The sequence below is a fragment of the Molossus molossus genome, unplaced genomic scaffold (genome assembly GCF_014108415.1).
Source record: "Molossus molossus isolate mMolMol1 unplaced genomic scaffold, mMolMol1.p scaffold_m16_p_1, whole genome shotgun sequence".
NCBI lineage: Eukaryota > Metazoa > Chordata > Mammalia > Chiroptera > Molossidae > Molossus > Molossus molossus.
Genome location: NW_023425344.1, coordinates 31,790,803 through 31,862,891, shown reverse-complemented (window position 1 = coordinate 31,862,891; position 72,089 = coordinate 31,790,803). Strand labels below are relative to the sequence as shown.

At 35.7% G+C, this 72,089-nt stretch overlaps 1 non-coding gene across 1 annotated transcript; it reads left to right on the top strand.

Annotated features, from left to right (window-relative positions):
• The first annotated feature begins 49,399 nt into the window (after positions 1-49,399).
• LOC118621025 lies at positions 49,400-49,613 on the top strand. Its single transcript, XR_004957606.1, has one exon. It is a non-coding gene; the product is annotated as a small nucleolar RNA U3 (small nucleolar RNA).
• The last annotated feature ends 22,476 nt before the right edge of the window (positions 49,614-72,089 follow it).

The window sequence follows — 72,089 nt, the reverse complement described above, 5'->3', positions numbered from 1 at the left end:
GTTTTCCTTTTACTGTTTCTGTTTCCTCCGTAGGTTCTTCATCTATCCTTTCTTCTACGTTGCCAGCCCTCATAATGAGTCTTTTTCTCTCCTTTCTGTACAGTTTATTCCTTTGCATTAGGCAAAGGATGTAAATGACATCATTGGATGTAAATGACATCATTTTATTTATGGTCTTTCTAGCTACAAATAACAGAGTCCTCAACTTGTATTAGTTTAAATAATAAAAGATTCCTCGATTCAATGAAGTCAGGAAGCCACATTACGACAGACATTGTTTGGGTCTGTACCTCATGGTGGCAGAATGGATGGCACACCTTGAAGCTTCTATTCTTATACAGTAGTATCCTGAGCTGAAAGGAAGCGAAAAGCCTAAAAATGAAATTTTCCTGATGTCTTTGTGTAACAGGAAAAAATAACAATCACAAAAGCTCTCAAAAATACTTCTCTTGTTTTATTGGCCCGAATTGAGTCACATGTTCATGTTTATGCCAGTTGTTGTCAATGTGTAAAAATTTACTATAATTTGATGAAAATAAAACTAATTTTCCACTGGCATCGAATCAGTTCTTAAATAAATTTGGAGTTATATTAGATGCCTACTCTGAGGTCATTTTTCTCTCATTTTTTGTAGACAGAACTTTTTTTTTTCCTTTTTATTTATCAAATTGAGATTTCTAGATCGATAGGAGAGTATTACAAATGCTCCCCCACCTATTTTCTATTTTTTACATTAACCCCTTCTCCTAGTTTCCTTGCTACCCCAGGTCTGTGTCCTTGGGTAATGCATACATGCTCATAACTTCTTTGGTTAAGTTCTTCCTGCCCGTCCTCCCCCCTTTTATCACTTAGAGATCTCAGTACAGATTTCTTTCGAACAAAACTAAAGGGATATTCAGAGACAGTCCGACCATATAGGAGGAACTAAATCTTGTCAACAGTCAATTTTCCTAATATCAGGCTTTCTGTCAACCATGAAATGTCTTTGTAAATTTAAAATGTTTACAATAATAATGAATTAGATGTGATATTTGTTTGACTGTAGTTTGTATTTAATAAATAATTTTTCTCTTTTAATTTACAAAAATAGGTAAATCACTGATATTTCCTAAGAAACCTATCTTTAGAACTCTGAGGTTATTTATAGTATGCTGGCAGCTCACAATTCAACAGAGAAAAAATTTTACAACTTTTTGTTGCCTTTGAAATACCATGAAGGATAAAGAGAAGGATGACTTTCTCCCTATGTGTTTTGATCCATGTTTTGAATTTTTATAAGAGAGTTGTTGGTAGTTGGGGCTTGTAAAAAAAAAGATAGAATTCCACCAAGAAGAAATAAAATTATAAAACCATAGAGAGGAACCCATGAGTAAACTATGCATGCATGGCATGCGTGCGTGCGTGTGTGTGTGTGTATGTGTGTGTGTGTGTACTTTAAAGTTAGAGAGGATGAGGCTGAGTGCAGCAGAGGAAGATGGTGGTAATTACAACAAGTTAAAACAGTTGACTGTAGGTTTCTGTGCATCTTATAAAACAATAGTTTTTTACACTGCATTTACCCCAATATTTTCTTCACTTTAATCTTTAAGGTAGGGCAGTATAAAGCAAGTGGTCATGTAGGAAGACACTTTGAGACACCCTGTTTGAATTTGAATCCTAATTCCATCCCATTTAGCTGTGTGAAAATGGGCAGCTTAACCTATCTGTTTCTCACTCTCCTCATCACTAAAATAGGATTAATAATTGAGAATTGTAATGATAATGAACACATGGGAGATATGATGATTTAAAGTGAGAAATAAAATAATATTAAATACTAATATTTCTGTGCATAGTAGCTACTTGATAAGCATTAGCTACTATTTATTGTCCAACTTAATGATCAACTTAATGCTTAGCAATATCTCAATATCTTTTCTCTCAGTTACTGAACTACTTTCCTTACTCTGACCATTTTCCCTCATCTTTCTTCTGAAGCCTTTCTCTTTATATTCTGTTGTTGGATTCCTGTTATTTCATTTCACAATAAATATTTCTAAGATTTAGTCCTTTTTCCCTATTCGTTTTGTGGGGTAATATATGGATCCTGATTGTTAGAGCAAGGCACAACTACACTTCCGAGTACATGTGCAGATGTCGATGAGACAGTGCCTCGTTCTGCCTCTTGGAAACCAGAGTGTTGGAATATAACCTGGGCCTAATGAAATATTTCCTTACACCTAAAGGAGAGATGCGATGATACACGTACAGCTTTTCACAGCAAATGACAACAGAGTTCAGAGTCCATCAACTACTGATCTGGGAATGCAGTGTCTGTGATGAAGGGTATTGGCCTCATCAACTGGGTCCCTGAAAGTCATTAATTGTGCTCTCTGCTCAAGACACCATGAGCTTCTTTGTTTCCAGGCTTCTTTCTAAATCGTCAAACTGCTTAACACCCTTCCAACAAATTCCTTTTCTAATTATATGAATCAGAGTCAATGTCTGTGGTTTATAACCAAGGGCTTTACCTAATATTGAAAATAGTGCTAGAAGTAGATGACAGATAACAAATTCTTAGGGGAATAGCAGAAATATATGATTAGTAAGAAGACTAGAGAGAAATATATGACTAGAATGAAGACTAGATGGGTCTGAAGACAGCGAAAACTCCGAGACAGGAATTTGACACCACATGGCACACAGAATCATTTTAGCTAATGAACGTCCCATGTGTAATCACTAGGAATCAAGTAGCCATTTGAAGGAAAGGCTTAGGTCTAATAAGTTATAGGTTCTCTAAGACGTAACAAAGGGTATGATGAAGTACTCCTTGTAAGAGGACTTAAAAAACAGTAAATGAAAAAAATGTAAGAACAAATCCCTAAATTCTTAGTTCAAAGTGCAGTCGATTGCAAAGGTGGACACTGATAATTCCTGTCATCTTTGGTTGCTCCTGCCACTTCACTCACTGAGGTGGAGTTTGTCTTTTCTCCTGAATCTGGACTGGACTTGTGGCTAGCTTTGACCACTGGCATGAACTGAAACTGATGCTTTGCATTAGAGCTTTGGATTTAAGAGGGCCCGGCAGTGTTTTCTTTCACTCTTCAGCCCCTTGAATGATAACATAGTTCACTGAGACACTGAAACCCACCCAGCCCTCCGCTATTCTAGCCACCCCCGCTGAGGCCTGGAAACACGATGAAGCCATCCTGGATCCTCCAGCCGTAGTTACAGTTCCAGCCAACACCATGTGAAACAGAGACACGTCATTAGTGATAGGCTGAATAATGGCCGCCCAATGATATCGACATCCTAATCCTTGGGATCTGTGAATGACACCTTATATGGCCAAAGGGAATTTGTTGATGTGATTAAATCAATGATCTGGAGATGGGAAGATTATCCTGGATTATCTTCTTTAGGTGGACCCTAAATGTAATCCAAGGATCCTTAAAGAGGGAGGTAAAAAGGGTCAAAGGCACAGATTAGGAGATTTCACAATGGAAACAAGAGACTGAAGGGATGTAAGGAAGGATTCGAGAGTCAATGAATACAGGCAGCCACTAAAAGCTTAAAAAGGCAAGGCGACAATTCTCCCTTCAGAACCCCCAGGAGAAACCAGCTGTGCAGCACTGCTGCTTTGGCTTTATCTCAGGGAAACCGAGCTGTAAGCGAATTTGCATTGTTTTAAGCTACTTAGTTTTTGGTAATTTGCTGTACAATAATAGATAGCTATTATGATAGAAAAAAAATCATTTCTATTGTTCTATCTTAAAGTTCAATAAATCTTTCCTCTCTCATTTCCATACTGCAGTTTAACTTGTCCAATGTATTTTAAATGGTCAATATTCTATTTCTTTTTAAGTTCTGAAATTCCTATTTGGTTTATATTTTATGTATTCTATTTATTTCCTGAGATTTTCTATTTTTTATTCATTATAAGCATGCATTTTTTATTTGAGCATAGTTACAATATTTGCCTTAAAGTCCCTGTTTGTTACTTTAAACATTTTAGTCATCTTTCATATGTTTTCATTCATTATAGTTTCTCTTAGGTACAGATCACATTTTCCTGTTTCTTTATATGTCATGCAATTGGCCCATACTTCATAAGAAATTTAGTTCACCTTTACTTCTCTGACCATGTCTGCTGTACTCCCCAGTCTTCATTACTTTAGTCCATATACTTAATTATAAATTCTAAATACATGAGTGTACACATATGTGTGTATGTATTTGTGTGCGCTTGTGTATTATATCAGAAATGTGTGTATTGTACATATTTTAAGTTATTCTTTAGTTGCAATATCATTATAAGCCCATTTCATAAATTCTACATTTTGCTTTAGTTCTTAATCTGCCAGAGATTCTTTTTGTTCGTTCTCTTATTCTCTTAAAGCTGCATACAGGTATGGTATTTTCTGAAATGTGTGTTTGTTATATCTGAAATTGTCAGTGCCTTACCCTAGCAGAGGCTGAGACAGAGATTGAATGCTGATATTTTATGTGCAAGGTGTAAGTCCAGAGCAACAAGGTAAAGAGAGGAGAGGCCGGGTAAATGGGAATCAATGCAAGAAGATATATTAGTGCTCTGGCATCTACTAATGACAAATCTGAAGAGACAGATACCTTTTAAGCAATAAATCTCCTTGTTCACCTTGGAAATCTCCAGTCAGGCAAATGGAATAGAGAATTTATTTACCCAGCTCCCTTTTATCAGATGTTTATCATTGGTCAAAATTTCCCCCCACAGGTACCTAACTTCCTTCATCACACACACACACACACACACACACACACACACACACACACACACACACACACACACACACACGCTGTTTGTCTACCCCAGACACCAGTTCCCACAAAGTGGTTTTTGGCCTTTTCTGTATATCTGAAAATGAAATGGGGAACGAGAAACTCCAGATGCAAAATGGTCAGCCTAGCATTGTGAAAACTACTCAGAAGGACGGCCAGAAAGTGGATAATTGCCTGGAGTAGTAGAAGGCTGACTGGAGCTGAGCTGGATGGCAGTGACTGAAGAGATTCATATGGTGTTTCTTATTTAATATTCCAAACTTGCCTCTACATATTAATGCAACTTAAGGAGCTCAGAATTCTTATGTCACAAACATTTTTTTTAACATTCTGTATACATTGCTTCATTGTGTTCTGCTTATTAGTTTTTCAAAGAAAATGTATAAGCCTTCTGCTTTTTTTCAAGTTTAGCGAATATACTAATATTAAGTGATAAATAATATTAAATGGGAAGTTATACCAGCTAATAGATACTGAAAGCTTATGATATGATAGACTCTACCCTAAGTGTTCTGCAAGCACTAAATCATTTAATAGCCCATTTAGTAATGCATTCTACCCTGAGAGGTAGTTTCTATTATCTTCTTTTTATTTTTTCATTTTTAATTGTTTTAATCCTCACCCAAGGATATTTTTCCAGTTATTTTCAGAGTGGGAGGGAGAGAGAGAGAGAATGAGAGAGAAATATCAATGTGAGAGAGATACATCAATTGCCACCTGCAGGACCCCAACAAGGGCCAAGGACTAAACTGCAACCAAGGTATGTGCCCTTGACTGGATCGAACCTGCGACCTCAGGCCGATGTTCTAACCGCTGAGCCAAACCTGCCAGAGCACTATTATCTTTCTTTTAAAATGGACAAACTGGCCCTGGCCGGTTTGGTTCAGCGGTTAGAGAGCGTCGACCTGCGGTCCTGAGAGACCCGGGTTCAGTTCCCACTAAGGGCATGTACCTCGGTTGCAGTTTGTCCCCGGCCCTGGTTGGTTGTGCGGGTGGCAGCCACTCGATGTGTTCCTTTCACATCGATGTTTCTCTCTCTCTCTCTGTTCCTCTCTCTCCCTCCCACTCTACCTGAACAAAAAATGGAAAAATGTCTTCGGGTGAGGATAAAAATAAGTAAATAAATAAATAAATAAATAAATAAATAAATAAATAAAATGGACAAACTGAGGCCCATAGAAGTAATAAACAACTAATCCAGTAGCACACCATAAACAGCAGTGTGTGACTAGAAAGTATACAGTATATCTCTCTATCTATCTATCTATCATCTATCTATCATCTATCTATCTATCTATCTATCTATCTATCTATCTATCTATCTAACTATCTATCATCTATCTAATCTATTTGTAAAAATGGGTCCTTAACAACTATGCTACAACTCTCCAAAGATAACTTCATTATGGTCTTCTCTAATTTATTTTGTTTAGATTCTTGTATGCATATTTTATTTTGTGTTACTATTCTAGTAGAGTTCCATCTTTGGTATTTTTTTTTCTTTTTCTTTTCTCCAGGAATGTGTACAGTTAACTTATACTTACCTAGGATCTTTTTAGTCCATTATTTCAACATGGCAGTTTCCAAGTTAATCAACTTGCAGATTTTTCTCCCAGAACATTTATTGCTTCTGATAAAGATATTAAGTATATAATAAGTATTATATTTATATTTTTATATTCTTTTTCTTGGTGCTATTTTTTATTCTTATTTATTCCTGTGGGGTTTTTTTGGGGGGGAGGGTGTTTGTTTGTTGTTTCCTATTTCTGTCTTGGTACTTACACATTGCATTCTGATAGTCCTCTGCAGAGTAGGTTCCTTTCTCATACTAATCTGTTGCTAAATTTTTCTTTGATTACTTAAAAAAGAATTAATATTCAGAGATAACTGCATGTTGTGAACTGCTTATGGAGAAAGCCACATGGCTAGGACCAAGTTGATGGCCTCTAGGAACTGAGAGTGATCTCCAGCCAACAATTAGTAAGAACGGGAACCGCGGCCCAGCAACCACAAGAAAGTAAATTCTGCCAGTCACCTGGGTGAGCTTTGAAGAGAACCCTAAGTTGATGAGACTGTTGTCCTGCCCATGTCTTGAAAATTGGCAAATGAAATGCATTTATACAGTATAATGGAAGAATATTGATTCATACAGGCATGTACATGTTTGTAGGTAGGTAGATAGATGGTATCTATAGCCCGTCTATCTATTATCTATCTATCTATCTATCTATCTATCTATCTATCTATCATCTATCTATCTATCATCTATCTATCTATCTATCTATCATCTATCTGTTTATTGTAAGTTTCCAAGATCATAGTGGCCTGGCCAGTGTGGCTCAGTGGTTGAACATCGACCCATGCACCAAGAGGTCGCCAGTTCCGATTCCCAGTCAGGGCACATGCCCAGGTTGTAGGAACAATCCCCAGTGGGGGGCATGCAGGAAAGAGCCAATCAATGTTCTCTCTCATCAATGTTTCTCTCTCTCTCTCCTTCTCCCTTCCTTTCTCTCTAAAAATCAATAAAGAAAAAATATGTTAAAAAATATATCATAGTGAATAGAGCTGAGTTTACAGTGTAAATACTGTCTTGTTCTATGTTGAAACCTGTTTTGCCCTGAAAATATGAAAATTTTATCCCCTAATGTGGAAAGATTACTTTCTGAAGGAAGCAACCTTGAAAAATTGTTAATTACTTAAAGCAGGAAGTCATGCAATATAATTAAACCACATAAGATATTATGCAACTTTAAAAATTCTCCAAAAATGTATCACAGTCTACCTCAGCTATGCATTTTAGCAAATAGCAGTTAGTTTGTATTTTCAAAGCCAGTCTACCATCCAAAATACCTCATTTCTTAGTTTAATTACATTTTCTCTTGTTCTGTGTTCAGTGTAGAAGAAGAAGAGCTGGTGTCCCTCCTCTGAAAAAAAGTCTCTTCACACTCTTGGGTTCTAAAATCACTCACTTTGTTCAGGCCACAGAGGAAGTTTGACATGTTTTGCCTGTGACGATTACAGCTAGAGTTGATGTATAAGAAGGCCCCTTAGAAACTCAGCCACTTGATTTCTACCTGAAGAGATATCTTCTTAATCAAACTAGTCTCTTTTATTAAAAGCTCTACTTTCCAAAATAAAATCATTTCCTAAGCCAAGAATGTTCTCTGCTGAAGTTTCTATTGCCGTTGAAACACTATTTCTTATACTGTACTTCTAGTATACAAATAGTAATCTATAGTAGAATATGAATGTAGTTTTTATCATAGAAGGTATAGCACAGAACTGTAACAAATTTAAATATATTAGACAATTTAAATCAAGTTGATTAGCATTTGGATATAATCAGTCATGGGCATGAAATGCTTTTTAATCAGGTAATGACTTCATTAAACATGGTTAATCACACACCACCTTGAACTCATTTTCTAAACATAGAATTAATTATTCAAATTATAGCAATTAAAACACACCATTCTATGGCTGGATTCATTTTTGAAACTACCTAGGCAAGCTTGCCAAAAAATCTACTCATTATTTGCAGGAGTTGGAGTGTGTATTGAATATTTAATTAAAGAAAACAGACTTTGAATCAAACAGTACTATAGAAACAAAATATGGACAACAGTAGGTAGTTATTTCTTAGCCAAAGCACATAACAGACTTTGAGAGTTAAACAGGACTTAGAGAATATACTTGAACCTCAAAAAAATGTCTCACTTAGTGTTTATATATAATTTATCATTTATTTTTCAAATATAGTATTCTTGGTTTTTTTAATAATGCAAGAATACTCAATTCAGATAAAGTAGAAGTATATTTTCTTTATTGCCCACAAAATCAGCATATATGTATAGAACACCTCCTCAAAGCATAGGTACATCAGATAAACAAAGAAACATAACCTGAATGAGAGACTGGTAATCCAGTTTGGGATGTTAAACTTAAAATGAGGAAAGCTACAAATAATATGCTCTAACATTAGTCAACTAAAGAGGTAATTGGGCTTTCTATTGTGAGGCATACACTTAGAACACATATTATTTTTGCAGCTCAACTGAAGAAATTAAATTGGATTCTGTTTTATTTGACTCTACATGGTCATTCATGACCACTTTGGCACTGAGTTGAATCGTTTATTCTCCTGACTATGCTCATTTATGTATTCATTAAGAAAAGGTTTTGTATGGTCCAATAAACATTTAGGAAATGAAATGGAGCATATTGCCTTAAATTTACCCTGTGTCTCAGAGTTTTATTCATACCAGTTTAAGAATAGTGATTATTTTGTGTAATACTTGCTTTTTCAAAATTTGGTGCACTATTTAATTACCCTACAATGTTCCAACTGCTATTGGACATTATATTGATATACATCAATAATTTTAACAAAATTTTTAAACATTAATTTTAAGGAGTTGGCAGATCAATAAAAGTCTCAAGGTACATCAGTTACTTTTACCCATCCATTCAAACCCACTGTATAAAGATTTAATATGAAAAAAATTCTTGCAAGTTTACAAAATAACGTGTTTTGTTGTATAATTCTTAATAGTCTTCCTTTCATTATAGCAATCTCTCCCATATTAACATGAACAAATCAACAGGCAAAAAAGGATCATATTTACTTCTGAGGAAGTGATAACTCTTAGTGACATAATGTAAATGTGACAATAAGATGTATAACTCATTTTCGAGGAACATCTAATTTTCATATATTAGTTGTAATTTAGAAAATAGAGTAAAAACATCAATGTGTCCTTATCACAGAATGCTCATTTATGGGCATTAGCTGTTCACACAATGGTTTCCAAAATAAACAGCTGTTGCTAAAGGAAATGGACAGTAATAATAATAATAATTTCAACTTCATTCTATTTTTACTTTGTAGCTCAACATCAGGTATGAATTATCTGGAAATTAATATGCTCCCCGTGTCATTCTGAACCTGTATTTACCTCATATTAAAGTAAACTCATTGACTTAGTAATTTAACTTAATGGAAATTATGCTTCATTATCATAAATATGTATGACACGACTAAATCATTTCATTGGATTTTTCCTGAAATTACATCATTATAATATAACTCAACCGGAGGAAACAACATGAAGGGAATGCTCCATCTTCTTGAGCATATCCAACCAGATTACAGTAGAGGTTAGCTGACATATGGTGATTTTTTTTTCTTTGAGGTTAGACTATGATAATGACAAATAGTAGCTAAAATAGCAATACATATTTGAAATTTTACCCTGAAAATTAATGAGTTTTCATATACATGTTTGTCATATGTAATAAAAATGCACTTTATTATGTAACCACTGAGTACTGTTTAACAGTCAGGGGTGGGGAACATTTTTTTCTGCCAAGGGTCATTTGGATATTAATATCATTTGCAAGCCATACAGAATTATCAACTTAAAAATTAGCCTGCTATATTTGGTCAGGCTATTGGTGAGCCTGTGTGTTAGCTGGTACTGATTCCAAGGGCCTTATCCGGCCCTCGGGCTGGAGGTTCCCCACTCCTGTGGCTGCACAATCAGTATCAGCATCTGAGCAGATTTTTTTTTTTTTTGTACAGATAGAGTGGGAGGGAGAGAGAGGAAGGGAGAGAGAGAGAGAAACATCGATGTGAAAGGGACACATCGAGTGGCTGCCACCCGCACGACCAACCAGGGCTGGGGACAAACTGCAACCGAAGTACGTGCCCTTAGCGGGAACCGAACCCGGGTCTCTCGGGACCGCAGGCCGACGCTCTAACCGCTGAGCCAAACCGGCCAGGGCCACATCTGAGCAGATTTTGATGAAAGTATACAATGTCTTCCAAGAGATCTCACTTTTTTCATATTCTGTTTAAAAAGGTACTTAGCCTTCCACATAGACTGGGAGGTGAGGCTCTATCTTTCATAATTTACATTATGAAGCCATTCAAAGGAATAGCTTCCAGGTCCTTGAGGAAGACATCCTTGGGTTGTAAAGCTGGCAAGGAGCTAGGAGGATATTTACATCTCAAAGGGGACAGAGAAAGAATTTACACTGGCAGGTATTCTAAAGTAATGTTCTATGAAAAGGGAGGCCAGAAGCCTGGCTGTCAAGAAGAAACCTGTCCTAAGGGTTGAAGGAATCTTTAAGACCGTCTTGGTCAGAACACAGCATCTAAAGGTAAAGACTAGCAAGAGGCACCAGGGTTGTTGCATTTAAGGAGTCCTAGATGCCTCACCAGGGGCTCAGTCCTGGAGCATTCTACAGAGGATTTCCTGTGGCAGATTTTACTGAAGGATTGGAACTATCAAGGCATGGTCAGAGACTGGAATTATATCTCCGTTGCTAAAACGTATTTCTCAGTAGCAGTGGGTTAAGTTAATCATGCTCCTCAGTTCAAATTGTATTCTATCGTCATTGATTTATGGAATGCCCTTGTTAAGGACTGAATTGTGTCCCCCTGAAATTCATATGTTGAAGTATTAATCCCCAACGTCACTCTATTTGGAGATGGGACCTTTAGGGAAGTAATTAAGGTTAAATGAGGTCATAATTGTGGAGTCCTAATCTGATAAAATTGCATTATGCCTTGTCATGTAAGAATGAAAAGAAACACCAGGACCCTCTCTCCAAAGGAGAGAAGAGGAAGGACCATGTGTGGACACAATGAGAAAGTGACTGTCCATAAGCCAAGCAGATAGTTACCACCAGAAACTGAATTTGCTGGCACCTTGTTCATGGACAGCTAGCTTCCAGACTGTGAGAAAATAAGTGTTCAGTGGTCAAGCCACCCAGTCTGTGGTATTTTGTTATGGTAGCCCAAGAAGACTAACACAGCCTCTCTCTTCCGTTTTGGATTTATTTCAAGTTTATTTATTTCTCATACCTTTCTCTCCCTAAACTACTTCCTGTCCCCTCACTTTCTAAGTAATCAAGTTTAAGTGTTAAATATCTCTCTTTTTTATTACAAACTCATAACATAATTTTCATGCATATATTATAATTCACAAAAACAGTATAATTTTTATATCTCACTATGTATCACATACTATTCTTTTTCTCAGGCATACTGTTGTTAAGATCTCTCCATGTGGCTACTCGTAAGTGCTTCTAATTGTTGCATGCTATTCCATAGTTGGCTTCCAACATGCTTAATCTACCCGTCTTCCAGAGGTGACCTACAAGTCAGTCACTGCCTGCAGACACGGCCACATTAGTATACAGATAATCAGTTGCTGTCTCTCATTTTGTTCCCAAGCTTCCTTTCTTTATTTTGGCTTTTTTTTTTTTTTTTTTTTTTTATCAGCTGAGACCCTTTCTTTATGTGCTAATTATATATTTTCTTATTCACAGACCCTTTTTTGAATAGCCTGTGTGAAAAAATATAACTCCCCGATAAATCCAGTCAGATTTATTATGTTCTCAGCCAGCGACATCATGCCTCAGAGCTTTGCCTTTAATACTAAAGACATGGATTAATGTAGAGATTAGACTTTTCCTTTAAAAAAAAAACTCAGGCAATTGTGGCTTTAAATGGCGTTATTTATCTGTGTCTTCAAATAACAACATTTAAAATAACAAATTTCAGTTTAAAATAAAAATGTTTACAGGTTGTATATATAGCATGATTAGCAGGATATATTGTTTTCCCTTTTCCCACCCAACCCCCATGCCCATGGTTCCTTCCATGAATTCAGCTTTAACTGAATCCCACTGTGGAATAAAATAGACCATTTTGAGTCCTGTTTTATGTTTCAATCAAGTAAGGTGTGTCATTTTCTGTGAGCATTGCAAATTCCGGGCTCCACCTTCAATGAGAAGAACTCGGGGAGAGGTTCTTTTCTCCTAACAGTGCAAAGCGCAGACTACAGTCATTTGGATTTTCTCCTATACATCACTTGCCATTGCACATTATCTCTCAGCAACAGCTGGCGACACACAGACAGGGTGCCTCAGGAAAGCTCTCTCCCCCTTCCGTCTGTTTCAGTCCATTTACCTCAGAAAGAAAACACTGTTCTAGCTGGTCGACTTGCAACATCTTTTCCACAATGTAATTTAAATCCCTTCAGTTAAGGGAAGCAGATTTGCATTTCCGAGCTAGCTTTCCCTTAAAAACTAGCTGGAGTTGAAGGTCTTCATAACCAGATGACCAGATGGAATTTTTTTTTTAATGGATATAACAGAAAATTATAGGATGCCTATGTTATCAACTGAAAATAAGATTAATATGTAATATGTTTGAAACCCAAATAGATGGATTGTGTTTCTGAGACTGAATTTAAACCTCAGTGACCAAATTTTATTTGCACTGGAGAACAGCAAGTATTTGCAGTCTACTACTGCTCTTGACCAGAAGCAACAGTGGACATACATGAGACCAGAAGGAACCACAACATCTTTTGTTATTTCTTCACACCATAGCACCTGATCTCAATGTCCAAACTATGATTATAGTAAGATTTGTTCTTTTCTTTTCCTTTCTTTAAATACACACACGCACACACACACACACACACCACACACACATAGTAACCTTTTTGTGTTTGATGAAAAAAGCAGCTTTGGACTCAAACTGACAAAGTCTGAGGCAAGACTACCATTTATGTGTGATCCTGAGCAAGTTTTCTTTAACATGCTCCGAGTCTCAGTTTCTTTATCTAAAAAGTAAAGTTCCTATTCTATAGAGTTGTTATGAGGATTAAATGGTATGTTTTATTTAAAGTGTGTAGCACAGTGCCTGTCCCATCGTAAGGGATCAAATATAAACTAATGTAAGTATTACAGAAAAAATGAGATGTTCTTTTCTTTGGATTATAGTGATTCTTCCTTATTTTCAAGAAAGGAGAACTTTCTTCATTTTTAAAAAATTAAAGTTGTTGTTGTTGGTTTGAAGAAATGAAAATAATAAAATCTTATTCCTAATACTGATGTTTTAAGAATTATACTGTTTTCTCCTAAATTCATTATTGCTACAAAGCTAATTGTATTCAGCAAAGCATAAAACCAATGCTTATACTGACGTTTTCTAATGCACTAATATTTTTTATTTCTGATTTAGTGGCATTTTAAATTTTTAAACAGTTTTTTGTTGTGGTTAGTGTGTGTGTGTGTGTGTGTGTGTGTGGTAGATGCATACTTTTTGTATGTTCTCAAGTGAACACTTTCATTTTGGGATTAGAAAAGTAGAAATTACATATGAAATTCATTTCTCCATTCAGTTGTATCTAAGTTTAGTTATTAGTTTTTCTCATAAAGCAATTAAACATGTAAATAATAAGCTACTTTGTAAAATTTATTTATTCATTTTCTACTTTTAAGAAGGAAAAGGTAGGTTTACCATTGTTTGTCATAGACCACTGTAAGAAATGTTATTCTGCTCCAGACTTTGTTACTCTGAGTTACAGAATATCTACTCTAATCACCATGTGGAACTCTAACATAGATCTCAAAATTAATAGCCCAAAATAAAGTTATTGATTTTCCTTCTTACAAAAGCCCTCAATATTTTCATTCCCGGCGCTTAATAATGACACTACCATTCAGCCACTAGCTTAGGTAAAACAAACAAAATATTTTATCTGTCCCTTCAAACTTCACATTCAACCTCTCAATAAATCTTGTAGACAGTATATTAAAAACATATTAAAATTCAAATTACTAGTCACCATCCCCATATTTATAAGCCAGAATCATCTTTTAAATGGTCTACTGCAATGGTATTTTATATTAGCTAAAATAAGCTAATTTTATTTATTTGTTTGGTTTCAGGGGGCAGTAAATTAACTGATTTTTATTGTCTTAAAAAATAATAAATGAACCCATTGTAATTTTTATTTATTTTTAAGTCCTCACCTGAGGATATTTTTTCATTTATTTTTAGACAGAGTGGGAGGGAGGGAGAGAGAGAGAGAGACATTGATTCGAAAGAGACATATCGACTGGTTGCCTCCCACACGATCCGCACCAGGGCTGGGGACCGAACTGCAACCAAGGCACGTACCCTTGACCTGAATCAAACCCGTGACCCTTCGGTCCATGGGCTGACACTCTAACCACTGAGCCAAGCTGGCCAGGGCCCCATTGTAATTTTTAAGCCATTGAAGCAATACGAAAAAAAATCCTTCCTCTTACCTTGCCCACTCCTTTTTCTCTCTAGAGAGACCATAGTTAAATGTTTAATGCCTATCTTTTAAGTCTTTTTTTCCCTATGCAATTATATCTGTGATTTCTTTTAATATGTTTTTATTGTGTTTTTGAGAGAGAGAGGAAGGGAGAGAGAGAGAAACATTGATGTGAGAGAGAAGCATCAATCAGCTACCTCCCATACGCCCCCACCGGGGGATCAAGCCTGAAACCTGGGCATGTGACCTGACTGGAAATCAAACCCCTAACTCTCAGTTCATGGGATGACATTCAATCCATTGAGTCACACCAAGTGGGCTTTATCTGTGTTTTTTAACTAGGGTGAGCACATTTGACAATGAAGGCAATTTTGTTTGCCATGACTTTAGGCGTTTGCTACTAGCTTGATTTCAGAGACCCTGCTAACTTTTACAATGCACAGATCAACCCCCACAACAAGTAATTATTTGGATCAAAGTGGCAATAGATAATATTTTTATTATGTTATGTCCGTGTGTTGATTTCTTTGCTTCTGTCCTACTTACTTGCGGTTTATTGACGTTCTCGGATGTATAGAATAATGATTTTCATAAAACTTGTAAAGACCCATGGTGTCTTTGAATATTTTTCCTGCTTCTTTCTCTTACGTTATAACAAGTTAAAATTATCAAGGTAAAACAGAAAATATGGTAACAAAGGATAATTAATGACAAAGGTTAAAACAGAAGCAGAAGTCATTTCATAACTTCTTGAAGAAGGGAGACTGGTGAATAAAGGCGCAACCTGCTAGTGAATTTGTACAAATAAGTTAGCACGCTGGTTGTGTTGCCAGTGGAAATGGGGGCTCTTCCACGGAGTCATGAGAAGAGCATTTCAGGCACCCATGTATGGGAGGATGAGGTGTAATGGTAAGATTGATTGGAGTCAGAGCAAACACAAAGGACTGGCCCCAGGTGCCCACTGTCTCATGCACAACCAAAGGGCTCAGCTCTGTCCCTCTGTTGAGGAAGGCCTGGGCCTGGTAAGCATAGGGGTTAAGATCCTAAAGCCATCACCCTGGGCTCCAGTAGTCCAGCATGGTCTCCGCTCCTGGCTGTGCTCGGGCTAGCACTGCTCCCGCACCCGGGCCCACTTCTCAAGCTGTGGGGCTGCCAGGCCCACACGGCTGCTACTAAGACAGAGAGTGAAGGAACTGGCCAAGACGTGCTACCCAGAGTGGCCGGTATTAAGTGTTGATTATGTTATCTCCGTCTTGGGAAGGGGTAAACTTTCTTTCAAACTAACCAATCTCTTTCCTGATCCTTCACAGGTTTGTTCTGGGTCCTCTTCTTATGCAATCCTATCACGTTCACAGGTTTTCCAGGTGACTATGCGCCTTTATGTTACCATTTTGGCTCCTACTGTGCATGCCTCAAAGCAGAGAGACTTCCCCTGCCCCATCGCGGTGTCTGCTGTGCAGGCACCCAGCAGAGGAGTGTACCCTGTATTGGTCATTCCCCTCAATAGTCCAGGCAAGTGGACCCATGGTGGCCAGAGAGACTGGAAAGCTGGTCTTTCCTTGGGGGTGAGGGGGTGGGGGTGAGGGGAATATAAGCGTGTTAATACCCTTGGTGGGGATTCAGCTGTCTCTTGGGGTGTCTGAAACTGTAACTTCCAATCTTAAGCCTGATTAAGTGTAACTTCCAAATTCGATCAGGCCCAGCCAGTCTAGCTCCTTTCTCTTTTGTTAACTCCTGGCTGCCTGCACAAGCAGTACCTAAGTAAAATATGCCAGCTGATGAATAAATATGATTAGTTAAATAACGTAAGAAGTTTATGACAATGTCAATGTTTTTTGTATTTTGAAGCTGAAGAAAAAGTGACTAGTTTAAAAGGACTACAAGTGAAATGCATACCCAGCTATTAGGTTACTATATTATCCTCCTCTCAACCAGACAAAAAATGTCAGAAGACACAAAATAAGAAGATAATTTTTAAAAATGCATCACAAATTTATTGAGCAAGAATATAAAGGCTAGAAATCTATTATTTTTTTAATGACTAAAAGAATTAATGGAGGCAGATTTCTCATTTTTCAAGCTTTTACTAGATAATGTAACTATTATCAGATGAAAAAACTAATTCATTCGCAATTTTCTAATGACTAAAATTATAAGAGATTAAAAAATTATATTTAAATATGATGATATGATCATTCTTTAGTACCTAGTATTAGATTTTTAATTTAATTCAGTTGAATAAACAACTATTAAACTTCTAATATGTTTAATGTTTCACTATTAAAGAAACTGAGAAAAAGAGAAAGAGGATTAAGATCCCTTACTCAAAGACCTCACAGTTTAAGATACAAATAAAAGACTAAATCTATCATAATAAAATGTTATACATGCAACAATCAAATGACTTGCAAAGTATGGCATCATGAGTGTACTTATACTTATTAAGATTTGGAGATGTTTCAAGAAGTAATATGTGAACTATGTTAAGAAGAACAAATATAATTTTCAAATGTGCAAAGAAGGAAAAAACTTCCAAAAGCAATGAAGAAATATGTGTAATGGTTCTTCCTCAGCATTAGTCAGGGTCTTGCAGGAGGCAACCAATCGATGTGTCTCTCTCACATCTATGTTTTTCTCTCTCTTTCTCTCTCCCTTCCTCTTTCCCTCCCTTCTACTCTATCTAAAATGTTGATCAATGGAAAATATCCTTGGGTGAGGATTAACAAAACAAACAAACAAAAAATGTACAAATTGGTCGTTAGACTTAGGAAGACAAAGGGGGGAGGAGGAGCAGGAAAAGATAAACCATATGCATATATCATAACCCACAGACACAGACAATAGGGTGGGGAAGGCAGGAGGGGGTGGGAATGGGGAGGAGGAGGAAATGGGGGAAAAATGGGGAAACAGCTGTAATACATTCAACAATAAAGATAAGTTTAAAAAATAGTAAATAAATAAATAAACAAAATGAAATTCAAGATTATGTTGTGTCTGAAAACAAGAAACAAAATAAGAAGATGGGATTAGTTCAAACAGGAGATTAGTAAACATATCATGAATGACCTTTAATAAAACTTCAATAATATATTAAGAAATAGAGTTTGCGCCCTGGCCAGTTTGGCTCAGCGGTTAGAGCGTCGGCCTGCGGTCTGGATAGACCCGGGTTTGGTTCCCGCTAAGGGCACGTACTTCGGTTGCAGTTTGTCCCCGGCCCTGGTTGGTCGTGCGGGTGGCAGCCACTTGATGTGTCCCTTCACATCGATGTTTCTCTCTCTCTCTCCCTTCCTCTCTCTCCCTCCCACTCTATCTGTACAAAAAAATGGAAAAATATCCTCGGGTGAGGATAAAAAAAAAAAAAAAAAAGAAATAGAGTTTGCATGCTGAGAAAAACAAACATCAAAATATATTCCATAGTAAACTGACAAGATATGATCATTATTTCTTTTTAATTTTTTTTTCTGTATTGATTATAGAGAAAGAGGAAGGGAGAGGGAGAGAGAGATAGAAACATCAATGAGAGAGAACATTGATTGGTCGCCTCCTGCATGCCCCCCACTGGGGATTTGGCCCACAACCTGGGCATGTGCCCTGACCAGGAATTGCACCGGCAACCTCTTGTTGCATGGGTCGATGCTAACCACTGAGCGACACCGGCTGGGTGATATGATTATTATTTCAAAAAACTCGCTCTGGAAACATTAAGTAGAATTTCCAAGGGTAAAATATAAAAAAGGGGCCTAGTCAGAAGGCTAGAGCTATAACTGGGAGAGTTATTAATGGTGATCTAGTAAAAGCTTTAAAAACTTAGATTGAGAGAAGACAAAGAGATGTTAAGATGAGAAAATGGCAAGAACTGGTTGACAAACTGTGAAATACAATTTAAAAGGAAGAATTTAGCCCTAGCCAGTTTGGCTCAGCGGTTGGAGCGTTGGCCTGAGGACCAAAGAGTCTCAGGTTTGATTCTGCTCAAGGGCATGTATCTCAGATGTGGTTCATCTCCTGCCCTGGTCAGGGTCGTGCAGGAGGCAACCAGTCAATGTTTCTCTCTCACATCCATGTTTCTTTCTCTTTCTGTCTCTATTTCTCCCTCCCACTCTGTCTGAAGATGAATGGAAAAGTATCCTCTGGTGAGGACTTTTTCAAAAAAGGAATAACTTAGAATTACTTCCAGTGTTCTAGTTGGAGTTGCGGTGTCCTTCTTCACGTAAAGAATAAAAGGAAGACACAGTATCTTATGTGTGGATGATAGAGAAGATGAACTTTGCTAAGAATATTATCTGCTTTAAATGTCTTAGAAAAGTCAAATGAAGATCTGATGGGAGAAAGGAGAAGCTGAATATTCTAATATAGAGTTCAAGGGAATAATCTGAACCAATATATTAGATTTCAATTGGTCAGTATAGAGATTATAGACATTTGAAGCTAAGGGAGAACAAAAAAAAAAATATTCACAAAGAATTAGAAAAGACCTAAAAATAGAACCTTTAAAAATATTCAGTATGTAATAGAAGGGTATTGAGAAAAAGGAAATAAGGGCAGAGGAGAAACAAACGAACAAAAAAGGACTGCATATCATACCAGCAGCCAAAGCAGAAATTATTTTAAAAAGTAACATTATATAAAAGTATCAAATGCTACAGAAGAAACGGAAAATGAGATAATAGACTTTTTTTTTCCATTGGGCCTATCAATGGAAGACAATGTTACTGGACATTAGAAACCACAATGCAGTGTGTTGAGGAGAACCTGGTGTTTAGAAGGGAGTCCAAAGAAAGTAGACAAACTTCATAAAAAGTTAGGTTGTGAAGAAACATGCAATGAGGAAAAAAATAAAAGAAGAGAAAAAGGAATCAAGAAAAATATCGCTGTATGCCATGCATTATAGTATTGAAAAGACAAGTCCAATGATGAAGGGAAATAATTAGGAAGGGGAGTAAAGTAGAGAATTTGTGACATAATATCAGAGTATTATAATTATGGATTGCATTTACTGAAAAAATAGCTTAATACAGGGATAAGATACATTTTTCTACTGTAATATGATCTGGTTGAAATATATATGTCAGTGGTGAGCAAAGAGTTGAAGGAATTTACGGCTCTGATTTCTTCTGTGAAGTAAAATATTTAGTTGTGTTGAATTAGAAGGCTTAAGTAGTGTTGGATCTAGGGCTTCCAAAAATTACGAAAGAAGTTAACTAACAATTGTGCACAACATGAAAAAATGAAAACAATATAGATGGGTATAGTAAAATCCTTGACCATCAGTGATAAGGCTCCAGTAAAAATTCTACCAATACGTATATGCTGATCCTTATGAACATATCTGTGTGATTTTCTCAAGATGCGCTCAGTAGCTCAGGTATAAAAACCAAGAGGGTGGGTTACACAGGTGAATTTTCTAGATGAGTGCAAAAACTGGTCTAAGAGGCAGTGGAAAACCCTCTCTTGTCATACCTGTTTTTTTACTTCCAAGGGATTTACAATTTAGAAGAAAGTATCTAAATCATTGATTTACAATCTGCTAAAGAGTAATTTCCGCTGAGAAGGCATCGTATTAGGAATGTCTGGAAAAAAGTAGCAGTGATCTGGGCTCTGAGGAGGCAGTTTGAGGTCATACCCCCTGCTGTTGATCAAGAGCACCTTTGGGTCTTTAGTTGATTTGTAGCAGAATGCAGCAATATCCAAACTGAGATTTTGAGAGTGAAAACTCTCCAAGAGAATGAAAAAAGGAAGGCTAATTTATTTAAAAGAACAATTATTAAGAAGGCATGTAGTGAGACCAAGTAGAAACGAGGAAAAGGAAGCTTCTTATAGCTACTTTAGCAGTAATAGAAGTAAGCTCATTATGTCCTACTGGGCTGTTTCAGAGGTCCAGAGCGCTTCCTCCTGTGCGCTCCATTATTCCACCAATGGGATTTCACTCTGCCTTTAAAAAATAAGCCCCATTTTTATTTGCTTTTCCGCTAGCTTATAGAACATTGTTTTTTTGTTTTTTGTGGGTTGTTTTTTTTGTTTGTATTTTTTTCAGATATACTTTTAACTTCAATTATTACCAATATGCTTGGGATTGCCAAAGCTGCAAGTCCAGTCCTGATACCTCTGAGACTCCAGTCCTGAATTTAAGAGTGTTTACTTGCTCCGCCTGAGTATCTCATGTATTTCCCAAACTCAGGATGTCGCAACTGAACATATAGTCTCAAATGTGTCCCTCCTCCTGTTTTCCTATCTCACTGTCAATTAAAAGGTGTTATCATTCACCTAGTCATTCAAACTCGAGGCTTGAAGGTCCTTCTAACCTCCCTTTTATTCCCCCATAAATTTTCTATGGACAAGTCCTGCCCACTCTTATTTCCACCACCTCGTGTACAGCCTCCTGGCAATCACTTCCCAGGGGCTCCGGTCTCTCCTCATTTCCATTGATCCCTGATACTTTCAGCAAGTAAAATAATCACTCTAAACTGCAAAACAGATTATGTTATATGCTCTGTAGCTCACAATGCCCTGTCCAAAACATGTGAAATTTCTTAATATGGCTTTTCATCATCTGCTTCTTGATCAGATTTCAGTATTTTCTGCCACATAATGGAACAGATTACTAGTGGTTTTGCCTAAAGCAAGAATAAAACAAAGAACAACACAAACAAAAATCCCTGCACTCGTGGACTTTGCATTCAAATGGGAAAAAGATGAAAGATAAAAAATAATAATAGTCAGGTAGGTGTGGCTCAGTGGTTGAGTGTCGACCCACGCACCAAGAGGTCGCCAGTTCAGTTCCCGGTCAGAACATATGCCCAGGTTGTGGGCCTGATTCCCAGCGGGGGACATGCAGGAGGTGGCCAGTCAATGTTCTCTCTCATTGATGTTTCTATCTCTCTCTCCCGCTCCCTTCCTCTCTCTCTAAAATCAATAAATGAAAAAATATTAGTAATAGCAATACTTGCTATGGAGAACATAAGCAAGTTTAGGTTAATTGGAGTTGGGATTTTGAAGAGTGTAGAGTTTTATATAGTGTGGTCAGGGGAGGTGTTGAAGCCCATGCAAATTGTAACTTACACAATTTCTCTTACCTTGCACTATTTTGCCAAGTCTTCTCACCCCCTACCATATAAATTATGTATTTATTATGATTACTTATTTCTTATGATTATCTTCCCTATAACTAAATAATAAACTTCATAATGTATTCATATTTGCCTTGTTCATTGATTCCTAGTTCCAGGAGTAAAATCCAGCACATAGTAGTGTCTCAATAAATATTTGATGACTATATATATTACATTGAATTGGAGGAATTGGATTTTAGCCACATTTGAAGAAAGCATTAAGCAAAAACAAATCAACGCAACACCCAGACTCATATATAGTAAAGTAAAAGTTTGCCATTTAATCCCTTTGTAAAAAAAAATTAAAACAGATTCTTGGCCCTATATAACAAGAGACTCACAATTCAACGCCAGTGTACAAAGCCTGAAGCAACAGCAGCTGTAACAACATATGGAACTTTGCTCCCTGCCGGTTCAGAAGCATAAAAAAAATACAGAAACAGAAATAAGGACAACAAAGATTATACAAATATCCTGGCAGCATAATTTACTTGAGTTTATAATCAGCACTTGTATCGTGGCTGTCATTCTGAATATCGAAGGTCTGAGCATTTAATTTTCCAATGTAAAAGTAATTTGCTCTGATGTTAGAACAGAATTTCAAGATTGAATATCTGAAAAAAATATATATAACAAAAAGAACTGACTATCAGAGCTCTGTTTAAGTCTGCTCAGACATATTTCTGAAATACTTTTCCCTCTTCTAGTGATATTTCAAGCTATTATTTATTGATTGTTAATTACATGCTCCATGTATTCTTATATTTAATGTTCATGAAATTCCTACAAGGTAGATTTTATTATCTCTCTGTCATGGTTGAGAAATCACACAGTGAATGGTGTAGTGGAGACTTGAAGCTGCATCTGCCAGCATTCAAAGTTCATGCTTTTAATTCAGATTTTATACTGCCTTAAATTTCACAAAGAACCGTACTATCAGTATATATGAATTGTACAGAATTATTTCCTACTTAGTTTTTATGTTTTTTCTTTATTGATATGAGAGAGAGAGAGAAGGGAGAAGAGGGAGAGAGAGAATATCGATAGGCCACCTCCTGCATGCCCCCCACTGGGGATTGGGCCCACAACCTGGGCATGTACCCTGACTGGGAATCAAACCATTGACCTCTTGGTGCATGGGTCAATTCTCAACCACTGAGCCACACCACTGGGCCCTATTTAGTTTTTTTAAGCCAAAATAAATATTATTGCATTTAAAAGAGAGCAAGTATGGCTTGTTGCTTTAAATCAATATTTTTCCATAAATTAGATGCAATCTAACTTCATGTCAAATTTAAAGAAATTAGAAACTTAAATGTCTGAGTTTCTAGCATTTCTATTTAATTTTAATTTGTTTTCTTTTATAAAATAATTTGATGCACACTAATTATAAAAACTATAAATGATAACATTTAAAATGAAAATAAAATTACCAGCATAACAGCATTCAGAGACAACTGCTGTCACTATTTGGTGGGCAACGCCTCTGGTATTTTTATCGTGCATGTATGCAGGTGTACTCATATAGACACAGCCATATAAATATCTGCATTTCTGGATTTTGTAAATGGAATTTTTCTTTTTCATCTTCTTTTTTTAAAAAATCCTCACCTGAGGATATTTTTCCATTGATCTTTCTTCAGATAGAGTGGAAGGGGTGGTGGGGAGGGGCGGGGAGAGAGAGAGAGAGAGAGAGAGAAACATTGTTTGGCTGCCTTCTGCATGATCTCAAGCAGGACCAAGGATCAAACCACAACCGAGGTATGTGCCCTTGGCCAGAATTAAACCCACGACTCTTTGGTCCATGGGCCAACACTCTAACCACTGAGCCAAACTGGCCAGGGCTGTAAATGGAATTTTTATTTGCTTAATTTTTCTTTCTTTTATCATATCCATACAAGCCCAAGGATTAACAGGAAACATTTAGAAACTAATCTTGAAATGAATCTTGCCTCTATTTTTCTTAAGGGTGTTATTTTCCTCTTGATAAATACCGGTCACTCTCCAGACTTGTTCCTTTGTATAAGAAGTAAAGGAGGCTGAGCAGCTGCTCAGATTGGGCTGCTACTGGATGTACTGAATGCTTTAATCCAACTTGTCGTTCTGAAGATTTGCTCATGTCACTGATAATGTGTTGCATAATTGTTAATACAGTGGTCAATGTAAGGGTCAAATGAAAACCCTATTTGAAATTTTCATGGCTGAGAAAAAGTTGAGCTTTTATGAATATCCCTCATCCACACATAGGGACTGTGATAACTTGTCTATCTGCCGTTTAGAGACAATGACATATTAATCGATCTACCTTAGCAAGCCTTCTTAATGGCAAATTCAGACTATCAAGTAAAAGGTTTGCTTCTCTCATTTTACCTAATTTAGAAGACATATTTTAATGAGTAAATCTGCATGAACATGTTACATGTTTTCACCTTGTACTCTTTTGGATCAAGTTCTCTCTTTCCAATTCATAGGTCATTTATATGGTATTCCTACACATAGAAAAAAAGAAAGTTGTTTTTGATGAAGATTGATATGCTGGTAAATGTTTAACAATTGATTTTCTAGGGGAAAATGACTCTGACTTATAGTATTCACTAATTTCTTTGGAGTAATTACTTCCACAATTGCATATTTCACGCTATAAAGTGACTGCATTGAATACAGAAATGGGAAGAAAAACATGGAATTTCCACCATTCAGAAACAGTAACCATAACTTTGGAATCAGAGTTTATATTTGTAAATGGAATGAAATGATTAAATAATAAAAAGATTAAGAAGTGATGAGTTCTGGGTGTTTATTACTTTTGTTTTTAGTATATTTAATTTTTAGTTCATACAATTTAATCGTTCAATAAACTCGCACATCTTTCTTAAAAATTTGGCAATTTTTTACATGAGCTAATCAGGGCTAGCTTCAGGGCACCACTGTATTACAGTTGTTTGAAACTTCTCCCATGATCTTGGTTTCATGGCAAATCAATTCAAATCTATCTATTGAATTACTATGATATGCAAAGAACTGTGTGAAATACTGTAATTCTTAGGCTAACTGGGAATTCAGGGAAATCAGGAATTCAGGAAAATAAAAGAGCAACTCAACTGTTTTTTGTTACCTACAGTTCATTACCATTACTAACAACACTAAAGCGTTGTTTAGACATTTTCCACTAAAGTCACTACTCTATTTGCTTTATGATCAATTTCCCAATTGATAGTGTTGAAAGAATAAAAAAATCATCTAAACTTAATCTATCTGTGAAAAAAGAAGTATTAAATACTTTTGTTTTATACTAATTTTATTGCAGAATCACACATTTAACTAGTGTCCATGATATGTAATATTGCCTTTAAATGGTATTTTCTTTTCACATGTTTACTATACTTTTATAAGAAATGGGCAAAGGAGTTTTATGTACTGATGTGAGTCATAAACCCAAAGAATTAATATTAAAATCAGGATGAGTGATTAATGAGTACTTAAATTAATAACTAGAAGTCATCATGGAAAGAAAGTGATAATTTGGTTATTAAACTGTTAGTCATCATGAGTCCCAATATTGAAAGAATTTCCTTAAAAGTATGATACTTTATAAATATAAATAAATTTTCAAAAATACAACTTTAATGATCTGCTTGATTTTCTACCATAATCATTAATCTAAAGTTAAATAGCAAAGTACTGCTGCACGGTAGACTCTGGGTTGGCTTCTGGGAATCAAAGATATTCTTTCAGAGAAACCACAAGAACCCCGCTTGTAGGTTCCATGCAATGCCTACGCTGAGTCCATCTCTGTCCACTGAAAAGAAAGAAGATTGGAGGCCAGAAAATCAGGGCTTCAGCACGATTTCCCTCTATTGTCATCTTTGAGTTGCTTTACTGAGACTTTTTCTTCCCTGACCCAACCCTTGCCATGTACCCCTGTTCTAAAAAAGGTACTTGTCTTCTCTCCAATCTGAGTTTTGTCTTGATTTTCTGTTTGGTACCTTCATTACTTCAGGCCTGATTTTCTCTCTACCAGTTATAAGGCTTCACTTATATCAATAGTTGGATGATGATCAAATCTTCTTTGTATCCATTCATTTAACATCATTTAGTATTTTCAGCACCAGACACTCTACTAAACACTAATTAATATTGATAAGTAAAATAAACCATACTATGTTTACCCATCTCACATCAGACTTATTCCATTTGCAGCCAAGATTGGATATATTAATAATTATTATTGTTGGTTAACTTAGCAGTTGCTTGATATAATCACACACACACACACACACACACACACACACACACACACACACACACGGAAACCCCTACACTACCATTTCCACATTCAGTTAGTTTATGAACAGGTTAGGTTCACGTAAACAAGAATGTGAATAAGCTAATTAATTAATAAATTACATATTTTCTAAACTTGAATTCTGCCTTTCATTTTATTAAGCCCTAATATATTAATAGATTCATTTATTTGGTAGTCATTTTGGCAATGGAATCAGCAATACCATCCATGTTAGAATTTTTGCCACTGAATGTATTTGGTTACATTAAGACAATGAATTCCTTAAGCAAAAAAGTTAAAGTCTTCTACTAGCCTACATAAACAAATTATATTATAACCTCTGTGGTTGAATATATATAGATATATATCTGTGGCTGAAATCAGGGATCAGCCAAGAGGTCAAGCCCATGGGTCAAATAATATCCCTGGCATGCTTAGGCAGGACCTTTGAGTAAGAAGTCATTTTAATATTTTTATAAAGTTGTAAAGAAAATTGAAAAAGATATGTAATTGAGAACAAAAATGGCCTGCAAAATCCAAAAGGGTTATACCTGACCCTTTAAAGAAAAAGTATCCCAACTACAGATGGAGACTTTGAATCAAGATTCTTACTCAATAATACAGGTATCTTTTGTATCTAAATGCTAATGGAATGTTTTTAAAATCTAAATTAGAAAACTTAGTCTGTGGCTAGAACCTTACAAATGTAAATTTATTAGAAATAGTAAAATGGAGGCTATCTTCCTTACTGATACTTTTAATATATAAAAATATTCACTCTGACATTTGTACATTTTGTATCTAGCCAAATTGAAAATTATGGACACTTAAAGACAATAATATATTTACTGAGTTACTGAGGACATTAAAATACTCATGGGGGGGGGGTGGATTTTAACATGATAATTCAGTCCAATGAGAGTCCATTTATACCATGTGATTCCTTTCATCTTCATTTATACAATATTGATTGCTTACATGTTTTAATGAATATTTCATTTACCTATTTCTGTGGCTCACAGAATGTGGCTAAGGACCTAAGAATCATTAATAATGGAAAGGACTCTCTTGCTTTTGTGTAGCTTCCTACATCAACCTGGCAAAGCCTAGTAAACATATGGGTCTCACTACAGGCATTTAAATTTAACCTACTCAGTTTTCTGACACAGCTAGAAGTAGTAGGGAATTCCAAAATTCTAGAAACTTTGATGGAAAACATTCTCTTGTGATTACTAAAACACAAATCTTGACATTCATTACAAGCACATCCAGCCACTATCAATTATTGTTCATCATACTAACATTTGAAGAAAAAAGAGTATAGTAAATCCTAAAATTCTGTTCTTTAGTAAAGTTGGTAAAATCTGTGGATTATCTCTGGCCTCCAATATTGAGGACAAATGCCAATGCACATTCATATAAGCATATACATGTGTATATGTATTTGTGTGTGTGTGTATTCATCTGCTGTTTTGAACAAAATATGCCATGGTTTGTACATATAATATACACACACATTGAGCAACATGGCCTTACCATTCCCTTCACCTTTAGATTGATTTCTTCCCAACTTTAGGCTCTTGGCTTCACTTTTCTTAAAACATTATTTAGAAAACTTGCCATTTAAAATTATTTCTTGCCCCTTGGAGATATACATCTTCTTGTAGACTTTAGCCAGTTTTATAACCCAGAAATATCTTCCTCAAGAGTCTGGGAGTCATCCCTTGGAATTGCAACCTTCAAGAAAGATAGTGTGGTGATTGAGAGAGGTGGAGGAGGAGAGGGAGTTGAGGAGGAAAAAGGCATAGAAGGAATAAATGTTGATAGAAAGAATTGAACTTAAATACTTTTTTAAAACAGAAAGCTGGTGTCCCTATCACTCCATCTCTGTGGCAGGATAGGAGCCTAACTTAGATGAGCACCAGTTAGCAAACACAGATGACCTATTCACACTGACCAGTCTCCTCTCTGATGTTCTCTAGTACCACCTCAGGGGTTAAAATTTCTACCACCTCTTGTTTCAGAGAAATTGAGTTCAATCTTTCTCCTCTATTGCTCTAGGCTTTTAAAAAGATCCTTTGCCTGTTTAACTGCATCAGTGCAATTTTTTCTTTTAACACTCATACACACAGAGAAATAATTAAGCAAACATAGTAACATTAACTTTGGGGGAATGGAACTGAAGGACAAATAGGAATTCTTTGTACTATTTTGCAACTTCTCTATACTTTGGAATTCTTTCAAAATAAAATGTTAGATAATCATGAAAAAAGTACATGAAATATTTTATAATATCTAACAAACTATTTGAATGAAAATTCAAATACTCAGTCCTAAAAGCACACTGAGGATACATGTTTTCAATAGCCCTATCTAAACAGTCCAAGAGCCACACTAAGTTTAGATATATCTGTCAACACCATAAATCTGTAAGAAAATCACTGAGAAATAACTATGGTGTAGAATTACACATAAATAATTATGCTCACAAAGCTGGACACAAATTTTGTTCTTATGTACAAATGTAAAATTGCTTTCAATTTGAAGACCAACTAGCAACGTGTACTATTTGAGATATTTTATGTGATATTCAAAGGCAGAGGTCAAAAGACTATGAAAACAGAGTTTCTTTAATCATACCAGTAGCATAGTCCAGTATCACATTTAAACAGTAATTTGTTCCATGATATCCCTAGGCAGTGACCATCTTGTTCATGCATGATTACTTCTAGTAGCGGGGATCTTCCAATTTGGGACTTTTTGCATGAAAAAGAAATCTTGCTTTCTCATAATTTTTACTTACTAGTCTTTGCTCTGTCCTCTGAAACACTTGAAATTAGTGCATATGTATGCCTTATTTTTTTTTTATTGAATTTACTGGTTTGACACTGGTTAGAAAATTATACAGGTTTTAGGTGCACAGTTCTACAACACATAATCTGTACACTGTATTGTGTGTTCATCACCCCAGGTCAAGTTCCCATCCATCACCATTTATTCTCCCTATACCCTCCTCCACCATCTTCCAACCCCTTCCCCCTGGCAATCATCACACTGTTGTCCACAAGTTTTTCTCTCGTTTTTCCTCTATCCTTCCACTCTCTCACCCAGCCTCACCCCTGCACACTCCCAACAGCTGTCAGCTTAGCTTTATACCTATGAGTCTTTTAAATACTTAAAACAGCTTTCATCCATCATCTTAAGCTAACTATTTCAATCAGACCTCTTTTAACCAGCCAGGCCTCTAATTGAATACAACATTCAAATTAATCAGAAGAGTAGAGACATGGTCAGGAAAACTCCTAATACTGGAGGTGGCCAAATGATGGAAGTCACATTCAGCTTCTAGGGACAATAGTGACAGCAATGCTGGAGGCAGAGTCGGGTGCCCAGCATGGGTCATGGTGACAGGACAAACTATGTTATCTGTGGTTCAAAATAGTTATAAGGTCTTCACCAAACTCATTGTCTCATAAAATTTGCTGATCCTCACTTCTACCCAGCCCCATTTGTTCTTACCCATTTTTCAAGTCTCGTGTCTTGACCTCTTCAGCAAATCTTTCAACGTATTCCCTTGCTGCTTGAATCAGCCAGAGACAATTTCAGTGACTTATTTCTAAGAATACTCTCTGATACCGATATATCTTTTCATTTAATCCTCTGATTATTGATCATGTATTCTATGAATGTTATGTGAAGTGCAAAATGCTGCATAAATATATGTGTATGTATAAATTTGTGTAAGTGTATATGTGAAATATATATAAATATAAATGAGACAAGGCCCTGGTCAAACTGTCATAATGGTCCTTAAAATCAATCATAGGGTTATCATTGATGGGTTTATTTAAATATCTTAGATTGTTTCTAGTTTTATGTTGTATGTTGGAAGGTTACTTTTGAGATGTTTCAGCCACAATATCTGTGAATCCCGGCAATCAGAGCTCAACCTAGAAACATTTTTTTCTTGTCCTGGAGTTGCTGTAAAGAAGGTAGTATGTTATCAATCCTAATATGAGTGCATCTGGTAGGCTGGGCAGCAAGGAAAGAAACCAGGCTGGTAACTTCTGGGGTCTGAGCTGAAAATATGATCACACAAAAAGAGGACTCTGAGATTTTGTTAGAAGCTGAGATCAGAATTGGGGTGAAAAATGATATGCAGTGAGGCAAATATCTGAGATAATTTTTAGAATTAATTCCAGTCCATTTTGTTACTTAATCAAAGGCTATGGTTTTCTTTTAATTAAAAAAAATTTTTAATATTTTTTGTGTGGGCAGATTTGCTTCTTCAGCCCCAAGTTGAGAATAGTGTTACTATACCTAAATATCCCAGAAAGTTCTGATTTTGATGAATGAACTAAACTAAATGGTCATATATTAACTTAACCCAAATTCAAGGAGCATATCTAGTTCTAGTACATTGAAATTAGGCCACTACACCTGGATTTATCTTATTTGAATTATTCTTGATTTTCTGGAAATCTATCATGTTTTTATATCATTCCAATTAAAAGCATACATTTTTTAAATCTTTTTTTTTTTTTTTTTTGAGCAAAATAAACTCAACCAGGTGACTATGAACTCTTTGAGGAGGTGAAAATAGTAGCACTGGCCTAGGAATAAAAATATCAGTCATGTCCTTCCATCAAGTTTTAAATCAACAAGAATCTATTTAATATATCTTCAAGACAGCCTGGCTTTTGGAGAGCAAAACAGACTTTGAAACCAGATTGAATTATCTCAGATAGTTGCTGTGAGACTTAGGGAAAGTAACTACATCTCACTGGACTTTGGGTTTTCACCTGTAACTGAAATTATTTACGCCACTTCCTAGTGGGGTTGAAGAATGTAGCTATGATAAGAAAGACTTAATCCCAACATAGAAACTGGAACATAGTAGGAAGGTAGAAAATAAAGTTTCTTCCCCTTTGTATCACCCTTCTCTGCCTTTCTCTCTTTTATTTTTGCTTCTTTGTTTATTTTGATTAAAACTTGCTTTTTTCAGGACACCTTCCTAGATGTAATTTACACTCCTTAGGTGGTAGGCAATGAATCTGGAAGTCATGGTGCTGTTTAAAATATTCCAGGAAAATTATCTTTAATAATTTCTGTTATTTTTTTTTTCTTTTTTTCATCCTCACCCGAGGACATTTTTCTATTTTTTGTTCAGATAGAGCGGGAGGGAGAGAGAGGAAGAGAGAGAGAGAGAAACATCGACGTGAAGGGACACATCGAGTGGCTGCCACCCGCACGACCAACCAGGGTCGGGGACAAACTGCAACCGAGGTACATGCCCTCAGCGGGAACTGAACCCGGGTCTCTTGGGACCGCAGGCCGACACTCTAACTGCTGAGCCAAACCAGCCAGGGCAATAATTTCTGTTAAATAACAACAAACTTACTAACAAAATACATGGGTATATGTAAGTTTCTGCAAATAAAAAGTAGTCTATATAAGATTTTCTTATAATCATATTTATGATATTTCCATTAATACTATTTAGCATTTTATTTTTTGCTATTTATTTTGTATCTTGCTAGATGTCAAACACTGAAAAATATTGAGCAGGGAAACAAAATAGAAAAATTTTATTAATGTTTGTTTTCATTTTTTATGTTGAATTGGGAAAATTTGATATTATTTGACTATGTAAAAAATGCTACTCTGTGTTTTATGGATACATAATTTAAGACCTAATAGTGTGATTCTATAACACTTTGATTTGTCACAAAGTCTTTTTACACTGAAATATTTCCCAATTTTTGAAACATGTCTGTAGACTCTAGACTCTACTTTTCAAATTGCATTCCACTTAATGGAAAATATATTTGCTAAATATTAGAAACACTGTTTGACATGCTATTTTTCTAATGTGGCATTTAACTTCTCATTCCTGAGCAGAAAACCCTGAGCATCGGTAGGCTGAGTTTATACTGCCAACCTTAGGCGGATAGATCTGCTAGGATGATCTAGGATTTCACTCCTCCTGAGGGGTCCTCATCTCAAGGGAAACATACACACTTTCTCTTTGTTCTATAAATATTTTTACAACCATTCTCTTCACTTCCAACTGATAATCAAAGTATCTCAATTTTATTTCAAAAAGGCCTCTTGAATCCCACTGTACTTTTCCCGTTCCTACCACCTTAGTTCCAATTGTATCAGCTGTCATGTTGACTATTACATCTTCCTATCGCTTCACTTTTCCTCAAAAGTTTAAACCTCCACTGCTTTCTTCAGTAAGTACTGAGAGTAGAAAGTTAAGGGTTAGTTCATAGAAAGACCTTGTATTGTTCTTTAGAGATTATTCGTTAAGCGATGGAGAACATTTTAGAAAACAGATCGTCGGTGGCATGTTGCCTCTCCCGTCACAGATAATACAGTAGTCCTCTTCCTCATCGTTCCTCTTCCTTCCGCCTCAGTTACCCTCAGTCAACCACAATGCAAAAGCCTGAAAAGTAAAATTACAGAAATGAACAATTCATAAGTTTTAAATTGTGTGCTGTGGAAATCTGACGAAATCTCACAATGTTCCTCTCCATCTTATCCAGCACATCCTGCCCGACAGTCATTTCGTAGCTGTCTGGGTTGTCAGACATGCTGATTTTTTAAGGCTGGCAACAAAGACGCATATAATAAAATATATTAAAACAAGCTCACCTGCAATGCTTTCTAGATTATTGCTTTTATCTTCGTTACAGTCATTGCTAACGGCTATCTCTTTGTATTTTCTAGCTTAAAACCTTTTAGCTAGCATAGAGAATGTATATTTGTCTCACTTTTCTTTTTTCCCCCTAAACAAGAATCTCTCTGGTCTTGATGCTTTACAAGCTTCTAAGTGATCATTTTTTAAGTGATAGTGACAAACAGTGTTTACTTATTGAAAAAAAAAATGTTGGCAACATTTTTAATGCACTGTACTTGTAAGCCAAGATAAATTAGAGTTTTATGGACAAAATATGGTAATACATAGAGTGAAATCTACTGACAGAAAAAATAGAAAGGCCTTGATCTCATTCTTTTTTTTCGTATCTAATGTTGACATGCTTACATCTACAGTTGGCTGAAATTGCCTCTGGTTGACAATTACCATGTCTGCCTCTGAGAGTATAAAAAGATCAAATTAACAGCAAAATAAACTTCTGCTCCCCAAAAGTCAGAGCAATAACTGAAGTGCTGTGTAAGAGTTTGCTAGTCTGAATAATGGGAATTGTCATTTTATACTTAAATGTACAAAAATATTTACATGAGTTAGATATTTTTATATATATAAAGAGTGGGACAACCATGTTTTTTTTTCTGTTTAAATAATATGAATGAGTATTCTTGGTATTGTGCAATAAAGTAGCCATTACATAATTTGATGATTTTTTCCATACCAGTAATATTTTCATAGTTACCATATGTATATTAACTATTCCCCTTTTAATAGACTATTTTTTCTATCACACATAATGCTAATTATATTTTTGTTATTTAAAAATTATTTATTAATTTGAGAGAGAGAGAGACATTAACTTGATGTTCCACTTATTTATGCATTTATAGGTTGATTCTTGTTTGAGTCCTGACCTGAGATTAAACCTGCAACCTTGATGTAGCAGGATAAGGTTCTAACCAACTGAACTACCCAGCCAGAGCCTACTAATTATATTTTCAACTGACTTGTTTTGCAAATTAAAATTTCTATAGGACCGAGATCTAGAAGGGAGATTTTAGGGGGACAAAAGTTATGCATATTTTTAAAGAATCATGGTAGAACATGATCTCACTTATCTGTGGATTATAATGAACAAAATAAGTGGATGAACAAAAATAGACCCAGAGACATAGAAAAGAGTATGGTTCAGACTGCCAAACCTCAGAGGAGGAGGGTGTGGGGGTGGGATGAGATAAACCAGAGAATTTATATGCACTTATGCATAACCAATGGACAAGACAACAATGCTGGGGGTGAGGGTAGGGAGGATGGTGTCTAGGAGGAAAAAGAAGAAACAGTTGTAACAAAAATAGATTAATAAAAATAGCAAAAAATAAATAAATTATGGTAGACATTCCTTTTGTTCTCTGAAAAAATCTACACAAATTTACACTCCATAAAAAGTTAATGGCAGTGTATATTTTCCACATTTTCCAGTGTCTTACAGAATATATTTATCCATTAGTATCCATGAGATACATACAAATTATTTTGTTATTGTTAGAAAATATATATCTTTATTTATTACTTAGGCTGATCATTCTTCTGACCACTTAATAAACTTCTCTGTGTTTTTTCTGAGGTTCTCATGGCACATAATTTGTCTATTGTTTCTATTAATTTATTTGCTTTAAAAACATTTTTCAGAAACTAATTTTGGTGTTATATGTAGTGGTAAATTTCAAAGGATGAAAATAAGCAGTACTTTTTGTATTGCCAACTTTAAATAGAAATTTCTATAATCATTTATTGCAATTCTGTTTTTTTGTTTTGTTTTGTTTTTGTTTTGTTTTGTTTTTTGCTTTCTAAATATCGAAGCTATGTTCTAAAGTTCTCTAGAGTATCAAGAATGTTTGACCTCCTTGGTGGAATGTAACTTTTATTTATTTTTTATTTCTCTTCTCTGTTTCTGTGGCAGATGTTTATAACTAAAAATTAATGTAATTTTAAATTAGAATCATGTAATTTTAAAATAAAATAATCATGTCTTACCACTCCTTTCAACAGCATACTGGAAATACTAGCTAATGAAATAAGACAAGAAGAGAAAATAAATGATATACAGATTGGGAAGGAAAAAAATAAAACTGTCTTTATTTGTAATAAGCAATATAGCAAAGATGCAGGATACAAAATTAATACAAAAAGTCAATTGCTTTCATATATATCAATAATGAATGAATAAAATTTGAAATTGAAAGCACAATGATATTTGTATTAGTGCCCCAAAAATGATATACATAGGTGTGAATCTAAAAGATCTGTAAGAAATCTATAATAAAACTTTGATGAATGAGACCAAAGAACTAAATAAATAAAGAGATATTTCATGTTCATGGATAGAAAGATTCAATATAGTTAAGATGTCAGTTCTGTCCAACTATATTGATAGATTCAAAGCAATTACAATTGATATATCAGAAAGTTATGTTGTGGACATAGAGAAATTTACTTTAAAATATGTTTGAAGAGGAAAAAGATCAATAATAGCCAACATAGTATTGAAGGAGGAAAACAAAGTTGGAGGACTAAGCTACCTGACTTCAAGACTTAATTATAAAGCTGCTTAATCAAGACAGTGAAGTACTGGGAAAAAAAAATGGACAAGTCAATAAATGAAACAGAAGAGAGAGCCCCCAAACAACCCTATATAAATATAGTTAACCAAACTTTGGCAAAGGAGCAAAGGCAATACTATGGAACAAAGATGGTCTTGTTAACATTTTTGGTGATGAAAAATCTGGTCATCCACATGCAAAAATATGGCCTAGACACAGACCTTATACTCTTAACAAAAATTAACATTAGGTGGATCACAGACCTAAATGTAGAAATCAAAACTGTAAATACATAGATAACATAAGAGAAGACTTATACGACCTTTTGGATATAACAATGATTTTTCGGAGATAACACCAAAGGCACATCCTTGAGAAAAATATTCGATAATCTGGACTTCATCAAAATTAACATCTGCTCTGCAAAAGACAATGTGAGAAGAATGACAGGACAAGCCACAGACTTGGAGAAAATCTTTGCAAAGAACACATCTGATAAGGACCGTCATCTAAAATATAAAATAAATTTTAAAACATTTCTAGTCTAGAACCAACATCTGAAAAGGACTAAATTACCTTAAAGAAAGTAAAAGCCATATATTGTTTCTAAGATTAAATATCTTCCCTGTTAATAATAAGTTGTATATACAAAAAGCATTTTTGGAGCACTGACTATGCAGTAGGCCAAGCATACAAATAAAAATTCATTAATACCCATGAATGGATAGGTAAATGTGAAGCAACATTCTATACTTCTATGGTGATACATTTTTTTTTCCTTGAGAAACTATCTAGAGGACTAGTAAAACCATGGATTTCTGAGTCCTACTTTCTCTTCATAGTGATAGTGACACTTTGTGATTTCCTGTTTACCTTTCCATATCAAACCTTAGACTATTGTCCTCAACTGTTGGCTTTATGAGAGCAGGGTCTATATTCATATTGTTAAATGACCTAACAGCAACACCTAGCACTTGACACACTACGATTTTTAAAAACCTTTTGTTGTTAAAAAAACAACAAAAACATTGTATTTTGAAGGCTTTAAAATTTTAAAATAAAATAAAACTTCATAGAAATTTTAGAGTTTTCCTTTAGACAATGAGTTATAATATTCCCTTTAGCATACTGAACATTAGTTTAGCATTAGGAAAACCATGGTACTTTCATTGAGCATCTACTGTATATGTAACTAGCACTTCACTAAGAATCACGGTGGTTATAAAGAGACTAACCATGTCCAGTCCATGTAGCTCAGAGGATTGAGCGTTATCCCATGGACTGAGAGATCCTGGTTCTATTCCTGGTCAGGGCACATGCCTAGGTCAGGGCACATGCCCAGTGAAGGGTATGCAGGAGGCAGTTGATCAATGTTTCTTTCATATTTCATATCAATGTTTCTATCTCTCTCTCTCTCTAAAAAAAAAATCAATAATGACATATTTAAAAAAATAAAAAGACTAACAAATTAAAAAGCCAATGTTTTCTGTGCATTTAATTTGTGCCTTGAATTGCTCTCATAATTTTGCATATAGTATTTAAATTATCCTTCTCAACAGCACCACTATGGGGTAAATATTATTTATGCTAATCTTAGAGATGAGTAAATTAAAACTCAGAAAGTTAGTAAAAATGCAGCTGGATTCAATAGTCTTTTATGGTCTAGGTAGAGCTACACAAATTACAAATATGAAATACTTCTTGAAAGTTTATAAAGACCTATGATAACTCTAAATCCCATAGAAGTTCAGTGGGCACAGGACTGTGGTGACTAAGAGTTTTCATAAATTCTTTTAATTTAGTCCTGGAAGCATAAGAAGTTTTTGCATATTGTAGGAAAAGATGAAGATTTTCTAATACAGAGGTACACAAGCAGAGCAATGGAAGTGGGAATGATGATAAAGGGCTTTTGCAACAATTTTAGACAGACCAGCATCCATTTCCTCTTCTACAGATAAGAGCACCTCACTGTTCAACCAGGTATCCATACTTCATTGCTCAGTTCATATATTTCATAAGTTAATTTCACAATAAGATTTAAATATAAGGAATATGATTCAAGTATAAATCAGTATTGTCCACATTGTTTATTAAATGATGGGCATCTGATAATACTATCATAATTCTCTCAAACTTTGGGACTGTGGCCAGGCCAGTGTGGCTCAGTGGACTGAGTGCCATCCCATGGACTGAGAGGTCCTGGTTTGATTCCTGGTCAGGGTACATGCCTGGGTTGCAGGCTCAGGTCCCAAGTAGGAAACATACAGGAGGCAGCCTATCGATATTTCTCTCTCACATCGATTTCCTATCTCTCTCTCCCTTCCTCCCTCTCTGAAAAAAAAGAAAAGAAAATTTATAAAAAAAGGAGAACTGTGAATTGAAGAACGAGAAATGAGGTTGGAGACAAATGCATCTCTATACCAGTTCAGTATATAGACTGTAGTTTTGTTACAAGCAATACGTTTCTTTGGATTTTAATCCAAGTTGATTCGGGTTTTTCATTATATCTGTAAGCACACTGATGAACACAGACAACAACATGTGAAGAAAGTAACGAAAATAGCATAAATAAAAAACAAAAATCTTGTGCATTAAATATGGCTTCCCCATTTTCAATATAAATGACATCTGCAAGGTATTTACCTTCTCCCCGAGTCTGAGTTGACTCATTGTGAAATACAAAGAACCTGATTATAAAGCAGTTCCCACAAGCAGAATTGTCAGGGTGGGATTAGATGGGGCTGAGAATGAATGTGTACTCAATAGAGTCTGATACAATGGCCTTCCAAGTGTTGGCTCCAAGGAATGACATGATGTGAGGAGGGATTAGTACATTTATTTAAACATGATTTTGCTAAAAAGAACTTCGGGAAAAGAAGATAGAAAGTCCTTGTATTATAGCAATTTAGTTTGGAGATTAGGGTCTATGTTAAGGTATTAGGCACCGGAACAGAAATGAAAAGACAGTTTGAGAAATGTTTCAATGACCAGAAAAAAAAAAATTGATCCTCTAGTTCAACAGGACAAATAATATATTGGCTTAGTTCTACTTAAAACTGACATTCTAAGTGGTTATTTTACAAGAAAATAGCAACAGTTCAGTTCGTGGTTTAGCAAAAGTTATATTTGAGTGATACTTGGTTTTGAACTTTTGAAAAGCTATGCTTTTCTACCTTGCTTGTAGCTCACATCGCAGTTCAAGGTGCTGCTAAAACGTGATGCTTTGCTGCACAGCCAAGGGCTGCAAAATATAACAATATATTCAAGGAAAATACTATAACTGTCTTTGGTAGAACTGGGCAGTAGGAACGTTGAAAAGTTGAGATCAGGTTGAGAGTAAAATAAATCAGGCAGCATGAATGTGAAAGAGACACTAACCTGAAAATTGTCATTGGTTTTGCCATGTTTGTGTGCTGGGGTGGGGGGGAATAACACCTCAAATTGCTAAGTATTTCTCCAGCCAAGAACTGTATTTATAATGAAAAAACTGAAGAGCTGGAAAATGATTGAAACATATTATAGAATAAAACCACCGGTCTCTGGAAAACAAGCAGTGAAGGGAATGACTGAATATCTAGAATAACAATTTTATCTGTAATATTGAGTTGGTTATTTTCAGTGGATTCACCTTTCCACTCCCCTAAAAATAGCTCAGATTTTGAGGTCGGATGGAGGTGGAACATTGTGTGCGTTCCCGTTGCAGGGAAATACAGATCTCTCCCTTGATATCACTGCTGTAATTGCAGACTGCTTCGTTTCCATGTTGCTTTATTTCCTCTACACACATGAAAAAAATAGATAATATTCCTAAGGTGATTTACTGGTTTGTTTTTAGCAGCAATTAATAAAACATGGGTTGTAAAGCTTTTGGGAGATACAAAATTTGTGGTTAATGTATATTCACATGTGCCTAGGATACCATGTTATAAAGAAAGTACACCTTGAGTGTTCCATGTATTCACAATTTAAATAGGCTTATACCAGAGCAGGTATAATTCACGAAAAAGACAAAGATCTAAGTTCTGCAAGCAGGATCCATAAACACTGTAAGACCTCATTTATTATTAAAATATGTAAAAATTAAATATCTGGTGCCTCAAGCTAAGAATACCATGTTATTATAAAAATGGGTTACATATTAGTTATTTAGCTTGTACTAGACTATCAGAAGAATCAAGTCATAATTCACATTAAAAATATCTCATTTTAATTTTTCACCAGGATCCATAACCAAATATTCAAGTCAAGAAAAAACCAAGATAATTATACGTCCTGATGTGTTTTGCAACCTCTGCTCCTCCTGTTTTTAGTTCTTTTTACATTTTCTTCATTGATACAGTTCCCTCAATGCCTTGCACTGAACCAGTTCCTGAGCCCGTTTTGGTTACACCTAGAAATATGAGTGCCGATACAAGGACGCCTATAATATTAACTCAGGTTCTCACTTTACAGTTCATATTGTTGTCTTGTTCAAAATCCCAGAGTCCCTCCCTCGATGGAGACTCCACTTTAGAAAATTCATCTTTATTGAGCCTTTATTTGATGTTAAAGTTTGCCCTATAAGCTTCTTAACTTCATATAAAAAAATTAAGTTATCCATATGCCCCTCAGTTCATGGTACCTAATCATCACTCACCACTATAAGACTCTTTGTTAGTTTACTATTTTTTTTCTTCATTCATGTCTCCTTTCCCAATATCTTTTCCAACTATTAAGGAGGAAATGGCTGTTGTTACACAATGCAAGTAGGGAGGAGTTAATGAAATGCAGGATTCTTTCTGAGGCATCCTTTTGTACCCCTATGCATTGTGATGACAGTGACTGGAAACTACACCTCAGACGGGACTCTTGATGGTACAGACCCTTAAGGAAAGAAGTGTGGGGTTTCCATACAAGTCAAGAAACTTGTATAGTCATCCAAGGTACTTTCTGAGACCAAATGACATAAAATTAGTAGTGGAAAATGGGAATTCTCAATACCAGCTGCAACTACACGATCGATTTCAGTGAGCAGAACTAGCATTGATAGTCATTTCTTCCTTATTTTTGTCTGCTCATGTCTATGTGTACCCATGTGTGAATAAAAAGCATTTACATACATAAAAACATGTATATATCTGTGCACATGCAAACTGTTATTCTTGCATTCTTATTCCTCTTTATTCAGAAGATGTGTCGATGTGTTAATAGTGCTTAACCTTATATTTTAGTATTTAAGTTAGAGGATATCAAAGTTAGGAAATATCAAAGGGGAAGTGTGACTTAGAAGAATAAACATCAGCTCAAAATGAATAAAGTAAATTGTGTGCATCCTTTTGGGGGAGTGGGCTAGCATGTTCTGGGTTTTATGAGGGACAGTTGCATCTTCTAGAGTAAAGCCTATTAGATTTATTTGTAAGTCAAATACACCTAAAATGATGTGTATGAACACCAAGCTGACAAGGTATAGATTGTGGTGGACTCTTCTCTGTGACTTAGTTTGGCTAGAAACAAAATTTTCAAGAACCCCCTTCCCTGTGTGTCTCTGAATTAAAATTGACCAAAAGAGAAACTCACTGGAGGTTTGGAATGCATAATGGTAGCACTGGCCATTAGAAGAAACACAAGTTCAGATGTGATGGCTAACAGACTCCAAGATGTGTGATGATTTCCATTCATCACCGCTGTGCTCTCCCCATGCAGCAGAACTAGCATTGATCTTTTTCAGAAATGCTGGCCCTGCTGATTAACAGTGCCCCTAGGCTCCACCACATGCTTGGCTGTGGATCCACAGACACAGTGTTACACAGAGGCAAAGATTTCCAGATAACTCTCCATGGAATCCCTAATTGTGACCTTTCTTCAGCAACTGGGTGGGTTTGGTTTCCCCTATTCACTTGTTGGTGATATTCTGCCAAGACGTCTCCTCATGAACTCCAGATTCTTATAACCAAACTATGTGCTAGACACTTTTGTTTGATATATATTATATTTCACAATCTCAAAATGGACAATGCTCAATAAATGCTCAGTGACTGATCATATCACATAACACTTGCTTTCCTATAATCTTCATTATCTCTCTAAATGACAGCTTTTCCTTCTAGCATATTATGTAGTCCTTGATTTCTTCTTCTCACAATCCAAAATTCACCAAATCCTATTGGTTATTCCTTCAAAATATTTTATCAACTTAACTACCCGATTTAAACCAATATCTTCTTTCATCTGAATTATAAACAACTTTCTAATTAGGCTTTCTCTTTCTATCCTTGATATCTAGTGTCTATTGTCAACTGACTATTAAGAGTAATTATTTTCAGCCTGGCCGGTGTGACTCTGTAGATTGAGCATTGTCCCACGCATCAAGAGCTCACACTAGGATTCTCGGTCACACCGGGATTCTCGGTCCTGGGTTGTGGGGTCGATCCCCAGTAGGGGGTGTGCAGGAACAGCCACTTGATGTTCTCTCTCCCTCTCCCTTCCTCTCTAAAAATGTCAATAAAAAACAAAAAATAATAATTATTTTCAAGTATGTGTAAGTTTGCAAGACTCTTGTGTTCAAAATTCTCTAACAGCTCCCTGCTTCAGAATAAAATATAGTATCTTATGATTTCCTGCAACACTTCACATTAATGGCTTCAAATGGAAAAGAGTCATACCCTGGACAGCATTAAACAAATATTTAAGGATATTTTTATATTTCACAGTGATTCAATGGGCAATTATTGAGAAGGAAGCAATGATATTTGATATCCGGAAATTTATGAAACAATCTTGTGCAATAAAGTATTTCCCCTTATCGGTATAACTGGAATTCTCTATTTGTTATTACTCTGGGTTAAAAATCTGTTTATGGTTATCCAAAACCAGAATCTATTTTACATGTGATCACAAAAACTTTTGTGTGATTTTAAATATTCTACTGTTACAGGAATAAAACCACCATATTAATTAACACAAGATTATACTTGGTTTGGTTCCAATTTTTTTAAAAAATACTTCCTTTATTTTGAAAACCACAGTATTATGGCAACAATACTTACACTATTTAAATCACATATGCAGCACAGTTGTGTAATGTGTTTTGATAGCACTTCATGGTGATCCATGGTTATTCTATTTATAGATCCAAACATTTAGCTCTGTTGTTATATCCCCATTCATAATTATGACCAAGCAAATGAATATCAATATATATATATATAGTTTTATTATGTTAATTCCATTTTTATTCTTGGTTATATTAAAATTGTACATTTTATTGTTTTTTATTAAATATGAGTATAGGTATATTGTATGTTAAGTTTATTATTATTTAATACAACTAGTAGTATAAAATTGTCATTAAAAGGGGTTGGGTATTGAGACTAATAAAGTAGAGATTCCTAATGTACATTAACAGATTTTCCTGTTTCCTCCATAACCTTATCTCTCGCTCTCTTTTTAGATGTTTTTATTGATTTTTTAGAGAGAGAGAGAGAAACATCAATGTAAGAGAGAAATATCAATTGGCTGCCTCCTGCACACTCCCTACTGGGGATCAAGCCCACAACCCAGGCATGTGCCCTGACCAGGAATCAAGCTGGGACCTCTCAGTCCATGGGACCACGCTCAATCCACTGAGCCACACTGGCAGGGCAATAACCTCATGTCTTAATTGACTTTCCTTTTACTTCCTCTCCTCCAACCATAATGATCTCCCTTTTCCTTTACTTTGTTATTCTTTTTTCCTCCCCATGACCTTCACACATGCTTTTCCTCATCGTAGAAAGGTCTTTACCAATGGAAGTGAATGGGGAATCCCTTATCACCTTTACCTCACTGCATAAGACCTAACCAGGTAAGGTATTTCTTAGCATAGTATTGGAAACAAAACCCTATTATACTCTATGCCCCTGTTTTGCTTTTTAACTCCTTAAATTTGACACCTGCTCATGTACTGCATATTTTACTTGGTTATTTACATTCTCTTGGTCTTCATTCATGAGAAATAGGCTCTGTTAATACAATAGTATCCATCACTTGGGACTTTGTTAGACAGGCAAAGGCACATGTCCATTCCCAGGCCTGCTAAGTAAGAAACTCTGCAGATGGAGCCCAGCAAACTGAAGTAAATATCCCTTCAGGTGACTGGTGAAATGTGGAGTATGAGTTAGAGTATGCCTTTTCTTCTTCTATGCTCATATCCAGCCTATCTAACTCCTGTCCTCCTGGGTTTTTGTTAACTTGTGTTTCCTGTTGTTTGTCCAGAAAGCAGTCACTGTATAATATTAATGTACTTGCTTAATTAACATTAGTTCTGTTAAGAAATAAGTTAACAAATGTCCTGAAGTTTATTTAATACCTAGAGTACATTCTGAGGTTAGCTCTTATTCACATCCTTAACTACATTGTTGTTACAACAAAAACCGCCCTTGTTTTTCACATGTTCCCCCGGGGGTTAATCATCTTATCCTTTATTGACTAAATATCTAGTTGTTTCTCATCTTAGGAACTTTACGTAGATGGTTGTGTAGAGTTTTTTCATTCTCTTGAATTGTACACTTATTTAATTACGTGTTGGTGAGCATAATACGATCATCAGTCATGTGTTTATGCAGTTATTTAATACCGTTGATGTTGAAAGCCACAGGAATTAGAGGTAAAAGTACAAACAGAAATGTGTAGTCTAGCACTGTGAAATTCTTAAATTGCTCTTGGAATATAAGAATGTTTCACTTAAAATATATTTTTTACAGTAAGTGAATACTGGGATAGCAGCACAGCATTTGCCATGTAGTGATTAAACACACTGCCCTAATGTGTTCCTCACAGTTCTTAGAAGGAAACTGCACTGCGTGATGGAAGATGTATGATGATGCCTTTGCTGCTGCACAACAGGGGTCCATTTGAAGCTTTAGACCAAACAGTAAATGACTCATTTCATCAAAGAGACTTAGAATGCCTCTCCCATCACCTAGTAGCAGAGGCTGTTGATTACACACACACACACACACACACACACACACACACACACACACACACTTCTCAGGTAAAGAAAACGATAACTTTAGTATCACACAGCCACTTCCTTCCACAGGTAAAGCAAGCAGCTAGTTTTAAGCAGAAGATATTAAAAAGAAACAAGGTTTTCCATAACAATCAATGTATAAAAACTCAGTGCTTAAGGGACTCAGATATAGGGCCTGCTGTGGTTACTAATGAGTTCCTTAAGGGACGAAGTGTATCTCCCCATGTAGATTTCTTAGAATGGAATAATGGCCAATGGTTTAGAAGAGGATCCTGGTTCTCTACCTAAAGAGATTTAGTCCTATTGCTTTTGGGGTCCTCACCAGTGCTTTACAAAAAGCACAACTCTACAATTTTATTACAGAAAACTTGGTACGTTCTTCCATTTGTTATATATTACATATGGAATCTAATCTACACAAGTTTTTATTATCAGAAAATATGAGTCAGTCTTAGCACATTATTTTGTGGTGTCCTTAAAGTTCTAAGATGTATAACTTCAAGTGTTGTTACAAATAACTATTTGAATAAACTATTATGTTATTAACAGTTTAATACATAGAAAAAAGAAACTCAATAATTATTTTTCAGCAAGAATTTTATTTTCATTCAGAAAGTACAAATCCATTGCCTCCTTCCTTTCATATACCAAGCTAGCTAAGGAGATACACATGTAAACAGATAGTCTTTGCCCTTGCGTGTTTTCATTCTAGTAGGGAAAACAGTCCAAAAAATACTGTAAGAAATGTAAAATATAAAAATAATTAAAGTTACTATGGCAAAACATGAGTCTGAAATAGGTCTCTAAGCTCAGAGGGAGGAGGGTCTAAATTCGAAAAGCTAATGATAGAAAGAATCTTCATAAAGAAAAAAAATCAACCTAGAATTTAAAATAGGTTATGGATTCAGTTATGTGAAGGAAGAATATTTAAAAAATACAATTTTTTAACAAAGTCATATATTAAGAAATAGTATGTTTGAGATGTTAGAGGATTGAAATGATGTTATAGAGTGTCACCGTGTCTGAAGCATCAGTGAAGACAAAGTAGCAGAGGTGGGCGGAACGGAGGGAACTAGACAATACGAGATATTGAGTTTGGATGTAATGTGGAATAAGAACTCAATAAGGAGTTTTAGATGAGGAAGTTACATTACTCTATTTACTTTTTCAGCAGATAATTTAGACTATATGCAAAAAAGACCAGGGGAATAAATTTGAATTTCACTTGGTAAAATACCTTTCATGTTCCTTCATGTCCTTTCAGTGCTTGATACCTCATTTCTCTTTAGCATTGGACACTATCCCATTGTCTAGATGCACCAGGTTTGTTTATCCATTCAACTGCTAAAGGACAATCTTGGTTGCTTTTAGTTTGGGCAATTATAAATAAATCTGCTATAGACATCTGTGTGCGGGATTTTGTGTGGTATAAGTTTTCAACATTTTTGGGTAAATACTAAGTGTCTGGATCATATGATAAGAGTATGAGTAATTTTATAAGGAACTGCCAAGTTGTTTTCAAGTGGCTGAATCATTTTATTCCCCCCAGCAGTGAGTGAGAGTCCTGTTGCTACGCATCCCTGCAGGCATCCAGTGTTGTCAGAGTTCAAGCTTCCATCCAATAGGTGCGTAGTGGTCTGGTTTCCGATCCCAGTTTAAAAATGTCAGAGGGCACCTAGAAGGGTTTGTGGGAAAGGAGAAAAGTCATCTGCCGAGTAGTTTGGGGATATCCAACTGTTCTAGATATTGTACTAGTACACACATTATCCCACCATATCTCATGGTTCAATTTTACCCATAACTAGAACACATTTGATGACCAGTTTACTAAGTTTCTCATATTATAATCAATAAATTAGTTAAATTAGACATTCTAAACTTTAGGGTTCTCATCAGTATAAGAAAGAAAAAATGAATTTTCTTTGGGTTGGGGTGATCATCGACACTCCCTGCCTTAGAAAGCAATTATTTGCAAAAATCTAGGCAATCAAATTAAAGTCAGCATGTTAAAATTAAAGGATTTTTTGTTTAACTTTAATTGAGGTAGGTATGTGACCCTTCTCTCGTAGTGACAGGAAATAATATTCTCTACACATTTTCATAAAGAGATACAAATGATATATGATGATAGAATTGTTTTTAACCATTACTGCTTTGATTTTATATAACAGTCTGGTAATATCCTTTAATAAAAACTAATGGAATAGTCCTGTGCTCTAGTTAAAACAATGAAGGGGATAAGGTTTTAAAATGTTCTGAACGAATGAGTAAATGCATTATTCCCTTAATGCAAAGGTAAAATTATTCCTGAGTGATTATGCTTTTTTCTAATAGTCATAAAAATTTGCAAGAAATTATCTATAATCTATTAAAGAAACCTTGAAGTTTAATGGGACATGTATAGGTAATGTTTATTGAGAAATCCTTCAATCTTTTTTATTTTGTAAGTCGTATATATTTATTTCTATTATAGTTTTATTATGCAGTGTAATTGCAACTTATGATTGTTAGCATATTTTTATTTAATATTATTAAACAGTTAAACAATATTATAGCTTTTCTTATCAAATTGTAAGATATTTATCAATCATTTAAATGTAAATATTTCCACTCTTCCTCTGATATACTCTCTCAGATTTAATTTAGAATATAAATGTGTCTTATTTATATTTTTATCCCAGCTCCTATTTCAATAGCTAAAACATTGCATATGCTTGATTGTTGCTTGTTGATTTTGAAAGCAATTATGCAGTACTGTGTTTAAAGGATATGTTATTTGTATTACTTTCGATAATAGTAGTTGCTATAAAAAATAAACACCAGTTTTCCAGTGGTTTAGCAAACTAGAAATTCTTTTTTTTTTTTTTTTTTTATGTAAACATGCAACACATTTCTTAGTTGGTTGTGAGCATCTTTCATTGATGTGATGATTCAGGACCCACATAATTTCCATCTCCATCTTGTGCTCCTCATGCTTTAGCTTTTCACAGTGGGGAAGGGGATTCTTCATACAATTAAGCCCTAATGTCCTAAAATATCTATTTTATGTAATAAATTAACTTCTCTTCCGGGCATATAACATGGCAATCATTTTGTCCATCTCTGAGAGATCCTTGATAAGTCAATCATATTATTTTCTGTATTCTGTGGTTTAGACAAAAGCCCCAGCTGAGAAAGACTTTCTCAGAATCCTCTGCCCCCAGGCTACAGAAGGAACAAAAGAGTCGAAGAGGCACACACACTTTTTCCAAGACTCAGACAAGTGAAACACGAAACTTCTGCAGGTTTTATTTGCAACAGCCTGTCACCTGGACACAGAGGGGTGCTGGTGGAAATGGAGTCCCTGGCTGAGCAGCCTTCTTTAAAGGGTGGCTCTACACTGTGGGAAAGAGAGCAGGAATTTGGGTGCAAATCTCACTGCCTCTACTTCATTGTTTCATGTACTATCCTAAGATAAAGAACAACACTAGTATCTACTGTTTATTAAGCATCTTCTTTGAGCAAAGCCATGAACTACTTATGTTATGTAACTTCTTAACTAATTTTACAGGACAATTAGTATTTGAACCTAGATCTATCTGCCTGCAAGATCCATAGTCTACTTCCTACACTGATTTGCTGGCCTTAGTAGAAGTCAACACTAAATTTGGTAAAGTATATTCACTAACTTCTACCTTCCAACAAATTTACAGGAAAATTTCAGTACTCTGTTTTACTGATGGGACAATTTGGTCCAATTTGTTAATACTAATGTCCTTGGTTGATTTTAAAAACAATAACTTAAAAGTTGATGAAGAGGGACTGATGATCTAAGGGCTTGATTTGCAAGAGATACATTTATATAGTAGGTATATTGATACATTGTTAATATTTTACATATTAATCATCATTCCCAACTAGCAATGAAGTGTTGCTTTAAAAAAATCCAAGTAATACCAAAGAATATAAAATAACAAATAAAAACATAAAAGCCCATTTCTGTTCCTGCCACTCCCATTTTCAATTTTATGGTAGAACCACAATTAAGGAAACACGTGTGTGTGTGTGTGTGTGTGTGTGTGTGTGTGTGTGTACATTTAAAAAAATGTATATCCCATGCATATAATTATGTAATTTTCTTATTTCACAAAGCAGCATTTATTTCCATTGGATTGCTATGTACTTATTTTTAGAGTTTGTACAAAGGCATAAATAAATAGTTACTTTTATTTTAAAAATATTTTAAATTGATTTTTAGAGAGAGGGGAAGGGGGAGAGAGAGAAACATGGATGTGAGAGCAGAATATGAGTCAGCTGCCTCCTGCACCCCCCACCACCAGGGATAGAGCCTGCAACTCGGGCATGTGCCCTGACCAGGAATCAAACCAGCAACTGTTTGTTGCACAGAATGACTCTCAACCAACTGAGCCACACTGGCCAGGTCAATAGTTGTTTGCTTTGATACATTGTTAATATTTTTCTGTTATACATTTTTAGCTTAATTTATTTTGTAAAATTCAAATTTTAAGTATTCATATCTATCAATATTTTCCCTCATATTTTCTGGATTCTGTTGTGCTTGCAAAAGCTTTTCACACTTCAGGATTATAAAAAAGTGATCTTTCATATATCTTCTAGTATATTTTTGGTTTCAATTGTTCTATTTCCTTAATTTATCTAGAAATTAATTTCTATATAAGATGTAAAACAAGGATTTATCATTTATCTTTATTTTTATTCAAATGGACTATTGCTTACTTTAAGTCTATCCTTGTCCTCCTGATTTTAAATACTGTATTCTTAATTGTATTATGTTCATGTGTCCATTTATTTGTCTGTATCTGTCAAGATCATACTGATACAAAAAGTCTTACATAAGACTATACTTTCAGGAAACATTTCTATAGTTTGTTACTAGAGAAGTTTCTTTGATGGTGTAGAGCACCCAAGACTATGAGGAGGAGATACAGCATTTTCTCCTGAGTGTGAATCCAGCTCTTGGTGTTGCTTTGGTAACTGCCATTTGCCATTGATGACTGTTCTTATTCTATCCTCAGAGAGAATCAGGGGGAGAACGTGTTCTGAGTGGGAAAAAAAAAGTCTTACATTATGTTGTTATATGATAAGACAGATCCACCATTCCTAATGTTGTTGTTGTTGTTGTTTTAAAGAAGACATATTTATGCATATATTCATTCAGATACATTTACAATCAATTTGTGAATTTGTAAAATATGGCTGTGATTGTCATGGTAAGTCGTTTTTAGACAATCTCGGTTAAAAGTACCATGTGACTAGGATATCTCTTTGTATTTAGGTTTATTTAGGTTTTCTTTTATAGCTTGTACAAAAGAAGTATAATTTTATTCATATCTGTTTTAAACTTTTCTGGTTATGTAAACATGTAACAATTATCTACTACAGGTTCTCATAGGATAATTATGATACATAAGAAAACAATTAACTTTGGACTATAGATCACATACCTACCTTGTGAGTATATGAATTTCTATTTACTGATCCATCATGTGCTTTGTTTGCATTCTCTTATTTAATCCTTACCCAGATAAAAACCTGTTATTTTATTATTCCCACTTAAGAGATTGGCAAACTGAGGCTGAAGTGATTATTGTCTGACAACTTGCAGTGGGCAGAGATGCAAATCAAATCCAACTATGTCTGTCTCCCTAGTTTGAATTCTTAACACTAGGCTATTTTCTAAATTCTAGTAGTTATTTTTATTTAAGGCTCATAATTTGTAAGTAGGCAATTATTTTTTGGAAAATATTTGTGATTTTTTATTTTTCTTTATAACACTTCTTTGTTTTCTTTTTTTACTCTGTAGGCTGAACTTTAGAGGTTTATTTTATCAGAAGTTTTAATCAACTTTTTCTAATATTCTTTGTTTTTCAGTTCAAAAGATTTTAATAGATATGGTCTAGTGACAGTATCAAAAAAAAATCAAAACTCATGTTAACAAGAAAACACAGTGACATAGAGGCTGCACATAAATTCTTCCTAAGACACGGAGGGCACAGTGTTCACATACAGAAATTTAAGGGGTTTCTTCCCGGAGTCCCAAATCACTGTGGTCAGGGTGATAATTAACACCTGTCCATAATTAAGATCTGTTTCATTGGGTAAATGGGAAGCATTACATTCAGGCATTCAAAACATCTTCATCCAGGTTGATATTTGTTGTGTCAATATTTGCTAATTCCAAATGATGCCGTTCTACTTCCTGTTTGAGTGAACTCTTCTTTGTTGGCTGTGTGGGACGGGTGATAATGGAGTAGGAGAAGCAGGTTTCCCATCAGTTCCTGCTGAGTTGTGGGTATTGAAGGCTCAACAACTTTTGCCTCATCCATTGGAAAGCAGATTTGTTCATGAACACTTTCTGTGTTTATTAAAAATAGGAAAGTACGTAGAAATCATCTGAAAATTTCAAGTGTTTTGAGAAAAAAATTAACTTTATTAATAGCATCAGATTTCAAACTTTGCAATTTGACTTTGAGGTAAAATTTCATCTCAAAGAACAAACAACCATCATTAGGATCATATATATATTAGAATCATTCATATATATATATTTTTTTTTTCTTTCTGAATCAACAGACTTCTACCTACTCCAGAGTTTGTACCCCTTCAGAATAATCTTGTGGTCTAGTGCTTGTTTTCTAACTTTTTATTTATTTATTTTATCCTCACCTGAGGACATTTTTGCATTGATCTTCAGATAGGGCGGGAGGAAGCGGGGGGCAGAGAGAGAGAAACATCGATGTGAGAGAGACAGGTTGACTGGCTGCCACCCACACAGACCCCAACCGGGGCCTGGAACAAACTGCAATCAAGGTACTTGCCCCCAGTGGGAACTAAACCAAGACTTTCTAGTCTGCGGGCCGATGCTCTAATCACTTAGAAACCCGGCCAGGGCTTGTTTTCTAACTTTTATCTTTAAAGTTGTAGAGAAAGATTTACCTGCCCCATAAACAACTTCCCCACACACTTTCTTCTTTTTTTCCAAAATCTACTTTGGTTTCTAAAGGTCTGTCTTTTTTTATTTTGCCTACACTGACAAGGCATTACTAGGAAGAAACTAATATTTTGAGTGACTACTCTGCATGCAAAATATTAGCACTTTCCCTTATCTCAGTTACTCTCAATTAATTCCCACAAAAACCTTATGAGGTTGGTATGATTTTTCCATTTTCAGATACCAGACAATTATCTTAATGTTCCTTGGTGATGTAATCCCTCCCTTTCAAATATCAGAGCTGCTACTTGCTTGTTTCTCCCTTTGTTTTCAGTTGGCAACTGTGATTTCATGTATATTTGTTTGCAAGGTATTTAGATGATGTTCTCAGAAGAGCTTAGTCTGCAGGTTAGGCAAATTGTGTTCATATATTAAGTCTATCACTTACTCACTTAGCACATTGGTGCGTATCACCTAACTTCTCTGTGTCAGAGTTTCTTCAGTGGAAAAATGAAAAAAAATAATATTTACATCATTGTGGTATTGGAATGATTAAATAAGAGAACTTGTGATAAGTGCTGAGATATAGTATCTGGTACAGCATATAGCAATATGAACTATTAATATGTTCTCAATACATCTAGAAAAAATGAATAGAAATATTTACTGGTGTTTAGATTGTGTTTTCAGAAATATGTCTCTATTTAAAACTGAAGAAATTTTGCGGAAAACAGTATTTTTCTGTCACTATTATTTTACCAGTTTCAACTTAAAACGATAGTGAAAAATACAATATTTAAGAAGAAAGAGATTAAAAATCAAGAGTATTCCAAGGTCAGAATTGTGGAATAAAGTAACAGCAAATTCTGTGACTTACAGCGATTTTTTATCAACAAAATGTTGAAATGTTCTTTTTTTACTGCCTAGATGTCTAATGCACTTAGTGTTGCTTGGAAATATCCCAAACCACAAAACTCTCCAGCAAACGGAATAAACAAGTCATTCTTTGTTTTCAGATGAGATCGGGTGCGTTCATTGTGGTATGGCCATAGACTTATTCTTTGTTTTCAATGTTTAATGCCTCTGTGCTATTAAATACATATATAACCCATATTTCATTTAGCTTTAAATATTTGTCTAAAAAAATTTTGCTATCATTGCTATTCATTCATTTGTGAATTTCTTACACTTATTTCATGTCACCTAACTAGAAAATTATGATCACTTTAATAAATTATTCAGATATAAATTGCTATCACTTGAAGCATGAAAATGTGATTGATCAGATGCAGCCAGAATGTTATATGGTGTATAAAATTAAATAAATAAAATTTGTAATTGGTGAATCTCATAAAATTAATTATCCAGATAAACTAAATATATTAGATTCTAAAAAATTACTGTCAAACTAGCAAAATTTCCTAGCCAATGTTTTTCAAATGGAGTATATTAAAAAGTTTCTTCATGTCTTTGTTTGAAAGCTTCAGGATTAGTATTTATCAAATTTTCTCATATATTCTCTGCATTCTGTCATTTGTATTAAAATAAAGTATCCAGGAAAACCAAACTTAGACAAAGAACATCCCAAGTAAAAATTGCATCAGACACAGATATTCCCCTAAAAAACAAAATAAGCCCTGGCCGGTTTTGCTCAGCGGTTAGAGAGGTTAGGTTAGGCCTGTGGTCCAGAGAGACCCGGGTTCGGATCCTGCAAAGGTCATGTACCTCAATTGCAGTTTTGCCCTGGTTGGGTCATGCGGGTGGCAGCCACTCGATGTGTCCCTTTCACGTTGATGTTTCTCTCTCTCTCTCTCTCTCTCTCTCTCTCTCTCTCTCTCTCTCTCTCTCCCTCCTGCAAAGAATGTGGGTCAGGGGGAAGCTTCCAGCTGTTGGTCCTTCAGAGTTCACCTCAGCCTGCAAGGTCACGCCATTTGTGGGGCAATGCCCAGACAATGGTTGAGCAAGATAGCAGCTTGAGTCCAGTGGTGTTCACATATATGGGGCATTTCCGGTGGGTAGTCTTTGCTCCAGAGCTCTGTCCTGCTGAAATACGCTTGTCAGATTGCATCTTGGTCTGTCTGGTGCCTCCACCCAGTCACACTCCATCTCCATTTCCTTCACAGGTAGCTCTTCCCTGTGTAACATTTTTGCATTGCTAACTACTGCTCAGATTCTGCCTCAGAGAATACAATCAGCTCAGGAACTGAACTCAAATGTTTTGCCAACTACTGTACATTATCACATTTGAAAAGTGAAATAGTAATTCCCTAAAACAATATGCTTACCATAGCACCTAACCTGAAAGCTCCTTGAATGCAACTTTAATTTTTCCCCAACATGAGTGGAACTACACCAGGTTTAGCATTTGCATGTTAGTTTATATCTTCACCTATTATTGATTCACCTATTATTGATGACCATTTGCCATTACTATGATTTTGCATTACTTATTAGCTGAACACAGTAATTCATGAATATATATATATACACACACACACATATATATGTGTGAATACATGTATACATAATGTAAAATATACATTATATACAAAATATTTTATCTATCTTTGGACTGTGAGGTTACAAGGGATTTTCAAACTCTTTACAAGGGACTTCTTACATGATTTCATAGATCTAATATAGTGTCTCATACTATTTTGACAGGTGAATAAATATATGTGTGGATGAATTCATGGCCAAAATTACATACCATAGTAATACAGCTGGATTTTAAAGTAAAGTCTTAAAATTGTATCATTAAACTATATTTTGAGATATTAAATTTAAATTAGAGGAAGCTACATTTTTATTTTATTTTTTAATCCTCACTTGAGGATATTTTTCCATTTATCTTCAGATAGAGCAGGAGGGACAGGGAGAGAGACAGAGAGAGCGAGAGCAAGAGAGAGAGAGAGAGAGAAACATTGATGTGAGAGAGACACAACAATTGGTTGCCACCCACATGACCCCAACTGGGGCCGGGGACAAACCACAACCAAGGTACATGCCCTTAGTCAGATTTGAACCTGAGATTCTTTGGCCCAAGAGTCGACACTGTAACTGCTGAGCCAAACCGACCAAAGCATGGAAGCTACATTTTTAGAGGTAAACAATGAGAAATCAAGTTTTGCAGATGAACTTGGGGGAATCTGTGACGATAATGAAGAATGGCAGCTGACAGAGCATCATATTAGCCCACTTGCATGAGAGAGCATAAAATATTTCTTTGTCTTGCCATATTTCTATCCCCGAGGTGTTTTATATGAAGTTCTTTTGGCAGTGAGGACAGAAATTAGAGATTAAAGCAGTTCTATAGAGAAGACTGAATTGAGGTGACAGACTAACTCATGAATATAATTATTCATACAATTAGTATGACTCTAAATATCTGCAAATGTTTTCCAATGGAATATTTTTATAACTGGATCATTTTACAAATGTATTAAGAATTTTACAAGATAAATGAATTCCTTTTGTGAATTCCCTTGGAAGTGAATAATCAATTCTTAAATTGCTGTATATGTATTGACTTTTTTCAAGGGAAAAATCATATATATTCAAATGTATTTTGTAGACACACATGACATATATCTATAAAGAAACAACACAGACCAAAATTAAAATATTGGGTAAAAGCCAATCACAGATCATCTGAGAGGAAAGAGGAAATAACTCTGGTTATCTAAAAGAAAATTTATAAAAGCATGTTAAATGAAGGTTATATGCATAAACAACATAAAATGTTAGAACAACAGCAAAATATAATAATTTGCAAAATAGCTTTCCTCTAAAGAGAACAAATTGCTCTCTAGAGCATTGTCTCATTTAACCTTAACTTCTACCCTGCTAGAAAAGCAATTGAACTTATTGCTTGAAAAATGTTATGAAATACAAGTTCTCTCTCTCTGTCCTGAAATAAAATCCTTAAATCAGACAAAAACTTTATAAGCTTGTTTAAAAAGTGAATCTAGCTAATATCACAAGATATAGTTAATATCACAAGGTCTAAAATAAATTATTTTAAGACAAGAATTCCTACAATCTAAATAAAATTACAAACAGTTGCAGGAAAACCATGAATTTTTTTTATTAAGGCTTAAAGCCTTCAACCAAGTCACAAACCAGAACAAAACACTAGTGGTTTGACAGATTATACTGTTAGTTAAGTTTACAAAATAATGTCTTCTTTGTCACTAACCTCTTAGTCCAAGACACTAGTTTGATTCTCCTGGATTATTGCCATATCCTCTTACCTGGTCTACCAATTTCTATTCTTACTTCTAGAGTCTCTATCTAGCACAGAGTCATCCTTTCAAAATGAAAGTTAAAATGCCCATATTACACAAAGCATTCTACAGATCCAATGCAATCCTTATCAAAATACAATGGCATGTTGCACAGACCTAGAACTAATCTTAAAATTTATATGGAACCACAGAAGGCCCTAAACAGTCAAAGTAGGCTTGAGAAAGAAAAACAAATTTGAAGATATTATACTACTGATATCAAACTATACTACAAGGCCATAGTAATCAAAACAGTATGGTATTGGCATAAAAACAGACACATAGATCAATGGAACAGAATATAGAGCCCAGAAATAAACCCATGCTATATCATTAATTATACAGGCAGGATTATAAAATAGGGTAAAGATAGTCTTTTCAATAAATGGTGTTGGGAAAACTATATATATATATATATATATATATATATATATATATGAAACTAGACCAGTTTTTACACCCTACACAAGAATAAACTCAAAATGGATCAAAGACGTAAATGTAAGACCCAAACCCATAAAAGGTCTGGAAGAAAACATAGGTAGTAACTCTTAGTAATTTTTTTTAATATGTCTCCTCAGGCAAGGGAAACAAAAGAAAAAAAATAAACAAATGGCACTACATCATACTAAAAAGTTTTTGCAAAACAAAAGAACCATCAACAAAACAAAAAGACAACCTAATGAAAAGAAAGGAGATATTCTTCAATGATACATCTAGTAAGGGGTTAATATTCAAAATCTATAAAGAATATATTTGTTGTAAATAGTGCTGCTACAAACATGGGGGTACATGTATTCTTTCTGGTTGGTGTTTCAGGCTTCTTAGGATATATTCCTAGAAGTGGGATCACTGGGTCAAATGGAAGTTCGATTTTTAATTTTTTAAGGTAACACCATATTGTTTTCCATAGTGGCTGCACCAGTCTGCATTCCCAGCAGCAGTGTACTAGAGTCCCCTTTTCTCCACACCCTCGCCAACACTTGTTGTTTGATGATTTGTTGATGGCAGCCATTCTGATAGGTATGAGGTGATACCTCATTGTTGTGCTAATTTGCATCTCTCTGATGATTAGTGATGATGAGCATTTCTTCATATGTTTCTTAGTCATTTGTATGTCCTGTTTGGAGAGGTGTTTATTCAGTTTCTCTGCCCATTTTTTAATTGGATTCTTTGTCTTCCTTTTGTGGAGTTGTATGAGCACTCTATATGTATTGGAAACAGCCCAAGTGTCCATCAGTACATGAATGGATAAAAAAGCTGTGGTACATATACACAATGGAGTACTATGCAGCTGTAAGAAAGAAAGACCTCTTATCCTTTGAGACGACATGGAGGGACCTTGAAAGTATCATCCTAAGTGAAATAAGCCAAACAGAGAAAGACAAGTTTTATATGATCTCACTTATTTGTGGAATATAATGAACATAACAGTCTGAGGAAGGAGGTAGTCCCAGAGACACGGAAATGGGATACAGACTGACAATCCCCTAAATAGGGGGGTAGTGAGGAAGAGATAAACACAGAACTTATATGCATGTATGCATGAACAGTGGACATGGACAACAAACTGGGGAAAGGGCAGGGAGGGAAAGGGAGGGGGGTAAAGGAGAAACATCTGTAACAATAATTAATTAATTAAAAAAAAGAATATATTTGTTGAAACAAATTTATATGCATGTGTTACAATTTTATGAATATCTATTTGTATATTTTTTAAATTTCAGATAGTGGCCCTGGCCGGTTTGGCTCAGCGGTTAGAGCATCGGCCTGCGGTCCTGAGAGACCCGGGTTCAGTTCCCACTAGGGGCGCGTGCCTCGGTTGCAGTTTGTCCCTGGCCCTGGTCGGTCGTGCGGGTGGCAGCCACTCGATGTGTTCCTTTCATGACGATGTTTCTCTCTCTCTCTCTCCGTTCCTCTCTCTCCCTCCCACTCTAGCTGAACAAAAAATGGAAAAATGTCCTCAGGTGAGGTTTAAAAAAAAAAAAAAAAATTTTCAGATAGTGTATTTTTAGTTATAGATGTTATTTCTTATTTACTTGCATCCATTATTTTTCACTAAGCCTGAAGATAATACTTTCCCTGACCATGTTTTCCTTTTTAACACACTAGCAAAAGTCTTTCACATACTTCTGTATCATAGTTAGAAGGGTTAGTATGCAACTTAGTATGCTTAAGAAGACATACTGAAAATATGCTTGAAAAAGGACATGCTTGAAAATCCCAAAGAAATAAATTAGCTAAATTTTCAAAACTTAGAAACTTTGTTAATGATATAATAAACATTAAAATAATTTAACTTGAACAAAATCTAAGCTTTGACAGTTTTTCCAAGTAGTGTATATAATATATATAAAGTTTTTCTGACTAGATTTTAAAAACCTCATGGGTAACCTCTTAAATGATCATACATACTTATATTTGACAATTATTATTTTTTTTATCTACCTTCCAATGCCAATTCCATTATTATTCACAAATATTTATCTCAGTGCTTTCCAATGTTAAAATTAAAGTAGCTTCCCTCGCCCTGGCCAGTTTGGCTCAGTGGTTGGTTAGAGCATTGGCTGGTTCCATTCTGGTCAAGGGCATGTACCTTGGTTGTGGTTTGATTCCTGGCCTTGGTCAGGGTTGTGCGGGAGGCAACCAATCCATGTGTCTCTCTCATCAATGTCTCTTTCTCTCTCTCTCCCTCCCACTCTGTCTGAAGATAAATGAAAAAGTATCCTCAGGTGAGAAATAAAAAAAATTAGTTTCCCTCAAATTTTAACAATTGGATTGAACAAATTATTTTTAAATACTGATAGACAAATAGAAATTATCTACTTCTCATAACGTAGGTTATTCACAATAACTTCAGTGTTTTTGACAGGGAAACATCATGTAATCTCTACCTTGGCTCCACTAAAAAGAAAACCTCCTCCTCAGTGATATGTTGGTTTCTTGCTTATAGGGTCCACAGGTCTGTGCTAATACTTTTTCTGATAAAAGGTCCTACTCCACTGGTCACACAAGTGGCACATGTTCCAGACTAGGTCTATCATAACACATATTATATTGACTCATGACTGGTCCAAATAGCCCATAAAGAGCCAGTCAGTGTGCTTCCCTTTTCAGCTCTGATAAGATGCAGGTATTAAGCATCTGGCTATGTGCCATAGCCAGCCTTCAGTCATTAATAGATGAAAACAGAATCGCTCAGGTTGTTCACGACTTCTTGTTTCTACCTAAAACTGGTCAGACACAGATCGCATTGTTTTTGTTAAGCAAACTTCCATGAAATTGCATAAATAAATAATGTCTCTCTTCTTTAAAAACAAATAAAAAAGTATCACCCTATCTTTGATTAATTGAAAAAGAAAGACACCACTAAATGACAATAAAAAGTTCTCTTAAAACAGAGAGAAAAGAAAGAACTTGTTTATGTATCGCATTTTAAGAAAATGATCCAATATGCCTTAATCTTTTAAGTGCATGGTTTTTATAAATTATTTTATTTACATTCAAGATCTTATTTTTGCATATTCATAGAATAGAAATAAAGATAATGTTCATAATATTTGTGGATAATCGGTGCCTTTAAAATTTGTTAAACTATTCAAAACAATTCATGTATCTCTCTCTTAAATTGCAGGCTTAAGCAATTAATCATTGTCGATAGTATTGTCCCAACCCACTGATGTGTTAGGATTAATTAAAACTAGTTTGTAATACAAGAGAATATAGACATTTTCATGGTAATTAATTTATTTTGAAAGAATTGGAAGAAATTTAATGTTATCCAGGACAGTTTTTCTTTCCATAGTTACAGTTATCTAAAGTCAACTGAAGTCTAAAAATATTAAATGGAAAATTTCTGAAATAAATAATTCATAAGTTTTAAATTGAACTAGTCTGGGTACATTCTGAGTAGCACGATGAACTCTCGTCCTTCCCGCTCCATCCCACCTGGAACATGAATCATCACGTTGTCCAGCGCACTCATGCTGTGTATGCTACTGCCCATCAGTATCTGGGGAGCCCTCTTGCTTATCAGATCAACCGCCTCAGTATGGCTGCAGTGCTTGTGCTCAAATAATTTATTTTACTTAGAAATGGCCTCAAAGCATAAGAGGGGTGATGTTGGCAACTTGGATATGCCAAAGAGAAATCATAAAGTGCTTCCTTTAAGTGAAAAGATATGTATGTAAAGGAAAAAACAGTATATTTAAGAGTTTGGAACTATCCAAGATTTCAGACATTTATTAGGGGTCTTGCGATTTATCTTCTGTAGATAAGAGGGGACTATTGTCATGACTACCTGTCATTTGCATTGCTATATCGTTTTGTCTGTGTGTGGGGGGGGATGAAATAATAAACAGTGTACTTGGACTTGAGCACACTCTATAAGCTTCCCTTTTGTCAACCTCAGCCCACAGAGAGGAAATCTTTTGGGGACTTAATAATTGGGTTGAATATAAATTATTGAAGAGCTTTACTTCCTTAAAAAAATAATTTTGGCCCTGGCTGGTTTGGTTCAGTGGTTAGAGCATCGGCCCGCAGACCAGAGGGTCCCTCTAAGGACACGTACCACGGTTGCAGTTTGTCCCGGCTCCTGATGGTTGTGTGGGTGGCAACCAGTAGATGTGTGTCTCTCACATAGATGTTTATCTCTTTGTTTTCCTCCTTCTCTCCTGCTCTGTCTGAAGATAAATGCAAAAAATATATAATTTTGGTTTCATCAAAATATGAATAATTACTGAATGGGACTTTTCAGTAAGGAGGTAAAAAGGTTGAGAATTGACTGACTTAGACTGTCACCTTTATTTACTCAATAAATTATTATTGTGTTCTTGATATTTGAAAGTCACTGAAAATCTGTTAACTCTATTTCTAATGTATTCTAATTGGTACAAGAAACATTAATCCTAAGTGATGCAATTTTAAACAGTATAAGAGCAGAAATTATTGTTGAGTGTACTTCCTCATACTTAGATCGACCTCAGTACTAGACAAATATTTTTTTAAATGCCAGATCTAGCCCAGCCTGTGTGGCTCAGTAGTTAAGCATTGACCCATGCACCAAGAGGTCACTGGTTTGATTCCTGGTCAGGGCACATGGCCAGATTGTGGCCAAATCCCTATTGGGGATACACAGGAAGCAGCCAATCGATGTTCTCTCTCATCAATGTTTCTATCTCTCCCTATCCCTTCTTCTCTCTCCCTCTCTAACATCAATAAAGAAAAAAAGAAAAGAAAGAAAGAACAACCGATCTTACAGAAAACATATAATGACATTTTGAAGATATCACGTGACTTGGGTTATATTGTCAATTTGGAGGCTGCTAGACTAAACAAGACTTATTTTAGCTTCATTTATTTAGGCTCCTTAAGCTAGTCTGTTGTAAAATTCAGTTGGATTAATGTGAAACACAGAGATGCCATATAGCAAAGAGAAAAACTATGGAGCTTCTACTAGGGATTTTTAAAGAATAATGGCTCAAAAATTATTCTCTCTCTAATTTCAAAGTCTGTATTATTTTGCTTTTAGTAACTCTCTATGTATATATGTGTAAATATACTATATATATGTACTCATTTTAAAATATGTATACATGTTCTTTAACAGTAAATTTCCATTTTCTTTGCATATTAATACATTTAAAAAGCAATTTTAGAAAGAATCTTTAGGGAAAACAATTCCATCAATTTAAAATAAATTTTCAGTTTAATTATGCAATAGGTAAGATCTTTTCAAATAACAAGCCTCTGGTTTTTCATGGTAAAACTTCTCTTCTGGAGAAATAGAACGAACTCAAATATCTCTCTTTAGGTGAGTGTTTAATATTTTAATGACAAGCCATCTTAATTTGTAAAGAGGCTTTCTCAACCACCCAAATTGAATATAAATATTCGTATGTAATGGGAAAACAACATAAAATATTTCTAAGCATATGAAACTAGTCAGTAATTTAAAAAAGAAATGCTTTCTGCAGCATGAGATAAAAATATGTTTCCCTAAGGGCTAATCTTACAAAAAAAAACCCCAAAAAACATATATAATGACATTTTGAAAAGTATCACATGACTTGATACAAGAAAGAAAGATAATGTTAGACAGCTGTAATTTGTATGGGAAAATCAAAAAGTTATTATACGGATATTTTTAAATGGAAATAATCTAAGGTCACAAGTATTGGTTTTGAGGAAAAAAGTTAATTGCCAAAGTGTGCACTTTAATTGCTATAATAAAAAGCACTTTAGAGACTATAAAAATCAATCAATTATATTTTAAAACAGCTTAATATACTTTCCCTGATCTAGAACAAAAAAAGAAATTTACTCAAAAATATTGTATTAAAACAAATGATCTAGGAGTTGAGAAATTGGATAAGTTAGAGCTCTGGAGTGTGTGTGTGTGTGTGTGTGTGTGTGTGTGTGTGTATGAAGACATAGATATATATAGAGAGATTTTTTTTTTTTATGTGGGATAATAAAATCAAATTGCCATTAAACATCTCTGAACCACAAAATAATAAAAAATGTGTTCTGTATTATGAACACAAATAGTATAAACCTTTCATAGCAAAATAAGATATTCTTTATGAATATACAAATGTTTTAAACAAATTCTCTGATATTCAAGAACTCAAAAAATATATATATAATATATAATAAGATATTCAGAAAATTATTCCAAAACACCAGGCAAGATTACTAGTTTCACTATTCATTACTAATTTTGCCATGTCAATAAGAGAGGGAAAAAATCTGTATTTCCTCACAAGTTTCCTGTCATGGGGCAGCCTGTTTTCTCGAGAGGAATTCCGCAGATGATGAACAAGGTGGGTGAGGGGATAGATCATTAAGCACACACACACTGCTGTAGAAAGCTAGCCCGCTTAACAGTGCTCATGCAACCTAATTATTTAACCTTTGCCTATGGTCTTGAGCCTTCTCTGGCCAAAACAAATTAATGGTTTTCTCATGTGGAAAGCTACCTGTGGGAAGAGGATCCATCTTTAAAATCTCAGGTTATTAAGAGAAGTCCTCACTCTCATGCACCACAAACCTGCCTCAACACGTCCCAAAGCGAGATTCACTCACTGACGTTTCTGTTTAAGGGTTTGAACATGCTTGTCTCAGGCTCAACAGCCACCCATAGAAATGCTCCTCACCACAGCCCTGGTTTTGTCCACATTGTCGTTAGCCTCAAAAAAGGCCTGACACAACCATCACAGAAATTATTAAAGACCACAAAATGTGCGTGAGGAAGGACCTTCGGAGTGAGGAGAACGAACAACCTAAACATGTCCATGAGCATCAAAGGGATCAGACAGGTACCTGGTGTTTGGCCCCAGGGTAGTGGGGAGCTAGTCAGGCTGCCTGGCTCACAGCCAGAGTCGTTGCCGAGGCCCCAGATCCATCTGAGATGAGGGAAAACAGGGAGGGAGTATCACGTAGGGGCAAAGGCAATAGTGCTCTTATCCTGCGGCTGCATGAACCCACGAGAGAGAAGGGGCAATAAACACGTCCTGTGTCTTCTTTACCACACAACTGCAGAAAGCACACAAAAAAAGACCCAGGGCATGGTGTCTTAACTTCAGGAGAAAGGACCATCGTAGGTTGAGGACGATTCAAAATTGTACTGCCCTTTACAGCAACTTGGTATACTATGATAAAGGCTCTGATTTTCCTTTGCAGTAAGTCATGACAGACCACTTTGATTTATAACCACTTTACCACTTAGCTATGCCCCAGTGCCCAATTTACTCCCAAGGATGACTAGGACGCCTCGGGAAGGGTCTAAAGACGGTGGAGAAGGCCATCTGCTCAGGACCATTCCTATCTGCTGAGATAAGTAGTAAGGGAGGGGGCCCTGGAAACTTAGAAGAATGAAACGATGTAGCTGAGAGCAGCAAATAAGAAACTGTTGTTTGAAGAAAAGGACTAGATAGAAACATGGAGGGAAATGATGAGGTCGTGACAGAATCAGCAGTGAGCAATTTAGATTTCTAATCGCACGAAACTACTAGGTTAATAAGTCTTACACACTCGGGGCATTTACAGTTCAGTTTCAGAGACTTCAGGAAAATGGATTTCTTTTTCTTCCAGGGTTTGAATGAAAGTCCCTACTTCTAAGAACTAAAAATTTAGGATTTGTGTCCTAAGATTAGACACAAATGAACGATCAAAATGATCAAGTTCTATTTAAGATAGTGACTCTCCAAAAAAAAGAAAGAAAAGTTTAACTTTTCAGAAGAAATGGACATTTTTTGAAATAAACATACTTTGTAAAAAATGTGAGGAATTTGGAGCACAGAATGGGAAAACAAAATAAAACCAGCAGCAAGAAAAAGAATGGCATAATAAAAGGCATTTCTGCACAAAATCTAGAACTGCACCCCAGTTAAATAGAGCCCTCGAGATGAAGCATCCCAGGAGAAGCGCTGATAGTAAAAATAAAAGCTGGAAAATATGCAAGTAACCCTCAAAATGTGGGGATAATAGACCAGGACTCGAAATTCCATCTCTAAGCTTCTAAATGCAAATATGCTTCACATTTGTTTTCTAGGATTTGGAGTAGAAAATACTATCTGTGAAATTATGCTATAATTTTATGATCTTTGTCACTGTTATGTCCGTGTAGAACCATGCTAATAAAGTATGCAGTGAGTCAGTTTTATCTGATCTGCATATAACTATATAGATTGCAGTACGAACTCTCCTTAAATGGAATTTTATATGATGATGAGTCTCGATGCTTTACGATACAACTTTTTGAACTTTGATTAGTCCCAAACTGTCTTCAGCTGATTATTTTAAATTTCTATGATAATAAGTTTAGTTTCCCTTTTGTCAGATTTTTAAGATTTTAACTTAAACTAATAATAAAGTGTCTATTCTTTTATATAATACTAATTGATGGGGCAGCGTAAGGTAGCCTGTGGCCTTCAACCTCTTCGCCGGTGTCCGCAGCACATAGGAGCAGATGAGATAGGCATTATTCAATGTACATGAACAATGTATTGAACACTTTCATGTGCCAACACTGGGTTATCTGCTGGGTAATAACACTTTAAAATTATGCTGTGAAATGTGATCAGTATAAATAAGAAAGATTCCTTTTGTCTTACATATTCTATCATGGCAGGAAAAATAATGTGAGGACAGATAACAGGACTTGGTAAACAGGACTCAGAGAACAGAAATGAGAAATAGAAGCATAGCAACCTAGACCCTGGGGAAAAGGGTAACAGGAAAACGGGAAGGATAAGAAAAGAAATAAAATTTTCAAGAAATTATGAAAAGGAGATTTAGCACTAACTGAACAAAATAGAAAATGTCACTGTGTACGTGTGCCTGTGATTGTGAGAACAGAAAATACAAGATTGCCTTCTCTGCTGGATTCTCACTGGTTATAACAAGAGGGGATGCTTTCTGGTAATGCGCTTGCAACCTCACAGAAACTTTATTTCTTTTCTTGTTTCTTTTTACTTTATTGATTTTAGAGAGAGAGGAAGGGAGAGAGAGAGAGAGAGAGAGAGAGAGAGAGAGAGAGACATCAATGAGAGAGAACATCGATTGGCCGCCTCCCTCATGCCCCACAACCTGGGCATGTGCCCTGACTGGAAATCAAACCGGCGACCTCTTGGTGCATGGGTCGATGCTCAACCACCTGAGCCACAGCGGCTGGGCAGAAACTTCATTTCTTTAATATGACCTTTCCTTCTTTTGATTTAAACTGGCTTCACCCAGCACCCTGACTCAACAGCCTTCTGCTGCCTTGTACATCCACTTCCTTAATCATTAAGTCCTCAGGATGATGAGGCCCTGGTTCAACTAAATGATCTTAGGAACAAAGTCTTGGTATATTGACCACAGGGACAGTTTTTGTTAAACTAAAGATAACATCCTCTGGCCCATGTGGCTCAGTTGGTTGAGCATTCTCCCATGCACTGAGGGGTCACCAGTTGGATTCCTGGACAGCCCTCAAGCCCACATTGAGTGTTAGACTACATGCATGAGGTAACCAACTGATGTTTCTCTCTCACATCAATGTGTTTCAGCTCCAGGCCCAGAAAAGCAGCAAAACTGGATGAAGCGACAGCATGGTAGCACTGACCAATCAGTCAAGAACACAATCCTAATTCCCTTAGTCACCATGAGTAATGATTTTCACCTATATAACCCATTCCATGAAGGCCATGGGGAAGCTTGGTGTTTGAGCACACACAGCCTCATCTGTGACTTTGACCTTGGCACAATTTTCTCAACTAATAAACCTTTACTTTCTTGGCTGAAAACCCCCAATTGTATTTGATGGGCTTTGATGCACATAGGCAAATGGACCCCTTTGGTTCCGTAGTAGACAGAGCTTATATGTATTCTCAGTTCCTTTTACAAATAGGGTTAACACCTGCTCGTAGGAGTTTTTATGGGAGTCAATCCACAATATGTATAAACACTTGAAACCGTGTCTGGTACTATAAAGCATTCAATAAATGTTAGATACTATGAGGCAGGAAAAAGAATTTTTCCTTCACCCTTCTAGGTTATTGGTTGAGGCATCCATATAATAAAAAATAGATTAATAGAAGAAAAACAGTTTAATATCATGTATACCTACTATACATTTGGGAGAGACCCAAGAAAACTGAGCCCAAGCCACTACCTCAAATACCATCTTTAGCTAAACACAAAAGAAAATGTTGGGGCAAAATTATGACAGATTAGCAAAAAAGTCACAGTAAACAAGAGTATGGTTGCAATGCAGCTTTAAGTCTCTTCTTTCTCCATTGATAAGATTTACAGTCATCTTCTCTTCCTGGGATAGAGAGGAAGACACCCTTTCAAATGGAAATTTCCCTCATAAAAGTAAATGTCTTTCACAGAAGGGTAACTTTTTTCTGTTTTCAGAGCTTCTCTTGTACCTGTTGTTTCTTAAAATCAACCAGCTCAAGCCCTGGCAGGTGTGCTCAGTAGGCTGGGCATCATCCAATGCACTGAGAGGTTGCTGGTTTGATTCCCAGCCAGGGCACATGCCCGGTTGCAGGCGTGATCCCTAGTGGGGGGGAGTGCAGGAGGCAAGTGATCGATGTTTCTCTCTTACATTGATATTTTGATCTCTCTCTCCTCCTTTCCTCTCTCTTGAAAAATAAATTAAAAAAATAAATAACCAGCTAAAATACTCAATATGTCAAAGAGGCATATTTTGGGCTATATATTTTGCTTTCTTTCAATATCAGCATCACACCATCACCATCATGTTTATTTATTTAGTATTGCACCACAGATTTTTGTGTCTACTCCTCAGAGCTATCGTTTGAGCAGAAATTTTGCCTGATGTCCTCACACCTCTAACTTTATCCCCCAGCACATAAAGCAACATGAATATGCCATGACCCTTTGCAAATAGTCATACTTTATTCTTTCTTTCTTTCATTTATCTACTAAACAATACCTAGTAGTCAGGATACTGTGTGTACAACACTAAAATTAAAGGTGATTGGGAAGGCAGGAAGAAGACAAACTCGGTTCCCACTTTCCTGAACAGCTGCCGATCTCTTATTAACTCCTTCACGCTTTGGCTTCACTTCCCAAATGCTATTTGCTGGACAGAATAATCACTCTTTCCAAGTCAGTTTTTGTGTGCTACTACTTCTAAATCAATTATGAGGGACTTATAAAAAAAAAAATTTGACGCCGACCAGTATGTCTCAGTGGTTGAGTATCGACCCATGCACTAAGAGGTCACCGGTTTGATTCCTGGTCAGGGCACATGCCGAGGTTGTGGGCCCAATCCCCAGTGGGGGGCATGCACGAGGCGGCCAATCAATGTTCTCTCTGATCGGTGTTTCTCTCTCTCTCACACTCCCTCTCTCTCTAAAATCAATAAAGAATTTTTTTTTAATTTGAAAATGTCAAATATTTTTAGTAATTAAAATAACTGAACATTTATTGAATATTTCCTGTGTCTGATACTTTTATTCCAAATTCTTCAGGTATGGTACATCATTAAATCTTTATCACAACACTGTGAAGACGATACTATCTCCATTTTATGGATAAAGACACTGAAGTATAGGAAAGTTAATTAATTTGCCCAAGGTTACAGTTTTAATTAAAACCTGTCAGACTCTGAACCCCATGTTTGCAACCATGAATCTGCTCTGCCAACCATTTCCCAGGATCAGTAGGAACAGGCATACCTTTTTTTAAATTATTATTTCACAGATATTGTGTCTTTTTACAAATTAAAGGCTTGTGTCAACCCTGCATCAAGTAAGTTGGTGCCATTGTTGCAAAAGGCTCTGATGATGATTACCATTTTTTTAGCAAAAAAAATTTTAATTAAGGAATGTATATTGTTGAAGTTTATTTTTTAGCATAAAGCCATTGCACCTTAAGAGACTACAGTATTGTGTAAGCATAACCTTTATATGCACTGGGAAACCAGGAAGTTTGTCTAACTCACTTCATTGTGATGTGCTCATTATTATGATAGTCTGGAAATGAATCCTTCATATCTTCAAAGGTATGCCTGTCTATTAATAAAATTCACTCCACCATAACAACATTCATGCATCAACTTATACGTATTTGTAATGCCCTCGTCTAGATTTCCAATTTTTTCACAATAAATCTCTAAAAGATAACAAATGAAATATTTCTTTGCAGAATAGGGGTTCAGAAGGAGTGTCCCCAAGATGTGCTTCTGTGATATGTAGATAATCTTGAGCTAAAGGCAATTGACCCCCTGCAAGCTCACAATACATGTTTACCTCCCCCTTAAAGAATTTAAATTAGGGGCCTTGCCCATAATGAGTTATCAGAAATTACATTTGATGACCTATCTCTAGAGCAGGGCAAACTTGTAATTACTGAACATCTGCTCTTCTTATCATCCTGTGAATGACGTTCCTTTTCTATGAAGCCGCATGGTGCCTCACCTCTTCTTTTGCTCAGAATGTCATATATACTTCATGTTCTCTTTCTGTCTCTGAACCTCTCATGTATGAGGGGTCTCTGACTCTTTCATGTGTGTGGGGTTCCCATACATACAATGTCATTAAATTTGGTTATTTTTCCTTGTTAATCTGTCTCATGTAGATTTAACTATTAGACCAGCCACAAGAACCTAGGACGGTGAAGGAAAGTTCCTTCCTCCTCCACAACAGAAAAAAAAAAATCAAGGGCATGGGGATATGATGAGATAGTGCCCAGTCTAGTTAGCAAGGGGAAGAGCCAAGACACACACTCTGACCCTGAATATCATTTGAGAACTGAAATCTTGTCAAGGTAGCCCTGAGCAGTGAGGCTAAGTGTTTGAGTGTCGGTCCATACCCCAATGGGTCATGGGTTTGATTCCCGGTCAAGGGCATCTAACTAGGTTGCAGGTTCAATCCCTGCAACCAGTTAGAGTGTGTGCGGGAGGCAACCAATCAATGTGTCTCTTTCACATTGATATCGCCCCCCCCTCTGCCTCCCTCCCTCCTACTCCTTCTAAAAGTCAATGAAAAAATATCCTTGGGCCCTGGCCGGTTTGGCTCAGCGGTTAGAGCGTCCGCCTGCAGTCCGGAGAGACCCGGGTTCGGTTCCCGATAAGGGCATGTACCTCGGTTGCAGTTTGTCCCCGGCCCTGGTTGGTCGTGCAGGTGGCAGCCACTCAATGTGTCCCTTTCACATCGATGTTTCCTTCTCTCTCTCTTCCTCTCTCTCCCTCCCACTCTGTCTTGCAAAAAAATGGAAAAATGTCCTTGGGTGAGGATAAAAAAAAAAAAATCCTTGGGTAAAGGTTAACAAAATAGAAAAAAAAAAAAAAATTGTCCGTGTAAGTTATAAGAAGCAGTAGACAATTGTCTACCAGAATGATCTGGACGAGGAGAAGTTGAGCAAGGGTAGTTAAATCATCAAGCTTTCCGAAAGAGGCAGAAATTGAGACTAAAATATCTACTCTAGAGAAAAAGTAAAAAATTCAGTGTACAGCAAGAATAGAGAACAAAGTTATCATCTGGGCTTAGGAGCATACGAATGAGAAGTGAGTTAGCTTGCACCTTCCGGGCTTATAAGAGAGGCATACTCAAGTCAATCAAGGTTTAATGTTAGAATAAACCAGAGAAAAGGAAAATGTAAATCTGATCACATTATTTTCTGATTTTGTATCTGCCAAAATTTTCATAACCTGTATAATATCGATCAGAATCTTCAGGATGGTTTACAAACCTTCCAATATATAAGCCATAACTTTATATTCAGCCACATTTCTAGTCACTTCTACTACCAACTAAGCTTATTTCATCTCTTCCAGAGGGCCATGAGCTGTTGTCCCTAAGCCTTTAAAACATGTTGCATATTTTGAATTCAAAGACAAAAAGAGATGATCTAACTTGTTTTAGCAATCACCATCTAGTACTACTCAAAAGTTCTGCTCACAGACAATAGGCAAGCAGGCAGACAGTGGTCATTCACCCAGGTGCCATTCTTCCACTGTGACACCATGTGATCTGTGGTTACAAAAGAACCAATAGTCACTTCCTTCAACAAGAGTTTGTGGGGTGAAATGCCCAGCCAAAGACAGAAAATTACAGCAAAAGAGCCAGTCAAAATGCAGAGAAGACCAGCAAAATCATCATTAGTAACACCTCAAAGATACAGTCAAAAATCAGCATAGTGCCTTAAGGGTAAATCAATGAATTGTTAATTATTCCATATAGGTTAGTACATATAAAGAGGCTAAACAGTGAACTTGATTAGTGCCTCAAACAACTAACAGCCATTAGCAAAGACATTAATTAGGGTTATGTTTACTCTTTTATCATCAATTTTAATTATTTGTTTGAACTGAGATCCTGTTATTACCAGTCTACACTGCAGGCAGTAAAGGAAAATATGCTTACATTTCTCAAGTATGAATCGCAGAATTTTGCCAAGCTGAGCTCCGGTTTGACTTACTATTTTAATAACAAGGTTGCTAAGGAGAGGTTTTTCTTCACCATAGATATTGGAACCTCATTAATGGGGTTTTTAATTAGTCTGGCTTTAATAGATAAACACACTGAAGTAGGAGCACAGACTAATCAGTTTTGCTAAAGGAGATGGTTACCTTCCATTTCAATAACCCTTGGGCTTATAATGAGATATATTAGTTCTAGTGAAAAATCTTTGGAAAATAAATTATAGCATGACTGCAACGTTTTAAAATTTCCACATCACTGTAACCATATTAAAACCTAACCAATGGATTGATGATCATACAGCTATTACCATTGTCCCTTTCAAAATATTCATTAGCCCTGGCCGATTTGGCTCAGGGGTTGGAGCTTCGGCCTGTGGACTAGAGAGTTCTGGGTTCAGTCCCCGCTAGGGGCATGTACCAAAAAAAACAATAAAAATAAAGATAATCATTAAATATATTAAAAGTTATGTCTGTATATAGTACCATTATAATTATCCCTAAAACACTGGCAAAAAATTATTAAACAAGTGTGTTTCACAACTTGGGACATTTCAAATAGACCATATATTTTGGAGTTTGGTGTGAATAAATCTGATCTGTCAATTAATCAACTAATTAAAATAGTTTTACACACTCTTGGATTTTTTTCACATTACATAAACCCAGTGATCTATTTCAATTGATTTTACCACTTGTACTATTGTATTATTTTTGTTTTTTTTATTTTATTAGTGCATTAGCCAAAGTATCATTATGAAAATGTAAATATTTCAAGAAGCAGACTTATAAAGGAACTCCACTTAACAGAGGTGTGGGCAGGGATGAGGAATAAGTAAGGACTGGTGAGACACCCAAAGCAGCAATGCAAAACCTTTACCATGTCTCAGACTGAAAAAACAAGACCATTGCAGAGCCCAATGAGAACTGGAACTTATGAAGTGTGGCCAGTTAGCATACAGCTACTGCCAGAGACCCTAGAAAGAAGAAAGGGAGGCCCGGCGGTGTAGCTCAGTGGTTGAACGCAAGAGGTTGCTGGTTCAATTCCCAGTCAGGGCACAAGTCCAGGTTGTGGGCTAATCCCCAGTGGGGGGCATGCAGGAGGTGGCCAGTTGATGTTTTCTCTCATCAATGTTTTTATCTTTTCTTTTCCCTTACTCTCTCTCTAAAATCAATAAAGAAAAGAGATACTGTGGTCTTTTACTCCATTCCACCACAGTCTGCCAGTGGTTCCCATTGGTGTGACCCAACCAGAGGCTCCCCAGGCTCGGCCTCCTGGAGCAGACTACGGCAGAGAATGGCAGAGAGTGGATTGGGAGGAAGCAAACACAAAGTCTAGCACAATTAGTAATGTAAAAGGATACAAATAGCA